This window comes from Ylistrum balloti, unplaced genomic scaffold (assembly GCF_031769215.1).
Source record: "Ylistrum balloti isolate Yb309-2 unplaced genomic scaffold, AGI_CSIRO_Ybal_v1 Utg370450, whole genome shotgun sequence".
Classification (NCBI taxonomy): Eukaryota; Metazoa; Mollusca; class Bivalvia; order Pectinida; family Pectinidae; genus Ylistrum; species Ylistrum balloti.
The window spans coordinates 2,366,674-2,438,762 of record NW_026782299.1 but is presented as its reverse complement, the minus strand read 5'-3'; the positions used below and the strand labels follow the sequence as shown (position 1 = coordinate 2,438,762).

General features: G+C 35.0%; 1 protein-coding gene across 1 annotated transcript; it reads left to right on the top strand.

Moving 5' to 3' along the window:
• Positions 1–34,960: 34,960 nt before the first annotated feature.
• Positions 34,961–64,079, top strand: LOC132555057 (small conductance calcium-activated potassium channel protein 2-like). The gene is made up of 2 exons (XM_060219398.1): positions 34,961–35,018; positions 62,591–64,079. The coding sequence occupies exons 1-2, from the start codon at positions 34,998–35,000 to the stop codon at positions 64,022–64,024; spliced, it is 1,455 nt and encodes a 484-aa protein (XP_060075381.1). The 5' UTR covers positions 34,961–34,997; the 3' UTR covers positions 64,025–64,079.
• The last annotated feature ends 8,010 nt before the right edge of the window (positions 64,080–72,089 follow it).

Here is a 72,089-nt window from a genome sequence, read left to right as displayed (position 1 = left end):
CTATCACGATTCCAATGCAATTACCTCTGCAATGGTGATAGCATGTACTACGGTCTTCAAAGATTCAATGGATATTCCCGAAATTATACCTCACATCTAAATGTTTACCTCCTATAATTTGTCACAATCTCCAGGTACATGTACATTTTAAGGGTTTCCGTACATTTTCCATATCTATTCCTTGTTTACAGAAATCACAAATGAATCGGTCCTTGTCCCTGTCCTATTTACTTTAACTCTGCTGCTTCTCGTTAACATTTGCATGGTAGCGTGTGCGTGCTTTCTATATAAGGACTAGAACAGAATATCGACGAGATAGCCCTCAAAAGAGAGAAAAAAAATGACAGCAATTTTTTTAAATGTTTTAAATGATGCCGCGGTGTTTCCCTATTTAGCACTCTTTCGGGAGAAAAATAAAATGTAATTTTTCAAATACCAAGTGTCAATGCTGTTATTAAAGAGCAGTTAATCTGAATATCGGTATACGAATTTACTTTAAAGTATTAACTATTAATGTGCAATTAATAATAATAATAATCATCATGATCAAGCTAGATCGCTGTAATCCTCCCAATTTATCAGATCTATGTTACTGGAGTGTTACAAAACATAAAACCACAAAATCTCACGCTAATATCTAGTAATGCAGATGTTATCATCAAATATTCAAATTTTTGCAGTTAGATCTAATTTTTTAAGCAAAACAGATGTCTCTTCCCGAAAGTTAGGAAGCGGTGTTGTTGTTGTTGTTGTTTTTTTTTTTTTTTTGTTATATTCACTTTTACTTTGAAAGTATTTATTTTTCACTGTCTTGATTACGTTTATTTGTAACGAATTCAACACTTAACAAATAACAACATTGGCAGTATATAATGAACGAATTGTTATTTGAAGTAAAATCACAAGCTTACACCGAAGATCAATAACCAATACAGGTAAGATTTGGAACACCTTTTGATGAACTTTTTCATGAATCTCCGTGTAGGAGGAGCATTTATATTTATCACAGAATTCTTTAAAGTTCCAAACTTTCACATATCTGATAATTTCAAATACACGTGTACATGTTATGAGATTTTATTACGGTAAATTGACAGCAAGACTGTGCAATGAGGGTCATTATCTCCAGTAGATTGTTCTTATTTATTCTGTCATATGATACTGTTTACATATACGAAGGATGGTTAGGAAAGCATATGTTTCGTGTTATGTAATTTACAGCTGTTATTTAATCGTGTTTATCTTAACCTCTATATCAATGCAGTGAAATGTGTAGTTTTGTCATTTTTTGTTTGCATCGTTATGCTGAAGGCATCTCCTGATCAATAAATAGTTCATTTCTGCTGCTCTTTTACCAGAGCCGGAAGTTTGTACAGGAGACCAGCTTCATGTTCGCGACAATGAATATCCTGTATCTAATGACCATGACATGTGGACTGACTCGGACAGTCATTCCGTCCTCTTACCGATACCAAGGCAGAAGTCAGGATATTCAGAAGAGAAATTAATCAAACTGAAAATCTGGGTAATGATTTGTCAAAAAACATTTTGTTCGAGTTTTCGAAGAGGCCGCTTAACCGGTTTCAATATTATATAGAGCTAAATCAATGCAGCTAATTTTGTATGTTTTAGGTTTCTATATAACAATGACATTTTATGGAAAATTTAGAACGTGCTTCTGGTCGATGATGTAATTCATTATTTTTCTGGACAAAACATGTACACCATTTCGTCTATGATCTACCAACCAGTCAAACACTAGCTTATGTGGTATAGCGTTTTCAGCATCAATTTTCATACATTTCTAAAAATAAATCAAACAAGAGCTTACATATATTGAAAGAGAATCTTTCATCTGGAGAGATGAACACTCGACGAACACAGACTCGTTGAGTTGAAGTCTTTAACGGTCACGGGGAAAAACAACAACACGAAATGGCGTTTTGACCCCGGCTTAACCTTTATACCTACGAGAAATATTAAATTTAAAATACCTTATTTCAACTTAAATAACCTTTGGTAGTGAGACATAAAGGAATGATCTTTTGTCCCTGAGCACGTTCTGTTAGAGACCAAATAAGGAAGCTATTTAAGTTGGTGGTTTAGTGTGTTTAAAGAAGTAAACGAGAGATAGGATGTGACATCGCGATTATGATATTATAAGCTGCTTCCTTTTTTTCTCCCGGCGAATCATCACATTTTGCACAGCTCCATTATAGATGGATCGAAAAACGTGGAAAGGTACCGTAAAAATCCACTACAGCACCCCGGCCTCTTTAAAACCTGTTTCCATTACAAATATGCGGTACATACATCAATATTCACTCTCTCAATGAGAATGCTGTTAGGCATTATTACACAAATACACGACTCATTGATGCCTGAATCTGAAACCAAGCGTTCGTGAAAAAAAGACTTGCTTTGGCATTAAGCTAAAATTCCAATAGTCCGAAACATGTTTGAATATATTGCAAATAGGGCACAACAGTAAAATAAGTAATCTAACATAATACCTGATATTAGTATGATATGATTGATGCGTTATATGATACCTTGTAGTCCGGATTCTGGTGTTTGCTCACAATGATATACTGGTAGACAGAATTCTGGGATATGTCGACTATGATATCCAGGTAGTCAAGGTTTTGTTTTTTCTGTAATATCCAGGTAGCCCAGGCTCTGTTTTTGCCTACATTAATGTTCCGGTTGTTGGGACTCTAGTATTTGTATAAAATGATAGTTCGGTAGTCCGGATTCTGATTTTTGTTTACAATAATATACTGTAGTCCGGATTTACTGCAGTCCGGATTTTAGTGTATGTTTACTATAAGATCAAGGTAATTAAGATTCTAGTTTTTTGCCTCTATTAACATCCAACTAGTGTCAACTTGTGTTTGTCTCACAAGGACAGCAAGGTAGTCCAGATTCCTGTAGTACGTACCCGTAGTGTGTAATATGGTTTGTATACAAGATGATATCCTGTAGTCCGGAATATGATATGTTTGATGAGTGACAACCCGATAGTCCGGAGGGTACCTTCAGGGAGTATCAGACGACATAAAGACGAAACCACTGAAACATGGCAGGACAGACTGTTATCCGCACAATCTAGATGAGGAGGACAACCCGATGTCCGGAGGGTACCTTCAGGGAGTATCAGAAGACACAAAGATGAAACTTCTAAAACATGACAGGGCAGATTGTTATCCGCACTAATGGAGTAGGGGTGGTGTTTGGGGTGGGGGTGGGGGTGGTGATGGAGCGGGGGGAGAGGGACAAAATATTATACTCAGAAAGGGAGCGATATGCTATGCATCACGGCTGGGACGTTCAGCTTAGTATTTACGGTACCGTTCCTGCTATAGCGACTGTAAAGTGATGTTGACAGTAATGTATTGTACAAATGAGCCCTCATCGCTACCAATTTACCCCCACACCGCACCTCCATACTCGGGAACCACGCGCACTATCGTGTAGTCTAAACTTATCACGTACTGGCGTGCTCAGCATATATACGAAAAACAGAACTTTGAGAGAAGCTTTAAAGATTTTTATACTTTAACGAGGTGTCATGTCTGTCCGGTTTTATTCTAACATCAAAAGCAAAGATGTTCAGATCTAGAAAAACATGGCGCAAGTTCCGGAACAATACGTTACTATTACGTAATATTCTAACATATAGAAATGGATCCGGACGCTGTTTCCGTGATTGTGTGTTCATTACTCTACCATGGGACACGTATATTGTACCGATGCGGTTAAATGAACAGTACTGACCAGGTAAGTAACGAATAAACTTATTTTTATTTTGGTAATTTATCATTGCTACGTTAAATAATAACCAGAGTATATTGTCAAAAAATTAATACACACATTTTTTCTTCTCAATATAGAGACACTGAAAAATGTAATAACTGTTTTTTAAAATTAATTATTTTGACAGAACGCTTGAAGTGAAATATTGAGAATTGTTTGGTGAGTTGTCATCAATAGATTTTTGGGAAAATGCAGTTTTAGCTTACGTGATTTGTATTATATGCAGGTATTTTTATTCTTGTACATATGACGAAATACATCGTATTCAGAAATATGTAGCATATGTTGAAATGTCTTTGACACAACATGTCAATATTCCCTCTCAATTTCGGCCCCCAGCTGGTAACGTTTGCTACGCCTATCGGTGGAGTGCTTGGCTACGGCCTAAAGTGACGTAATAACGTGTTTCCGTCTGTGTATCTGGTGAACCCGGCATCTATCACAGGGATGTAAACATTCCACCCCCTATCACTGGCTTAGTGGTTAACAGCCTCTTGGTTTGTCAGTCATTACGTATATATTCGTCACGGAGAGATATATCAGTCATGTCATGAATTAGGTACCCCCATCATAAAATTACACTAGAGTTAGGCTCACATCATACAATTACACTAGAGTTAGGCTCACATCATACAATTACACTAGAGTTAGGCTCACATCATACAATTACACTAGAGTTAGGCTCACATCATACAATTACACTAGAGTAAGGCTCACATCATACAATTACACTAGAGTTAGGCTCACATCATACAATTACACTAGAGTTAGGCTCACATCATACAATTACACTAGAGTTAGGCTCACATCATACAATTACACTAGAGTTAGGTTCACATCATACAATTACACTAGAGTTAGGCTCACATCATACAATTACACTAGAGTTAGGCTCACATCATACAATTACACTAGAGTTAGGCTCACATCATACAATTACACTAGAGTTAGGCTCACATCATACGATTACACTAGAGTTAGGCTCACATTATACAATTACACAAGAGTTAGGCTCACATCATACAATTAAACTAGAGTTAGGCTCACATCATACAATTACACTAGAGTTAGGTTCACATCATACAATTACACTAGAGTTAGGCTCACATCATACAATTACACTAGAGTTAGGCTATTATTTATGTTTATGTTAAAACACGTTTATTTTACAATAAAATTAATACGCTCGGAAATATTACATGGAACTTATGATTTAAGCATAGTAAGGTGATCTAATGATGAAGATTATGGTGATTTACTGATAAAGTAAGGAGTTCTTGCGTATGTTGCTATAGAAATTGTACGCCGCATTTCACCAGATAAACAAACATAAGATATTTAATTTATGGAGATTTACAAACATTTACGCGACCGTTATTGAGCCACAACAGAGTTTCTTTTTATATTAGACTGGCAGTGTACATTGTTTGTGTATATTGTGATATTGACAATAAATAAGCAAAACAAAGGTATGGAATTATGATCCCAGCAGAAATTATAAGTCTACCAAAACACTAGGCATGAAGACTATGATCCCGTCAGTGACAGAGATCCCATTTCCTCGATGTGCTATATTTAGACATTCAACTTTCATATTAACAGGAGGTATTAACCTTAAGTAAGATATTTTAATGCTGCAAATAGTTTAAAAAGTCATTAGAAAGAGTTCTTGAATAAAACTAATTTGCCAATTTAAGCACAATGTCCCATGAAAGCAGTAAGCTACCTTTGTTAATATGTTATCTGTACATGATATTTCAAGACTTTAGGGTATTAAGATGACATTAAATTCGAGAAAAAATAAAATGGATAATAAAGACAATACAAAGACCCTTGCTTTACGTCCGAGAGTACGATACGTATCTGTATTACAGGTATCTAATTGTTATGTAGGGTCCGAATATTATAAGCGATGTAGTATGTATTAAACCTGTGTCACACACAGCTAGTCAGCAAAACAGCATATAAGACATTGGACACACTTTTACAGAACATTGATTTATTGGTGCTGAAACAGAGGACATATTTTCTTAAAAGAGTTTCTAAAGCTTAGTGACAGACAAATATAAATAGCACAGGGCATGACTGATTTCATGACTGTTGTAAGCAGAAATGTCAGGAACTGATATTATGGCTTATATTACACATTGATTCAATGTTGATATTGAGACAAATTGCAGTACGTCTACATTACATATACATGTATAGTGTAGGCACTGATCGTATGTGGTAATGGCGGAACAGAAATGAAATACAAATTATGACTAGTTTCTAAATTCATCCATTTTCTCTGAAAATGTGTTATTTTCGATGATGAAAACAACATTATTGTCATTTTGCTTTCATTTTCAGATATCAGAATATTTGTTTAAATTGTTTTTTTTATTTACTTTTGATCAAAATATCAGACAATTTAGTAACGCAATATGATACCCATTCTTTAAAGAACGTGAAAAGTTGCTGTCCTTCATTGACAATAAATCAATGTTGATTAGACGTTCAGTGATAGAAATCAGCTGTGAAAATAAAAATAATTTACTATCGGCGTTGTGCTTCCTTCTACAAACATAACATTTATAATTATTATATATTGCAGGTTTGGACATAATGTACTAAAATCAATAACTAATTGTAGAGTTAAGCCAAAAATCTATGAATTTCAGTTTTACAAAATGTTTTTTTTCAATAATAAGTCATTAATATGCTGATATACCCTTGCAATGCATGTATGACGTGGGATTATTTCCAATATGTTTTATCGTCTCTAAAATAGCGGTCTGCAAAAATTGATCTCATACTTTGATATTTCCAATGGGCTTTAGGCAAATGTGGAAAACAACGGAAGTGTAGTATAATAAGGGAGAGTTGAGATAGTCAAAGAAATATCGCTTATTCCCTCCAGACACAAAATCACCAAAATCTGATCCCTCGAAAAGATAGCACTTTGCAGTAAACCCTCATTAAATGGTTAACATTTGCATTTAACAATTTTAGATTTTAAAAAAGTTCAATGAGATAAAGCAAAAAATTGACAATTGCGTCAACTGATGAATCAATTCTTATTATCTAATTTTTATTAATAAATAAATAAATAAATAAATAAATAAAGTAAATCTTCATCTGCCTCATATAAATAATTGTGTTTTACTGTCTTTTCCGTTGATCTTGTCAAGATGTCCCTGAAACATGCATTCAACAATTTTGAAATGACACAAATTACTAAACATTTTACAGGGATTGGAACCGAATAAAATCCATAAAGAAGAATTTACAATGATAAAGCATACAGTTCCGCAAAACTATCGATATCATCAACATTTTCTATTTTCTTAATTTATCAATATTGATATATTTGCCCTAAATCCTTCAAGGGAAATAGGTTCTGGCACTCTCTGAATCTTACAAGATTTTATTATCAACGTTAATAAAATGCAGTATCTCTGTACTTAGTAGATTAGTTAAGGGGGCTACACACCCATTAACCAAAATTGCTAGATACGTTTATCAGCCGGAATGCGCCTCACCATGGCATTACGTCACAAGATAAAATCCATTTAGTGCTAGTTTTTGGCATAACTCTCCCCCGCATTAGCTGTATCAATGCACATTTGGCACATTCAGTAAAGAAAAAAACAGTAACATATATTCAATATATTGTATAAACGATGTTTACAGAATTTTGTGACAACAAGAACCATAGCGCCGTGTACACCTATCTACAGGACCAATATTTCCGCTTGTTAATAGGTTCATGTTTGTTTCGTTTATTAGCTCTACTGTTATATTTGTCATTTCCTTTCACGCTTTCCCCGGTTTTTCTTAGCCTTATGTTTTAACATAGCAGGCTTTCAACACGGTCTACCCGCATCTGAAGAACCAATATTTCCTCTTGTTTATAGGTTCCTGTTTATTTCGTTTTAACAGTTCTACTGTTATATTTGTCATTTCCTTTCCATCCTTTTCCGTTTTTTCTTTCCTTCTATTGTTTGGTTGTGTAATGTGAATTTCTTAATGTCTATTGATGTTGTCATATTTGGTTGTTGAGGAGAGAACATTAGTTCGTAGATTTAAACACTGTCTATCATCTTGCATTAATTCGGGAAGAAATGAAATTGTGTTTAAACTGTTTAAAAGTACTCACTTGGAAGCAGTTACATGGTCAGTTGTGAATCTAGCCTTATTCTCAGATGAAGATTATGTTAAACGGCTCGACAAAATTGCACTGCGTGATATTCATACCATTCTTCGTGGCGAACAATTTACCAACATAACTATGTACTTCAATTAGCTACGTCTTCTGTATTATACACTAAGCTTCCTTGCATTTCTGAAGTTCTCCATTCACCTGTAAGAATTTGAGGAATATATTTAGAACAATTGAAGTAAAAGTTCTGTTTTTGACCTTGTGACAGTCCAGGATAGTTTATCTATCTGAATCAGCTAAATTCGTTCACAGTCAAAAGTCCCTTTAAGCATCTTCTAAAAAATCGTAAAATTGGGTTATGGTATTAAGAAAGTTTCTAAGAGGAAGAAATTACATCATTATTAATGCAATTGCGCTATTTCTAAAGTCAACTGGGGCTTTGAGTCAGGACATTCATGTAGGTTGATGAGATATTTTTAACATACCTTGACATTGATCATGTTTACAGAAATGACACACAGCAGGGAGGGTAAATGGACCTGAATTCGCGGTCAAATATCAATTTTAAGGGATAAATCTGAAACTGAAAATCTCTTGACATCTAAGGATACAGAATGATTTATTTTCAAACACTAACTAGGGCATAGTATCTATATTTATGCAACGGTCTTCTAGTTAAGCGCTATAGTAGTTTGTGTGGTTGCTCTTCATTAAAGAATTCTGGCCACGTGTTCGGTTTTCGATAAATTCTGTTACATCATAGTCTAAATAGAACTAACACCTAGATGGAGCTACACAAGTATGTCGGGTTACCTGTTTTTTGGCAATCGGAAGTTCTCGTTACGCATGAGTGAGAAATTTAATGACGGGACCTTTCCACGCGGTATCTGTGACGTCAAAATGTTATTTCAACTAACCGTGGCTAATATGTAAACAGTAGTGTAGAAGGCAGACACTTCTCATACAATTCCGTTTGGTTAATCCACAATAAACACCATAGAGTTAAGTAAATGTATCAACGAATATAAACATCGTCCTCCTAAGTACCCCAAACCCTGATGTCATCATATACTTCTTTATCAATATGACGGAGTTTATACATAGCCATATTCGATGCTGAACACGTGTGGGCAAATGACACAGACCTGGTTAAAACAGGAGGTCCGTTCAGACAATCTATACTAACGAATTATGAATTCTGTTGTATTTGTCCAGTTCCTTATTTTGGAAAAGAGATCGGCTATCTAAATTATTTAGCTCACATTCGAAGTAAGTGAGGTTAAAGTGCTGAAATATTTAGCATACTCTTCAGACCTTGATATTTTGCTTTGTTTCGTGTTAAATGGGAAAGTGGTTGAACATTGAAAAAAATATATACGGTATTTTCATAGCGCTACATTGTAAGCCTTATTCTCTCGTAACTCGATAGTACAATCTTAGATATACACGTCTGATAATTGCACTGACAATTTGATATAATGAATTTGTAATTGTTTGGTAAAGACAGAAAGAAAGTGTCATATATAGTCTTAAAATCGGGAATCCTTTTATTGTCAAGATATGTTAATCGTTATCTATCTATAACTCACAATATTTATGTATAAAAATGTAATCATACTCACTTTTTATTTCTTTATACTGTATCAAAGTTGAATTTCAACACCGTGTTTTAATTAAGGTTAATTCTCACACTATGCATCATGAATTGCACAGACTGTGTTCGCATGTGCATTTCCCAGCAGGAAATGGATTCTTCGTATGTTCAACACGTGTGTATGCATAAAGACTGTTCGCCATTAACCGACTACGTGTAATGCATACCCATATCACGTTTTACACGCGCACTTTGCCCCACGTGATGCAGACAATACACAGACAAACATTTTGTACACGATACAGTTGTATCGTCTTGATTGATGCGTTGTAATAACACTGTACCTGTAGGCTTCCGCCAGACACACAGTAGACGTCTGTCGATATACAGAGCGATCAGCACCACGGAACAAATAATCAAATTTGATTGAAAGGTTGCACCTTGTGTTAAGACGACTATTTAGTTACGCTCAAGACTCGATTATATAAGACGGGAGGTTGCGAAACCTTGGGACTCCCCGTTATTACAAACGTTTCGGTGATTATGATTACGAATCAAGTTGCGACTGCGTTTGATAGACTCTATTACCAGGAAGATTGAGGTGGTAGCACGCCTTCATACGGTGTCTGAAACAAGTGATTTGATCGTGATTCTTTTGGTGGATGTGAAATTAATTTTACAGAGTAGTTGAGGATTCAAATGTGTACAATAACTTCTTATAACCACCAATTTCACCGAACCGAAAAATCTTAATAATGTCAATTACATACATGTTAAGGAACTAAAAGCCGGGTTAAGATTTTTATCGACATAATTTGCTTCATTGTTTTCCATTCTAAAGACATCCGATACTTTCTGCGATAAGAATTTCGCCGATAACGATCCATCTTTTGTGGGTGTAAAAATTAGACTTCGCTTTAGTCTCTCCTGTTTCTTATGATAAGACGGTCCCAAAATTAGTCACCACTGACGATTTGTAACGGGTTTATACCAGTACAAGATTTAATATATCATAAGTGCTAATTATATGTAATATATCATCAATATAATTATTAATGAATATATAATATACAAGCAGAAGGTGCAATGCTGATACATTTAATGACGGGCTGTAGTGATGTATTTATAGCTAACCCAGTGTAAGTAGATTCAGTACGAGGAAATACAAAAACCTACGGTTTGGAATTGATAAGTCATTGTCTTTGTGGAATAAAACAGAAGATAGATCGACATCAAAATCACGTTGATGGCACATGCAGCAAATGAATACAGACAAGCATGCGTAACTATATTGACATCAAATAGATTGGATTCAATGGCAGAAATGCGTTCTGAAGGTTCTACGTCTCAAGACTGGTTAACCTGTTATAAGTAAATATAGGGAGAGTATTAATGTTATCGTTTCGAAGATAAGATGTAAAACGTTCTTCAGTCACTCTCTCCGTTGACACCGTTATCATATGGTCCTTGATGTTGCGAGGGCGTGGCTCATTCCTCAAAACAAACAAATAACATCATCAAGACAATTGGCATGATATAAACAGTCTTGTTTTCGTCCTTGCGAAATGCACTTAAGCCATAAATATTAAAAACATAATGGATATTTTTTCAATTTCTAATTGTTTTTTTTTCGACTTTCGGTATTTGATGTTCGTATGGTCACAATTCTGCGTATATGTGGGTACCATTTACCAGCTACAAGAATGGCATTTACTTAATTTGCTTGTCAGAAAGTATGTTTTGCAGCACGCGTAGTTTTCCCTACAGAAATGGCTCGTATACAACGATATGGGTATCATTATAACTGGTGGCGGCTGAATAGCAAATCGATTGAATATCTTTGTAGCATGTTGACGCTAGTTTCTTTCACGTTCTTGAAATAGCCTCACCATACCGTCAATATTCAATACATAGACATCAAAGATCAGATTATGCTCATTAGTATGCTTGTTGGTTTCGTTGTTGTATATCTTGATCTCATTTGAGAAAGTGACATTGATTACTTGGATTAACCAAAAATTACGTGTTGGTATGTCGATGAAGGAAAAGACGCTTACTCTTCCGAAACACATGGTATTCACCTTCTTGTAAATCTTTTGTTCATATTATGCCCGGGTTTTATTGAACTTTGGATTATGGTTATGCTGACATGCTGGTATTTTCTCGCTGTTTTGGGTAAGGCGGCATGATTGCTCACTCTGTCAAATCATCCCAACAGGAGTTAGCGCTAATCTAATGAAAAGGTACTGAAAGAAAACATCTACAGTTAGTCTGAATACTACATAGACACACAGGAAACATATCTACAGTCTGAATACTACATAGGGACACAGGAAACATCAACAGTCTGAATACTACATAGGCGCACAGGAACCATATCTACAGTCTGAATACTACATAGGCACACAGGAACCATATCTACAGTTATACTACATAGACACACAGGAAAACATCTACAGTTGAATACTAGGCACACAGGTCTGAATACTACATATCTACAGTTAGTCTGAATACTACATAGACACACAGGAAAACATCATATCTACAGTTAGTCTGAATACTACATAGACACACAGGAAAACATCTCTACAGTCTGAATACTACACACAGGAAACATAGACACACACACAGGAAACATCTACAGTTAGTCTGAATACTACATAGACACACAGGAACCATATCTACAGTTAGTCTGAATACTACATAGGGACACAGGAAAACATCTACAGTCTGAATACTACATAGACACACAGGAAATATCTACAGTCTGAATACTACATAGACACACAGGAACCATATCTACAGTTAGTCTGAATACTACATAGACACACAGGAAAACATCTACAGTCTGAATACTACATAGACACACAGGAAACATCTACAGTTAGTCTGAATACTACATAGACACACAGGAAACATCTACAGTCTGAATACTACATAGACACACAGGAAAACATCTACAGTTAGTCTGAATACTACATAGGCACACAGGAAACATCTACAGTCTGAATACTACATAGACACACAGGAAAACATCTACAGTCTGAATACTACATAGACACACAGGAAACATCTACAGTTAGTCTGAATACTACATAGACACACAGGAAACATATCTACAGTTAGTCTGAATACTATATAGGCACACAGGAAACATCTACAGTCTGAATACTACATAGGCGCACAGGAAAACATCTATAGTCTGAATACTACATAGACACACAGGAACCATATCTACAGTCTGAATACTACATAGACACAGAGGAAACATCTACAGTTAGTCTGAATACTACATAGACACACAGGAAACATCTACAGTTAGTCTGAATACTACATAGACACACAGGAAAACATCTACAGTCTGAATACTACATAGGGACACAGGAAAACATCTACAGTCTGAATACTACATAGACACACAGGAAACATCTACAGTTAGTCTGAATACTACATAGACACACAGGAAACATCTACAGTCTGAATACTACATAGACACACAGAAAACATCTACAGTCTGAATACTACATAGACACACAGGAAACATCTACAGTTAGTCTGAATACTATATAGACACACAGGAACCATATCTACAGTCTGAATACTACATAGACACATAGGAAAACACCTACAGTTAGTCTGAATACTACATAGGCACACAGGAAACATCTACAGTTAGTCTAAGTACGACATAGGCAAACAGGAAACATCTACAGTTGGTCTAAATACTACATAGACACACAGGAAACATCTACAGTTAGTCTGAATACTACATAGGCACACAGGAAACATCTACAGTCTGAATACTACATAGACACACAGGATAGTCTGAATACTACATAGGCACACAGGAAACATCTACAGTCTGAATACTACATAGACACACAGGAAAACACCTACAGTTAGTCTGAATACTACATAGACACACAGGAAACATCTACAGTCTGAATACTACATAGACACACAGGAAACATCTACAGTTAGTCTGAATACTACATAGGCACACAGGAAAACATCTACAGTCTGAATACTACATAGACACACAGGAAACACCTACAGTTAGTCTGAATACTACATAGACACACAGAAAATATCTACAGTCTGAAAACTATATAGGCACACAGGAAACATCTACAGTCTGAATACTACATAGACACACAGGAAACATCTACAGTTAGTCTGAATACTACATAGGGACACAGGAAAACATCTACAGTCTGAATACTACATAGACACACAGCAAACATCTACAGTCTGAATACTACATAGGGACACAGGAAAACATCTGTTGTCTTAATATTGTAACATACAAATGTAAAATTATTGTCGTCACCGAAGAGTTTTGATCGGCAGATTTCATTAGTTTTGTATTGATAAATGTTCTTTCGATCTACCACAAACCTATGGCTTTATAAACGTGCTTGATGCTTACAATCAATACATTGTTTTAGTTTTATCGACAGCGTTGTAAATTTAAACTTGTGTTGCACAAACTATGTGGATACTTTAAATGTCACATACAGAGCATGTCATTATATATTAAGACTGACTTTCACAGTTTCCGTTTAGAAATTTTTTATATTTTACTTATTCGAACTTATCATAAACATTTTCGCGTACATAATAAGATTACACTGCGTGAATAATGTTATACCCACAAGCCATCACTCCAGCTTTTGAAAACTCGTTATTCGCTGTAACTATGATAGTAGATGTAGGTATATACTATCAACCTTTGGAGTCTATACCTTAATGTAGGTTTTCTTCCCAGAGTTATAATACACATGGAAACATCTAGAAATTGTCTAATACAATATCTCCGTTTTTGTTTGTATGTTTGTAACATGTAAATCACAAATGGTATACACTTGTAAATTTCTGGGTGTACGTAACACCTTTGACACAAACTGTTTTCGTTTGACTGTTGATATGGACATGAAAATCAACAAATAATGCAATTTTTAATCTGTCTTGAATGTAAACAGAATTAATGTAAAACCCAGTGTGTTTACCGATCCCATTTGTAACCTATATACATTGTGTGCAATGCATTTAATTTATTTTAATTTAAAAAAAACTATTAAATTAACAGTAAATCTCATCTTGATCATTATGTCCCAGTATTTGTCGTAATTTAAGGTTAAGTCGTAGACGAAAAACAACAAAAAACTGACGTTACAGTGTGGGAGATGTGATGAAATATTCTTCGTCATTCTTGCAACAAACATTGTAGCCTTAGTTAGTGCGTAGATCTTCCACCGGCTGTGACAACGGGAATAGGAAAACAGCTGTGACTTGTACGTGTCTACACATGTCAAAAACATCTTACGTGTGTTCTTGGAATCTTAAATAGCCCACTTCAGTTGTCTGTTTAATATCACACCTACATGTTAATTATAGTGTCTTATTGACTGTTGCTGATGTGGTGACGTCAGAATAGCCAAGAATAAGTCTGGGTCTCGGTCAACGAACATTCATACACAAAGTAGATAATCACCAGCTTGTCAGAATGATCCACCCAAAAATGTGCTCAAAAGTTGATTTCAGCACGGTCTGACATATATAGATATGTCTAAGTCCGTAAAAACATCTGTGGACATGCTAACCGCAAAATTTTTATTATGGTTTACGTGTCTAAATATTGAGACAGGGCTTAAAGATTAAAAATGTGAAATATATCTATAAATCACATATACATTTATATCCAGACTATAATTTTCCATCATGAGTTGAAATATTTCGTATTTTGGAAAAAAACCCCACAATATTAGCTATTTGCTAAATCAAAACGCATATGCACGTAGTACCCTCCCATTATTTATATACTATAGGTAAAACAACAAATTTGAGTCTGATTCAGAAACAATTGTATTAATACAACAAATCCAGCTTAATGTTGACCGATGTGTGTGTACTATTTCCAAAATCCCGTTTCTCAGGATAACTGAACTCGACTTAAGTAATCATCCTTTCGAATTTCGCGTTGTATTTCGTAACAATGTGTACAGAAGAAAGTTATGGGGTCAGTTTTAATTATGAAAAAAATGAAATTATTTGTAATCAGGCTTAAATCCAGATAACAATTGCAATACTCCAGGCAAGAAATTATACTTGTGTTTCTTTGTAAAAATGAGAAGATTGTTACATGTGCATAAAACATTTCTAGGACAGTAAAATCGGAGGCAGGTTTGTAGTGTAGGTAGTATCCTAAAGGTAAGTAATTGGGGCGTGGTCAAGTACAAAGTGTAGATCTTTCATTGATAAACATCGTTAGCTTTTTCTTATTTTCGTTACAAGAGCTGGAATCTCAAGGTTACAATGTAGGAAGAAAGGATGGTTGAAAAAAATGGATTGATAAAGGGGTTGTAATAGCAAGGAGTAAAATTCTGCACAAAGCCATTGGCTTCAGAGGGTGTGGGTAGAGGTGGGGGATTTCGGCTTCATTAAGGGGTTATGTTAGTGGAAAAGGGGTTAAAGTAATTGGATGAAGGTAGTAGGAGGATACGAACATAATTGGAGTGGAGTGAGGAGGGAGTCAGAAAGCGGGGGAGAAAAGTCATTAAACATATAAAAAAGATAAATAGATTTCTCTTTTGATTGATGTTAACAGAATCATGTATGATGTTATTTGTAGCTTACTACATGTAGTACCTACACTTTTCACATCGTCTTCAATAAATATTATAACACATATAAAAAGGAATGACGGGAACCCACTTAATCCGGCCAATGCGATCACGATGATTTAACCAACAAATAAAATTGTGAGGCGTAAATACATTTCAGTATCATTACTGATATAGGTTAAATCTACCTGAACATTTTATAGATGCGGAGATGTAAGCAATAGGTAGGATGTCATAACAGAGACGATGTCACAGTGGACACAAGCTGACCCCTCCCCCTCACCGTATACACAAATGTATGACAATGTAATACAGTGGATGCGATCCCGTGTTTTTGTTATGATGTCATGTAGCGCAGATCATCGGATATTGTCAGTAAAAGACTGGTTCTAAGAGGGACTTATGTATGTTTTTCGGTCATTTACCGCTGTGTGGATGAGTATATCTAAGTGAACATCTCGTTTCCCCTACCTATACAATTATGCAAATGACTCCCATGCGCCCCTACTTGACAAGAAGTTACAAGTATGTATATAGATACATGGACAGGTACATTTCCTCGTCACTGCATTTCTATACACGCTCTGGCGTCGCCGTGAGTGTAAAGTTAGCTCGATGGCGCAAAGCAGTCACTGCATTTCTTTACTTGCACTGAAGTCACCGTAAATACGTGTTTTAGCTCGGTGGTCAAAAACAGTCATTGCATTTCTATACTCACTCTGACGTCACCGTGAATGCATGTTGTAGCGCAGTGGCGCAAAGCAGTCACTGCATTTCTATACTCACTCTGACGTCACCGTGAATGCATGATGAAGCTCGGTAGCGCAAAGCCGATTACGGCTTTGATATTTGCGACGATGCAAAATAAATCTGAAATGTGTATTTTCTTTTGTTCTCGCTATTAGAGATTTCATAATCCAACGAAAAAAAATCTTTGATTAAAAAATAATTGACGCTTATTTGATTTTCACGGGGTTATCCATACTTTGTCCAAATAGGATAAGTACCACATGTGCCTTCCCATTTATTGTTAATGTATAATAGAAGTCGCGATCCTAATAATTATCGTAAAAAATTTCTTGTCTGCGTAATTCGCTATTGTAGGTGTAACATAGTTTTCACAAAGAGAAAGGTCTATGGTAATTGTATCTCCCATACATAAATACTTATTGCACTTGTCTTCATCGTGAAATGTATGCGATGCTAAATTTTCATCCTTTTCTACAGAATTCTGCAGTTCTTGTCTCTTCATATATCAAGTGTTTTGTTCGGCGCTCGTGTCTCTCCATACAATATTGTCTATCGTGCCAGTATCATAGGGAATGGTTTTTGTGCCTTCGTCTCTCCATATTTTAATGTACTTGTATATGGTGCGTGTCTTTCTATACAGAGATATCTGCGGTGCTTGTCTCTCCATACATTATCTGTGATGCCTACGTCAGGAGAATTCATTTTTTGTTTGTGTCTGATATCTGCGATTCTTGCGTCTCTCAATGTATAATTATGTGGTGCCCGTGGTACTCCATACATTTTCCGTGTTGTACAGATATTGAGAAGTGAGATGTACCATCTGTAAGACAAGCCATCGCACTAAAATTGAACATCATCCTCCCACACCAGGCGTTAACAGTCTATCTTAAGTGTACACATGTTTTACATACACACTCATGGTTACGTGAATGAAGGTACCCAGGTGTGCTTAAATCTTCCAATAACGTACTATTAACTAACATTTTCTACCGCCACACTTTATGTTTTCTACGAAATTGCGTGTGTATTAATCGTTATCGAACCATATGCTCTAAATCAAATGTATTTCATCACATATCTGGTCTGTAATGTCAGGTCATATGGCCATGTCATCAATATCGTAAGACAAAATTTCACGTCATAGATTAGTTACGTTTCGATGACGTCAGTTAACTCCATTAGATCTCGACTCGCCATCTTTTTATTAGTGGAATATAACGATCCGATTTCAAAACATCCGTTCTTATCGACTTGAAAGCGGTATGAGTCCCATATACAAAAATCAGCAATGTGAATGAAAACGACAGCCTGTAATAACTTATAACTATATGTAAAAAAATGGACTCAGTGATTACAAAATAATTGTCCATACAGCTAATATGTAACAATGAAATATCATAAACGCCCCTCTATTAACTTCCATTATATTTCCGCGGGTAATCGAATATTGCCCGTTAGTGCTTTCCGGATTTAATTACGTTAGCCGTGTGACCTCTCCTTCATTATACTCTCCCTTGATAACAACACTGTATATTCTAAATATGACTGGACAGGAATTGAAGTTTTTACATTGATTCCTTTGTCCTTTATATGTCACTATAATAAGCCACAACTGTTTCTAGACACGAATCGATGACGATGAAATTCAATAAATCAACACGTCAATCAATATCTGATTATTGTCACATTTTTCACTTCTTCATTTAAATTTATCATCGAAGTTTTTGGAAAATGAATAAGAAGCCATGAACCAAGAAAAGCATTTAATAGCATTTCGAGAGTAGCCTGTTTCACATAAACAAAATCTTCAAATTCTTGAGTTTTCATTTATTTTTATTTCTGTGTAAGTTATCTCAAATGATTACTTCAAAAGTGGAGTGATGACGTCAAAACAGCGATATTTGACAGATGAGGAATCGATAGGGTATATAATTACGTCATCAGATATTATCAGCATTGTGAGAGATGTACTATATACGTCACAGATAGGGTAGTTAGTAAACAAACAGCTACAGCTGCTGGAAGACATCAACACGAAAATATTCAATAGATAAATAATCTATCGATCTTTCAGTTGCTATTTCGAAATGTCTTCTTTTGTTAATTCGAGAAGAGGCCCGTGTCTTTTTCTACGTCTGTGATAATTCGAGGCTCTCTTTTCCTATCTGCACTAAGTACACGAGGTCGTGACTACACTCAATGTAAACTATGGCTACATGGAATTTCCTATAATTGAACGAGCGCTAATTTTTTACTTCTTCAACTTCATGACAAACACGTGTCTAAACACATACGTGACTTTCCCTTCCTTTTTGGTGATGTCACGCCAACAACTTGTGGTTAATTGTCTGTGTACTTACGTGCCCCAACATCTTGTTTTAGTGAAATGTGGAAGTAATGAACTCATGTTGGAGCCAAGTCGGCGACTACTTCCAACCAGAGACAAATGTTTGTTCAAACGCTAAATTGTTCCGCTTATTGCATGTTCTAAAATCTTTCAAATGGGAGGGTTAAGCCGCAAAAACAGACACATTGATCTTTAAAAAATAGTGTTAAATTTTCATCGTATTCAATACGGCATATTCATTTAAGGAACACAATGGCGATGACTGTTTTTTTTATTGAAATATTTACAGATTTCATTGCAGTTGGCTCTAAAACTTTTAATTCTTATTTTCAGTATACATATGTAATGATAGTCTCTCTCACAAGCATAGTGATATGACATTATGAATGCAATCGGGGACCCTCTATATTTTCTCGCTTGGGGAAAGTGCAGAGGGTTCCCGATTGGTTATGAATGCTGAAGAACTCCCGTGTGACGTCATCGTGTAACACAAGAGACTCAATTGAAATACCTCCGCGAAATGAGACCTGTTTGAAATATGGTGTATATGTCGTTCTTTGTCAGTTTGTTGAGGTTTTCTTTTAAGAAGTATCTGTAAAATATATTTTTAAATTTGGCAAATGAGATATGAATATGTGAAACATTAAGATTTTGATGATATGATATCAGAAAGATTTAAAAAAAAAAAAAAAAAAAAACCCTGTCCCATGATGGAAGTTTTCAGGCCTGCAAACTGAATGTGTCCGTTATTTTTGTGTCTGTAAACTTTGGAATCGATAAAAACAAAACCAACCGTATATACAAGGATAACATTTCTATTTTGTTACGGTTATCAGAGGATAATAACATTTGACCTCGAGTACTTTTTACGTGCCTGGCAAGACAAAGTTTTTTTTAGATAGGTCAAATGTATACAGTCGTACTGTTGGTCCGCAGGTAATTGTACATCATTCAGTAATTCGACGAAGATCAAGGGTAACGTATTGCAGACAATTTTGCCAACCCGAAACCCTTTGTAAATGTATATTTTGTATGTTTCTCTGAATGTCAGTTTCGAGCAATTATTTTTTTTCCGAAAGAAATGTTCATAAGAAGGATTGATTTCTGATACTTAGTAAATATTGTACATGAAACAGTATTTGTGCAGAGATTAAAAACAAAAACTGAAATAAAGTTTGTAGCCAGATTGAAATATGATAGGAAGGTTAAACAGGGAAGTAACGTGAAGGAATTTTAAAAATTAAATTGATACGATATCAAAATTTTAATTATTAAAACTCGATCAGCATCCTGAACTTCGTCCATATTTATCACTCTTGCACTAGCACGTGAACAAGGCCTTATGTACTGTCAAGTACCTAATTTGCATATCCAATAGGATTAAAGAACGCCATAAAAAGGTCATTTTAAATCTGTTATATTATCCGGAAGAAGTCTACAATGTCACAATGCCCGTGATTGCTGCTGACGTGGACGTCATCTCGAACACCAGGATGATTCTACCTGTCAGTAAGTGCAGTAATTCGGAGATTTTAACAAAGATCTTTTAATCTGTAGATTGAGACGGCATACACAAGTGTATCGTATGTAGAATAAGATAACCATATATAAACATATTATTTATTTTTTACCATTATTTAAAATCTTCTTTTAACAATAAGACACATTTGAATGTTAGACACGGTTATTTGCGTTTCTTGTTTTAACAAACACTCTCAAATGTTTTTCCCCTGATAGACCGCGTGGTCGCTTTAAGTACGGTGCTACCTTTTTATTATTCTGAGATTAACGAACAAAATTTTTGTTACTTATGAATTATGCAATCTTGAGAACTTAAACAGTTCAACACAAGTATTTGTCAAGCTTTTATAAGATATTGACCCATGTGTTACATTACACACTACATTTTGATTTGTGACAGTATGCAGTAGTAAGTCGGATTGTCAAGTTGTAAATTAAGACTACAGCATTTAAAGTTAAGTGAAAACTTCTCGGCAAATCCACATGAAAGTAATTAGTTCATACGGACCCAAAATATATATAGACCAAGATCGAGTTGAAAGGTCACGCCGTTCAAGTGAATGAAGAGTAAGATATGATGATAATGAGCTGTGTGAAATGGCGTAGTAATACATCGGACATTGTGCGTATTCTGCATCCACTTCCGCTGTTTATGGAATTTTCATGTGCTCAACTGAATTAATTTTCAATCAACGCAATAAAAACGACATTTATTTCTTAATAAGACCTTTGTGTTCAAGAGACCTGCATTCGCGTGATGGGCACCTAGAGGTTTATGTTTGTATGTATACACAGGACATCTACCATCTCTGTCTACATTTGTCTTCATCTCCTCGGGTCATCTTCATTAATCACTGTCAGTTTATCTCGTTCTTCTGTCTTCGTCTTTATCTCATTAATATCATCCCATCGTCATATTCTCTAAATTTTTATTCTAAAAGATCTTTCACACCATTCGTCCAGCTGATATGTTGTGAAATCCCGAAGAATATTAGCTCTCGATGAGATAAACCGCAATACCTACTGGTAGTAGTGCCTCTTAGGAAAAGTTAGTACTACAGCACCAATTTAATTTGAGCACGCGCAACTCACAATAGTAGTATGCATGTGCATCGGCAACCACTAGTGTCAGGAAGGCTAATTATCTACCCCATTTCTTTAGCTTAAAAATGTTTCTGTTGCCAATGTAAGCAAAACGGATTGGGCACAAATTACAACAGCTTTATTAACGCCCTTTCCTATTAAAATAGATACACATATGTATAAGATATGATGACATCACTAAATTGAATTGTATAACTAGAATTTAAACTTTCAAAGAACTCCGAAATGTTTTTTATCCTTAATTCTAATGAAAATGAAACCTGTGATGAAGACATATAGGATTTATTTTTCCAATTTATTCTGTCATATGTCGCATCCCTAGTGGAAATTCTGATTTATTTCAAAATTGATAAATCCTGTGACATGACAGATTAAACTAGGTGTTGCCACAGTGATACTGCAGACATAAAACCATGTCGTGTATTAATTTGTAACATTCATAAAAGAAACAAAAAATCGGAACCTGGTACCAGATTGGAGATGCAGAATTCCGCAGACTCGATCTAATACCCAATCAGAAAATGGCTGATGATATCAAATTTGATCTAATGACAGATTCCGTGATTCCTTGCAATCATTTATAAAGCTGTGATCTGATCCGCCATTACAAGAACGTCGTGATGACGTAAGGCCGTACCGTTATAGATTTTATCTTTCATTTCTCTTGTGTAGTTGTCGATAAAGCTAAAAAGACTTCCTTTGTTGTTACATTTTACTTCGCTTTCTCTGATGAACATCTTTGCTTGTTTTTTTTTTAATTTACCAATTTTCTAACATTTGAAACAAACGATATGCTAAACCTACCCTATGGAAATATAATCTTTTAAAGTTGTTCAATGAGTGGGTTGTTCATTAAGATTATCTACCATGTTAATTCTAGTCTACAACAAACCTGTCCTTAAGCGATTTTGTTTTCACATTTCGAGATTGATTTAAGTGTCAATCTGTTTTTTGTGTCGTTTGTTTGTTTGTTTCTTCCAATAAAAATTTAATCACAAATGCTAGGAGCTGTTAATTATCAAAAGATCAAACATAAATATGAATTATTATCAATAAACCGATAATTTTCGTATTTTCAAGGTCTTACGTAAACGTTTTTTAGGAAGTTTTTTCAAGCAGTACTGGACCACAAATGTGATGTGACTTGATTATGAAATGCTTCAAGCATTATTATTAATTATTATCAATATGCAGAACCACATTTATCATATTTCTGAGGCCCATAAAGGGGGTGGATTTGTTTGTGCTATGCTGTTACTGCTTTATCCATTCAAACTCAATGCAATTCTTTATTACAACTGGTTTTTGCTATTTCCTGATTAAAATTTCCTGTAGATTTTCTAAGATAAGTTTGAAAACATATATCACCTACAAAATTATACAGGGAACATTCGGAAGATGAATTCATCTTTTCACTACACTCGTGTTTGAAGATATCAAACAACCTAGTTTTAATAACGTTTATAATATGATAAGGTGTAAACGTGTCTTCATATAGCTATATTTACCCCACAACCAATCTAAAATGTTTATCTAACAGATCTTGGTAACAGGATTTCTTCTGATAGATTGCAGAGGAAGTCTACCCAGTTCTTGGTCGATCATAACATTTGCAGTAGATTTCCTAACCCTTATTAATCATTTACAATAATTCAAATGTAGTTTCTCAATATCTGGTGCTTTATAAAAATCCCCGATTACAAGCCCCATAATTTGATATACTACAAACACGTGTCTAAAACGTGAAGTTGTGTTTCGAAATTAAAGTAATTTTTTTCTTTAGACAATAGATACAGAGAGCAATGCTTTTCTACCTTACCTTTTTTTGTTGTGTTTGATTAAATTTACCGTTAAAATGAAGTAAAACTGCCGAAGTAATTAAATTCCTCTACACTTTCTAAAACACAACTTTTAAAGATCCTTTTATCTTCCTCTTGAAACCAACCTAGCTCCATTTCAAAATACCATCACTTTTGTTTTGACGCTTTAACTGTCAGATTCCACTTATTTGTATATAAGAGTGAGAAATCTAGCATTTTCTGTAATCCCTCAGCTGTTTCCGCCAGAAGTACCATGTTGTCTGCATACGTCAATAACAATGAATAATAGAGAATAAATTTATAGCTTACAATTCAATAGATAGACACTCATCTGTTAGGCAATTGATTTCATATTCATTTACATGTAAAGAAAACAACAGAGAAGATATAGTTCGCCCTTGGAATAATCAATTATTACAAGCGAAGACATCAGACAAATCATTATTATACTTTACATATTCTACAGTATGACATAAAAACGTGTTACATTTAGCATCTTACCAACAATGCCTTCCTTTATCAGTCTTTATCATATATTATGGCTGTTGAGGAAGTCAAACGCCTTTTTGTAACCAGTAAATCAGCAGTATAATTTTATTTCTTAATTAATGTTTTATTAATTAGTGTATGTCATACAAATATAACATCTATGGTTGACTGTTGCTTCCTCAAGCCTAACTGAGCATCTGTAATTTTTAATATAGAAGTGAAACTTTTCCCTAAACAGCTGACTAAATTCATACTCTGTAATTGTTGGTGTCATTTCTGTCACCGTTTCTTAAAAACTGGAACCATGTTTCCTTCAGGCTATGACGTAGGAAAATAGCCGGAATTAAAAACATAATTAAATAGCACTACACGACAGTATACATGTGTATCTTTACCCTTAATAAAGTAATCATTCACCAAAATATCATGGCCACAAGCTTTTATTAATAGCTTTAATAACCTTACCATTAGATACATTTTCATCTAATTCTCTGAAGAGATAATTTGATACACTAACATCATAATAATTTTATCCTGGCGCCGCCATTGTCGGAATACACATGCCACATATATGTTTTTGGCAGTGCTTTCTTTATTTACTGCAATATTGCGTTTAGAAATATGAAAAAAATTGAATTAAGCGATTTTACATCTTCTGATGAACAAGTTGATTTATCAAAAGTCATAAAAATGCCGTTTTATCCTATGAAGTTCGGAACTATATTTTCCGCCGGAGCAATTATTTTGAAGCCCTTCATCAGGCAAAATTCAGCGTAACGACAACGTCAGGTAAACACAGACTGAACAACAAAACTGTTAATTTTCAAAAGGTTGATTTTTAGTCAGTGTTGCAGGATAAATAGAATACATGGTTAGTGTCTTAAAATACAATTAATATTTTGCTTCGGAACAGAAAGACTAAAGTGGTTCACCAGAGGCTCGCCACTTTTGTCTTTCTTCACCCACGCCGATGTACAGCTTATATTTTAGACAATAACCATGAATTCTTTATAAAAAGATCAGTTACCATTTCATTCTCTTCTGGTTCTGTTGAGGATCAGTCATTAAAACGCATGTTCGGTAAGATCACATCTCTCGTAATACTCTCTTTTTCAAAACTTACTGCAGAATCTTTGGGATTACTTTTTCTCATATATTTTCAACATATTACCTTGTTGTGATTTACATCCTCGCTTTAATTTTAATTCTGGCTTTTTATAGTTACGCTTTTCATGTACAAGGACATCCCTGTTTGCATCAGTCTTTACAATATCAAATTAATTAATGTTTTTATGTTCAACATATTCATTAAACTATTGTTTATCACCAACACGACTTTTAATATTAGTCCTTAAATTGGTAGTTTCAATATTCTAAGGCATCAATAATGCATTCATTATATTTGTAAACATTCTCATCTATCACATCTCGCTCGTTCTCTAAAGCAGAACAGGCATTAAATAAATTGTACACTATTTCCTTCTAATAGCCTCAGAACCCTCTCCGTATAAACGGATAAGAGAATGTGATTATACTGCGGTTGACGTCTTGCCGTCTCAGTAGCGGATCTCATTACCACACTAAGTCTGCCGCATCTACCTGAACTTTTAGATTAGATCAGAGTGCGTCACTAGAGGATGGCACTGACTAGTTTACTCTCAGAATAACTTCATTGTTTGATTGTGACGTGTACTTAGCCGTCCACTGTGCGACATTTCATTGCAACAACATCTAAAAAGTTGCTGTCTTTAGAAATCGTTTTATTTTTTTTCCTGAAAACGTAGCAACATAAAGTCCCACTGTAATATCCCGGAAGTGTGACAAAAACAACAAACAAATAAAAACGATCGCTCGTGTAGGCAGAACAATGTACTCTTACGTGATACTGTAAAGCTTCGTTTTAGATTAGTATTTTCCTCCACTTACTAGCGAAACTCATTAAGCTATGTCCATTATTTTGAAGTCCAGCATGTGTATATAGTTTGCCGTTGTAAACGTTCCGCTATGTAAGAGTACATTTGTATTTCAAAATACAGCGTTTTTAATAGCGCCGTTAAATAGACAAACAGTGTTATATTGCATGTTAAGGTGAACTTTATTTATTGTGGGAGTGTCCATAGAACCAGTATCTTCTGTATCTCTGTCTAATGATAGATTAGGGAAGAATGTCTTATTTTCTGTCCTGTCTAGTCTTACGTGGCTACTATAGATATCTTGAGTGTTTCTAGTCGGTAATCATTGAAATCTTTGTTCTCCGCAAGACTTTTCGTATTACATCGGCTGACTTTACTGTATATCAATGATTTTATAACATTCATTCAACATTTAGAGTATCTTCATTTCCCTGTGATGTCTAGACATACGTAGATGTATATTTAAATGCTTTTACAACTTGAAATTAACAACCGTTGTGTTTTTCTCATATATGGTCAACCCTCAGAAAACACTCATACAAAACGTTTGTTTGGTTGGTTTTTGGAGTTGTGGAGACAATAACACTGCAGTAATGTCTGCACACTTGGATACAGCATCCAAAATTTCTGCTGAACTATTTTCACGTGTGTTTTCGTTTTCTCGAAATCTATTTATATAATCATGCTAGCCTTCTAATCGAGAATGACCGTTAATTTAAACAATAAACAGAAGTATGCTCTTAGACAAAATCAAATCAAATCAAATCAAATCAAAAGACCAAAAACCGATCAATGCATTTTTGTGTGTTTAAAAAGGGGAAAAAATCACACGAAAACGTTTTTTAATGATGTCGCCAATCATTGGAAAACATTTCCATTCTTTTGCGTACTTTCTTATCCTTTCGTCTGTTCTTATGGCTATTTGAATATCCAAAGCATTAAATTCAGCAGACGGATCAATTGCGTTCAGGATGAAAGGACAAGAAAAAGCCAATGAAATCCTACTCATTTAAGGAGGCATAACTAAAAAACTATAAGTAAAAAGTTGTGCTGTTCGCTATGATAAAAAAGGACGATGTAAACAGATGACCAAGTCATCCACCTTAGACGTGACCTGTAAACATAATCATGCCTTTGTCTCTATTTCACATAAAACATCATAACTATAAAAGCATAATATATAAAGTTATTAATAACCCCGCGAGAGTCCTTTCAATGTCGTAAAATGGTTTATAACTGACGTTTAAATGTAGTGGAAATAGCGAGGACCGCTTGATATCAGTCGACTGGGAATACCTCGTGTTTCGTTAACTGATCAACATAGAGACGTTTGTCTATCGCTTTCTTGGGAGTCGTAATATCGAAGCGTGTATTAAATATTTTCCCCTGTGGACCTTATTTTGCTTGGCGATGTTCTATCACTGGGGCAAAGCCAAAAATATTCCATGTTTATTGATGTACCTGATTAAAACACATACCAACATATAAAGAAATAAATATAGTGATAATGAAGATGTGAGTGCTTAGTGCAATAGGTTCAATGATTTTCTTTGTGAAGACAATAACAAAAATCTTCATTTATTTATTTTTTTGTTTATATATCTTTCTTATAAATTAGATTTTCCTTTCTGTCGCACTCTTCCGATGACCTCACATTTACATATGTACCCATATTGTTTTTAACATCATGAGTCTCCATATTTCATATTTAATATAACAATGTCGATTGTAATCATTTTCTAAGGTGACCTGGTTTTCCACGATTTACATTACTTTGCTTAATTTGATTGCTATCATCCTGTTATCTACCCTTTAAGTTGGGATATTGTTATCATTTAACGTCTTGTCTTTAGAGCTGGTATAATGTACAGCTTTGTTTCATCTATCCATGTGTGAAAGTATATTGGCTTTTCGCCTTCATAGTTTTTATTATGATAAATAACAGGAAAATAAATCTTAATAAATAAAAAAACATATTACAAGTGAGTTTACATAGAAACCTATGTAATTTATATCGATCTTTGAAGGTAATCTTTGGGTAATTGTTTCTATTCTTAACGGTGTCAACACTGTCAGCACTTAAACCGCGTTTCAATCCTTCTAAAAATAGAAATAGTGTTATGATATCAATAATGACGTAACTAAGCTATGTGATGTTCAAAAATGAATGATTATGAAACAAAGGTTACGACCCGACTACTAAGATTTACCAATAAAAACAATCAAGTATTCTCCCCACTTGTCAATATCAGTCAATATCAGGTTTTCACTAATGAACTCTTTATTTATAAAGGAAATTCCAAACAGGCATGACAGTAATCAATCTATTCAAGCTTTAATCCTAAGTTTGTCAAGTCATAATCCAACCAATCATAATCCACATTTCTAAAACCTGGATGATGCTGACTGATCTAAGCTTACAAATAAACTTCACCGTGTGTCACTTATAAGAAATTAGATGAATTATGGAAAAAATCGTTTATTCTGAGTATATTTTTCGTATTAACTGCTTATAGTTTGCATTCATTGGTATTCATATGCACATGGATGCCAACTGGAAGCAGTTCAATGTTTATATTTATGTTTATATATTTATCATTTATATTATATAGTATTATATTATTATATATTATTTATATATTATATATATATATACACACATCTTTTTCAATTGTTAAAAGGGAGGGAAACCTAAATATGTTAATACGTTGGTAGTTCATGCGTTGTTGATACCGATTGATTTCGGTAATATGGTGAGAGTGTCAAACGATGGTAAATACTTCGTGATAAACTTATCATATTGAGATAATTAATGCCGGATTGTAAAGCTAGTAACAGCGATGTTTTCAGTAACTGATTAATAATACACAAAAACATAGTTCTGCGTACTTTTGATCATCTTTCTGTACAGAAAAAGAAAAAAGTAGGATATTGGCTTTAACAAAGCACCTGGTAATCCTAAATGTCCAGATGGTCATATTAAAGTCTTATATAAAGACATATTTAGATGTCATGTGTTTTGCTTGCTCAACCTTATCTCTACATCTAGAACAACCTTTGCTTGGCCTGATGTTAAATACTCTTGGATGATAGATCATTTTTTTTACCTCAACATATTTTTAGCTGATATAACATCCCTCTGTAATAAATAACAACGTATATGGAACGTCTAAAGTTGCAGATGTATGACGTCATAAACCTAACCACAGTGTGTCAATTATTATTGGTCGAACTGAAACGAAAAACAAATGCATTCTGGAAAAAACACACAACCATAACAATGGAGCGTATTAAATCATAACAGTTCACAGCACACACACAGAGTTTGCATTGATCTTAGCCTTTAGACTACTGTTACTTTGGTCCATACACTAATGGGTTTTCTCAGTAAGTTATACAACAGACAGTTTATTTCATATCGGTATCAACTTAACTGTTTGCATCGCTCTCGTCTTGTTCAATGTTCCAAAATAAAGAATGAAAATGATGCACTAGGTGGCGCCACCCAATAAAATAAAGTCGTAATACATAATATCAAATTTGTCGCAAATCATTAAGAATGCCTCAGTCAAATATTATATAACAGTATAAAGTATATTAACAGAATGCGTTCCCTTAAATAAACAAACAAAGCAAAAACATTTTTTTGTTGTCATATTCGATACTGCGATTTTGTTGAAATCCATGAGATTAAACAAACGAGTATTTTATAAACACGGTTTAAAATAAGCATACTAAGTATTACTCACACAGAACATGTCCCCTACCGGCCCCCGCAAGCTTTTACACCCCGATGATGGATATAGAATGTGCTGTTTGGATTAGCTTGTAATTGATTTTAAGGTAACAATAAACAAAACATAGGCAATAGATAAACATGACAAACTTCTGAGGGGTATTTTAATGCTTTTCAAGTGAGTGAAGTTTAGTAAGAAGCCTTCGAGGAATAAAGCCGTTGGAGAGCTCAGATAATTTTCTAAAAATAGTTACGATTACCTTAATCTTGACAAAACAACCCGGAAACTTGACCTTGTCCTAGGTTATTTGAATCTTTTTAAGTGTGCTAAGTTTTTATGAGAATCCTTAAGATTATAATCCCTTATATGATCATCCTTTAATGGATAAAGTGCTGACAACTTTGTCACAGACGGACGGTCGCAAAGGGGAAAAATGGGGGAGGGGTGCTAATATATAAGGTAAGTGCATTCTTTTTGGAGTAATCCTTTTATCTTCCATGAATCAGTTTATGTACGAAAGATCAGAGGTATGAAGCAATGATGATGTCATGTTGACATAGTTCCCAACTGCCACTTTTCAACATTTAGTTGTTGTACATGTGTCAACATATCAATAGAACTACAGGTTTGTTTTTCACATCATATAAGTTAAATGTAAGGGCAACAAATAAGACATATAAGACTAAACGTTGGCATTGAATAGTAACTTTATACAGTGATGTTACAGAGAATACTGTATATTAACTAGACACGGCCAAGAAGGACTGGTTACTTTTTGGCAGTGCAATTTGACCGTTTACAGCATCGTTCTTGATTAAGGTGATATAGTGTTGTGTGATTCAAAATGGTCAGAATTTTGTTTGTCGTCTTTGCCTTACGCGAGGCAAGAGCGATGATAAGCCTTATTTTGGCACTAAATAAAAGGGGATCAGAGACGATACACAGATGAAGAGACGCTAATCAACTTTCTTGGTAATTTCATGAACTTTTCATTTAAATTGGACAATATCGTTCGTTTTCCCTAGACCATGTTGGGGCTTTATGGTGGCAATTCCAGAGGCTGATCGTTGTTTGCCTTGACTCTGGCAGCATGCGGTCGACCATTGTCTTGCTGGAAAATTATATTATGACGTCTGAGAAGTGAAAGGACATGTGATTGGAGGATCTGATCTCTGTATTGAACAGCATTGATATTTGGATCCATGACCATTAAGGAGGATTTTACTTTATGGGAGATGCCAACCCAAACCATAACAGAAGCCCCACTGAATCTATCTCGTTCAACCACGTAGCGTGGCGGTATGGCTTTGACCATCCTTCAACATCGCAACTGCTCTACTCCTCTGAATTTGCGTCAAGCGTGGCATCTCGGTCAATGGCGAAATCAAAATTCCAACGTGGAAAATAAATGGGGCTTGAATATCCGTTTAAATTATTCGTTTGAAAAAATCCGGCTTGGCTAGATCACACCGCGTGATTTGGATCGAAATAGGGAGATAATTCTTGATGTTATACCTGACCAAATATTCCATTATTTTCTTACAGCTAATGTGTGCTGCAGGGGGAACTTTGTGCGTTTCTTTTCTTTTTGTTGAGTATATGTCAAATGGGAGTATGATAATAACTTATTATAGGAATATATATATATATATATATTGTATAATGCATAGGAAGAAAATTGATAGATTGAAACATAATCGTACTCATATTCATGATAGTAATGTGAAATGCCTTTATTTATGAGATTCTTTAATGTCGTGGTTTCACGATATTGCTTTTCGGCTGGCATTTGTACTCACCACCCCGCCCCGAAATTCACCGACAATTAATGTTAGTGTTAATTGTTGTTCATTTCGTAGACAAGTAAATCCGTGTATTAACAATACCTACCCAACCTTCTCGAGTTTACAGTATATAACACAGTTTAGTGGTTATGCTCCTTCATTAGTCCCAACCACATTCCTGACATGTATTTCCAATGTACCTACATCTATAATTGTATTGAAGCTTGCTTCTTTGAGAGATTGTGGTTGACACTACTGTTAAACTCATAGTCCCCGAGATTTCCCAAGACTTGTATGCCAAGTTCACATTCATCCCAATAGTTGCACGATCCCGAGTATACACACATGTATTCGCCGTTAATTTGAAATCTCATTCAATATTCTTCAATATTCATTGACGAATCCTAGAAGGACGAAACATATGTATGATGCTGTTCTGTTCATTATTTGGTTCTATTGAATATAAACTCTAAAGAATTGAAAGATGTGTGCTATTAAATCTTTCTGTATAAATCTGGTGATCACTTAAACGGAAATGTGTTTTTATATCATCAAGATGGCTGTTATAAATCTTAAATGATTCATTGCGATGCTAATTTACATATAAAAAGATGTTTTTGTTTTACCACTATATCGTGTCTTGTATGGTCATCTATTCATCAGTTCACAGACAAATATCCCCCAATATTGGACTTATACATGAAATCCTGACTTCTAAAAGCAGTTATCCGGAAAAGGCTCAACATTTTCCGATGGTAAAACTAAAACGTTACAATTATCATTCTGACTGAATTTTAGCAATATTTCCGTTTGTAGATCTATATATAGGAATTCTATTTACAACGGAAGTGTAAATGTTTTCTTTCAGATAGTAGATATAAATTACCAACAGCCTTAGTTTACATATGTATGGTTAAATATTGACTTTCACATTATCGGACATGACATGATCCTATTGAAGCCTTGACTGTATCGGACTGAAGACACTACACAACCGGACACGCTTTAATGTAGATATATAAAGCTCATTACATACACTCAGAGGCATGCGTTAGTTCCGGGTTAGTTCGCTGTAATGTCATCCCTGATCGACAGAACTGGATTTCACTGTCTCTGTGTCCATGTGAGATAGCTTTCATGTACAGAGGCTGGCAATTGTTACAACCACTGTAGTGATAAAATGCGCAGGATGGTATTCTGAGCAATCCCAATAACACATCAGTGTTTATATATCCATGTGTTTCATTCTCAGTAAAAGTGCATTTCAAAACGTTCGCTTATTACTGCTCATTTAACCTATCAACACTTTATTTAAAGAGTTTATTAATTTGAGTTTGGATTATATTCACACGTTAGTTTGTTAAACATCTATCTTGGTGACGATTGCGGCCTTGTTACAATCCAGTAAGGAAGGGAAAGGAAATGCATAAACACTTATAAACTGACTATGTGGTCACCGTTAGATACGTGTCTAACACACTTATTTTGCACAAAAATTACCTTTTAATGAATAGTAATTCTGCTCTATATATATCAAAGTTTAAACAGTTTCTAAATCTTATCAAAATCGGGGTAGATGTACTAATGTTGACCAGAATAAACTTTCTGCTCGAAGAAAAATTTCATTTATTTTTAATATAGTTTTTTTTTGGCATTTGCTTCCCCCAAATCTGTCTTTCTTTACAGTTTAAAAATAGTTTGTGGCATTATATTGAAAACTGATTCAGACATATTTTATAGAATTTACAGAAACAACAAACAAAATCAAGGAAATACAAACGTGTGTATATAATCATAATCCAAACACAAATTCAATAAAACTAGGACAAAATATGTAAAAAGAAATATTTTCACGGAGACTCGAGCAAATGTACAAGGAAAATTAGACCTGATTACGTTTCCAAAGGTATGTAATATTACTATGTTATCACATACTGCCTACGGACGGTTACTTAAAGTTCTTAGCTGTTCATTTTATATCGTGCTGATTTTTTTTTTTTTAAATTCTCATTCATTTTAATTACCTAATTACCTCCTTATTGGTTCACATTCTATACCTTCCGTGCATGATAGTAACAAAGGTTTTATACCATTATCTCGTGGAATCCTCTTATACCGGTGTCCAATAAGAATGTGGAGATTAGTTGTGCGTAAGAACACATTAGCTTCAAATCATTTATTCGATTAATTAAATTCATGACGTAGATTAGAAGTATTCATCAAGAAATATTTTTTATGATATATGTCCTTGACATGTAAGATTGAAAATGTTCTAATTATCCCCTACAAAATGCATTTTCCGGGGGATGTCAAAATAAGCTCAATCACTCCGCACAAGGGGATTATTCAGGTTACAACTTGAAAACTGATCACGACGAAACATTCTATGCATACTGGACTAGTGCCCTAGTTTTGCGTGTCGTTATTGGTGTGATCATATTCTCTTTCTCTTTCTGTTTTCTTGCACAAAACGTAAAAAAAGTATGATATTTACTGTCCAAACTGTTTTCCAGCTCGAGAAATGTTACTGACCTCTTCACGCTTTAAACATAAACAAAACCATCTTTTCTTACCGATGTTGTGGTGCAAACTCTAGAGGAACTAAAGCATACTATGTGAACGAATTTGTTGAAATAAGAGAGAGAGAGAGAGAGAGAGAGAGAGAGAGAGAGAGAGAGAGAGAGAGAGAGAGAGAGAGAGAGAGAGAATTGGCACATGCACTTTTACATTAAAGTGAGATATTTTATGTATGAATTTTGCAGTAGTTTTTTATCTTCAAAAAGAGCGTAAAGTACATGGTGATTATTATTTCTGAACCGTGTCACTACTCCAATAAATCAAAACTCAGGTTAAGGTGAATATATCGATCCTTGTTTTTATTGATGGTATATGGAGGTGCACAAAATGTGAATATATCAATGGTGTTAATATTTTTAATCCAATATTTTGGAACTTTTAAGTGTCGCTTTGGGCAAGAGGTTCATTGGAAATGGAATAAATATGGATGAACAGATGTGGTTAATCAAAGTGCTCATTATTATACAGACAATTATCTTTTCAGTGATGTAATGTATATTACTACGTGAAATATATCTACAGTTATTCAAGAAGGTCTGAAAAACTATTCGCCTCCCAATGTTACCATGACAGCCAGTGTTGGTTGCCAATGACAAAGGTTTCAGTTGACATTGTGTGGCAAACATTCTGTATATTCGATCGTCCATGCTGAGAGCACTACTGCTTGATTTCGCAGTTTATAGATTGTTATTTTCTTCTTTTACAGGCGATGTGTACAGGACCATGAGAACTATGAAGGTCCAGACATCCCTCTTCTCCACATCCCCGATACAGACCCATGTCTACTACGTCAATCTTAGTAAGTCGTGACAAAATATTTCACGAAAAAATCCCCAGTCATCTCTCTGACTTTTTCTCGAGGATAATGAATTCAAATGTTCACTACAAAATCTTAACTTACTGGAATGCTGTACTTGACATTGTTATTAAAATGTCCGATATATGAAAGTTACGAGATTTATTGAATCATGGAATTGTACATTTTTTTAATCACTTTTGATTTTTCCAAAGTCGCTTACTAGGTTTCCAAATTTAGACCCTTAGAATCATTATAGAGTTCTGCAGACGATACAGCTGCATGGTTCTTCACATATGTGTCTTTTGTAGAATCATTAAATGTAATAAGTGATAATCTGGACTAAATTTCCGTCTTAAAGAAAAAACATTTTCACTTTTAAGACCAGAAGATATTAATACTCAGAACTTACAAGTCAAATTAACTGGAACTTGATCTTAATGTCATCTATGTTTTTGCAATTATTGTTATGTGAATGCCAATGAATTATATCGTATCAACAGATATTTATTGCCTGAATGAATACGAATGATTGGTTTAGCGATCTAGCGTTCTCTACAGTATGATTTTAGGGTGTAAACATTTTCGTTGGCAACGAGCGTAATTGAAACTAACAAAACTAACTTTTTTTTCGATCTTCCAAATGAATTGTACTCAACCATTTTCTACGCCGTCGTAAACACCGATATACCATTCCACCGAGACAAGGAAATCTATGTATAGCTTCCTCTTGTCATAATGTTGGATATTTTCCTTCAGTAGGAAAGGATTCTGGCATGTTTACATACTATATATATGTGTTGGTCTAAAATATGTAACCATCAGTGTGCCAAGTGTAGGCTGACGCATGCTGTAGGCACACAAAAAGGACGATGATGGGTAGCTCTCAATAACAAGCATCCTGTTTCGGTTCTAATATTCAACGGGCTTACTTCCTCACTCCCATTTCTATTGAAAACTCCTTGTGAATAAGCGTGTGTTTCAATGGAAAGTCTAGCAATATCTATAACGGGAGAGGTGTACCGAATGTATATAAATGTAACAACAGATGGCGCCACTACGAACTATTGAAATCGATTGATTTGTATCTGATGCAGACGACAACACATGGGTTTCTTGGCACTGTTTTTGTCTCTGTCTTTATTCGAATTGGAATAACTGACAAGGACAGACTGGTTTGTGTCTGCTCAATGAAAGGGACAAGAGTCTCCTTCTTTGTCTCTTAAGTCTTTTGGGACAGGTGTGCGACACGAATCATTTAAGAAAGGTAAGTTTCTTTCTTAGTAAAATAATTATCTCCTAAATTTCAGTAATATCTTGATAATATTTTACAATTAAACGATTTCAGATAAAAGTAAGATATGTTTAGTAAAAAACAATTAAAATAAACACATATTCATTCAACTGATAACTCCAATGTCATTAAAACAAAGTTATTGGCAAGCACGTTAATTGAAAGTTTTCTAAAGTATTGGTTTAAATATTTTTTTCTCAAAACCATAAGCTACTTTGAGATATTTCCAGTAATAAAACATTCCAAGTTCAACAATCGGTACACTTTATTTGTTAATTTGATATTGGTTGTTCATTCAAGTTTACTTCAAGTTGACTTAATTTTGAGACTAACAATACCTTGAGATTATTGATATCTAAAAAAACCATGCGTCACAAAATAATCACATTCTCCACCATTCTATTTATTGTATGTTTACAAACAATTAAAATAGTTGCACGAGTTTAATAAAAAAAATACGAAACTATGTCTCCTGTTTACTCATGAACGTGGATGCTGTGTTTGACGTAACAGCACAAAGTTGATCTATTTTTATTCTGTAAGAGTGTATTAGGTGGCCTATAGTTGTATTAAGTGCAACAGTAGGAGGCCTCAAGTGTGTAAACAGTCGTTACAAGATTGATTGAAATGTAAACAATTATTGACTTGAGGGCAGGCGTAATCTCATAATTCGATAGATTTACATTAGCAGTATAGAGACGAGATGTATTATGGTACGGTGTAGTTAAATCAACAAGCGGGTGAATAACATTCATTTATATCCATGACAAAGAAAATATAATAAGAGTCTACTGATAGTAGGTTGGTCTAAATAATAAAATGATACAACAGGGTGTCGGAAAATTGATTCATCAACACTGATGTTCGGACGAATTACTGCGTGTTTTAGATAAGGTGTCTATCATAACTATCAATGAATGGATCGCTTTTATTAATCTAAACATGTTATCTGCTTAACCAAGGGATTTGTATACCTTTGATCTACCCATTTGCATATGTCTACAAAATGTGTACAGAGTTATTATGAGAAGCTGAATGTCAACGTTTACTACAGACTTCAAAGTGTAAACTATTTTGCCGATGTACCATGAGTAATGTGGAATTCTTTTGTGAAGAAACAGTTTTCCTTCACTTTAATGCCAATAGATTCACTCAGTAAATATTGTGTTTTTTCTCTTGGTAAACAAAATATCATTATATTGAGTTAGAGTTGATGAATATCCCATTACTAGATAACAACTTTGTTGCTTCCAAAAGTCAAAGGTAGTTTCATGTTACAGTAGATTTGATATCCTATGGTTCGTCATGATTTTCTTCTTCCGCGGTAAATAGAAAAACGAGATGAAATGTTATGGACACTACCTGAATTTCACAGTCTCGTTGAAAAAGATATTTTCTGCAAGCAAGCCTGGAAGATTCGTTGTCCTTTCTCGTTGTCGTTTGAAGAATGTGGCATCATTTTGATGACTTATTTCTTCCACGTTTACATCGTGTCTTGCTGTAATCGCGTTTAAATGTTTTTACACACCCGTAACAGTTTAACGCATCGAAATAAACCGTATTCGAATTAAGCTAGAGTTTTTTCTTTCCTCTTTAACGTTAAATTTAATGTAACTATGCAGGAGAAGCAGAAATAAATTGCAAAAAAGATGGTATAGGTTTTATATCTGGTTCAATTTGGAGCCTGATCACAACCATAACGATCCTTCAGGGATGATCGAGACAGTCCTCTGTGATTTTGCAGTTCAAAAAGCTATCCTGTTAAGAATGCTGATATTTAACGAATACCGGAATCTCAAACCAGACAATTCTAGACACCACAATTAAAAACTTATCGAAATGGTAATATAGAAATCAACCATTGAATTTCTCTCAGCAAACGTTGACCATCACGAACATGTGATATGGTCGTGCAAATACAGAATAAAGGCAGTTTTTGACGTCATGATTGCATTATGACGTCAGTAGAATTTCCTGATAGCTTACACTACTACTGAGCACCAGTTTTGGCAAATACAAATATCTACACTTCAATGTCCAAGCTGGACTTCCGAAACTGGTGTTTAATACGATAGAAAAAAAAATTTGAAAGATATTGGAGAGGAAATATTCAACATCTCCTATCAGTTGTAAAATAGTTTAAGTTAAGAAATTTACCACTGACAGCAAAAGGGATAACGTTTTTGCACTTAACTCTAGATAAGGACATTATGTGTAGCCGGACTGAGAGAGGTGTGTACAACAAAAGACATTGCGAAACATAAGTTGACGAGGAAGAAATTAGTGCCGTTTTCCAATGACTTCATTTCTTTTGTTTATGATTTGTGTCAGTTAACATAAATTATGTCATAAAAAATGTTTTAATACAAAATATTTTCATACACAATAAAATGGTTGGGGCAAAGTTTTCGTCGATCTTAGTAATATTGACATTCTAGAATTTCAAAGCGGTTTAATACTTTCAACACATCTGAAGTTAACAATAAATGACTAAAATGCATGTATCATTTGAATTGTCATATATCTCTTGATATAGGCATATAATTCTAACAATGTTTCAACAATAAGGATAACAAGTTGTTTAGGTTTTAACGGAGGAATGGGCTATTGACGGGCGCTTTTTCAGTGTCAAAACGTTACAATTTTACCGTAGCATAACACGCCACCCAATCACACGATACTGGCATAATATTGCATGGACAATATGATATCACATCAATCCACTAGGAAAAAGTTAAATATAAAGTAATATTACCAATGTAACATTTTGTCTTAAAGAAATTTTTATGAACGAGAAGGAAATTAGACGTAAGATGTCGGCAGGTGACAGACATCTCATAGCAGTGGATTTCAATATATGCAGATTGATGGAAATTACAGTTTTGCGGTCGTCATTAGAAATTTTTTTATTTGATGCTCTTTAGTTTGCCTGCTGTATACCTTGTTCGTATTTGAGAACGTGACATTCCTGGGATTGACAAAGATTTTACATAGCGGGTTACCGCCGATAAAGCAGAAGACGCTTGCTAATCCGGAACACCTGGTTTTATACCCATTGTATCTTTTCAGTATTCTCCTTGTAAATCTTTCTTCGATCATATTTTGCCCCAGTTTTATTAAAACTTGATTCTGGATTGTGATAATATTCACATGCTGGTCTTTTCTTGTTGTGTATTGGTAAGGGTTTACATTATCCGCTAAACAATTTATTTTATTGTTGTCATTGAGGCATAGGCTTGAACAATTAAGAAATCGCTATTAAAGTATTTGATGAGGCATTTGTAAAATCAGGGACACGGACTTTTTATTATAGTATTCAAAATAAATGCTTTTAAGCATAGGCAATATGTACTGGTCGCCCTTCTAAAGCGCTCGTTTATTCACCTACCACCGATAAGCGTTTTGAATTGTACACGTCAAACAAAAAAGTAATTCCTTTACAATGTTTTCAGAATAAACCCACGTATTACATGAAACGAGGAAGAAGACGTTTATGAGAAATGTCGTAAGTCGTAAACTTTGGCGTGGAATTATTTTGGGGATATTTTATTGTCTGGAAATTGAGTTAGTGTTCCTAAAATATACTTAGGCCTGAGTGGGCTGTTCTTGCCACTATGTCTAACCTTTCGTAAAATGTTTAAGCACTGCCTTCGTGCTATGTGCGTATTTCATGGTTACAGCAGATTCTATATTGAGGAGACAGGTGCTATTAATATCCTTGTCTTTTTACATGTCTGTTAACGGGATTAATATTTGCTTTAATTCTCTTTACTGAGATGTTCCAGTACAAAGGCGTGGGTAGGACCGCAATAATTGAAATTCTCTTATTATAACATGCAATACAGTAAGTTTACTTATGCAATATCCGTAGTTATATATGTTATTTCATTTTGGAATGCTTTGTTTTGTGATATATATTTGATTACTTTATTTAGTAAATATTTCTGTTCTTTAAGTTATTGAATTTCATTTTGAATTATGATTCTGTTCACAAGTTGATATTTTCTTGTTGTGTTTATATACCAAACTTTTGCAATACATATTCCGCATTTCCTATCTTGAAACTGATAGCATCTCGTCAGGGATTAATTTCTTCCTTAAAGGCTATATATAATTAAAGATTTTATTTTGATAAAACATTTTGGATTCTCTGTTTCCCATGAGTATACTTTAGACTTTTAAAACTATATCCAGAACTCAGCATGAATTCACAAACACATTTTCAAGGAAATGATCAAGCACATTCATAGTAATAGTATCATTTGTTTTGTGTGAGAAAGGAAAATAAGATGGGTTCTAGAGCACGCTATGACATGCAAATATTATTAGTGTCCATAATTGGAATGAATAAATCTATTGTTGATTGAGGAGATTTATAATTAGAATGTGCATTTGCTACAGTTGGCTTTCATATGAGAAGTATTGATATGACGTAAGACATGATGTTTTGTAATTCACAAAGTATAAAATGTCGTTATATATACACTTTCTAGCCACAAATATAAAGTAAATCACTTCAAAAACGATAACATTTCGACGGAAAAGTATTTGACAACATGACAAACTTATGAAACACAGCAAGATGGAAGTAATGTCTTTCGTACTGAATTCATTAGCACATAGAGCACGAGAGAAAAGTGATAATGTAACTTGACACTCTCGATCCTGATGTGTTTCACTCTCTTTCACAGTATCATAGTTGACAATCAAGCAGATATCGACAACTGATAGACAAACTTATAAGTACAGGAATTCGTGATACACTTTGATGAAAATTATGGGGAAGTTGTATGGTCGTCAATGGGTCCCATTGAGATCAATTTTGCTATATGAAGCTGGCTTTGTTTAATGGTCGTTCGTTTGCCCGTTGGTTCCATAGTTGCATACTGTGTTCTCATTTGAACACTTGTGATTTCTTCACGGATATCATCGATGAAGCAGAAGACGCTTACTCTTCCGTAACACATGGTCTTATACTTTTTCAGGAATATACGTATAAATCTTCCTTTTGTTCCTTTTGCTCAATTTTATTGAATTTTTCTTTGGTTATGATTATTTTGACATGTTGGTATTTTCTTGTTGTTTAATATAGCATCTACACTAACTGGAAATATGAGACATGTGTATGGCATTTTGGAATTATGAAAGGGTGAACTTCACAAAATCAAAAAATATTATCCCGAAAAAGAAAGCGTTTATAATAATATGGAAGTTTGACGATAATAACTACTAACAATAGTATGAGGTCAGCACTCCCCAGGTTATCTGTCATAAACTTGAAATGGTGCTGACAGAAATAAAATTGTTGTCTTTCAGCAAAATAGCAGCTGGTATAAAGGAATGGATTTTTTTTTATCTTTACGAGCCGTATATCCCACTGGCTAGTAGTAATGGACAGTCTGACCTTTTCACAAACATAGCGTATCCAAGTCCAATTTACTCTGGTGCCAGTAAGTCCGAATAAAACGAGAGAGTACACAATGCATTTTTCTGTTGGTGTTGTTATTTGCATTTGACACGCCAAGCTGTATTTAGGTCATTATTATGATAGCTATTGACAGTTAGTAGTACGTACGAGGGTCTGGAGGAGATTTATCAGACCATCATATCATAAATGTCCTGTGTTCGTTTCGATAACAATATCAGTTATTAGTGGTTATTTAAGTACCTAGGTCCATTCTATAATCAATAAAACACCACAGGTTTGCACTTAAGGAATACACAAACGGTGATTATCTCCGTTTCTAAGGTCTTAGCGAAAACCCCAGTTCAGTTTAAGACTATGGTAGTTTGATAGCCTTGTTCTTGAAAAACGCTGTTAAATTTATGGGATGGAAGCTTTACATATGGTTTATTGAAAAATCTACTGTCATTAAGTTTGTGACATTTAGTACTTTATTTACAGAATATCAAACACCGTATGTCTTACATGGTGATTTTTAGTCTCTTTCACATTGCACTGGAAGAGGATATGGGGGATAGATGTATATAGCTGCCAGGTACTTAGTTATACAACCAACTCACAAGCGCTGCTCTAGTCTGCACAGCAGGATTCACTCAATATATAATTGCAATCGTTGTCAATAGATTCAATAGTCCTTTGATGGCTACTGGAAAATTATTTTTGAGGAACTGTCGCCAAGTTGTATTCTTACTTCACTGGGTTCATATGTTTATCTGATCAATACAGCGGAATTAAGTGTTTGCCCATTAAGACTTCTCACCTTTTAATATTAGGTCCAACGTACAGGTGATTTAGTGCTGTTTTTGATTTCGTCTTGATGTTGCCGTGTTTTATTATTGTACTTCATATAAATGTTCAGTTGGCAAGCTTGTCTATTAATACATGTCAGTAAGGATCTATAGAGAAGTAATGAGAATATCCGACAATATTATTGGTCCTTTTTTAAATTACATGTATCATAATTCTTTATAGTTTTGTTTGCTTATAGTTTTCCAGAAACATGAACATTTAATTCATCGTAACATTTGATAGGATGACCAATAAACAATGTCTTTGTGAATGCAACGTTTATCACCCTCTGGAGCCTGGGATACTCTCGACAAGATCTAGAATTCATTTACAACACAGGCACGTTGCCTTGACCCCATCAATAAATCTGTAACAATCCTCTGCCGATTCTGAAGTTTATTGAGTTTTCCTGTAACAAACGCCAAGCATCATCCTGTTGACATTTCTCTGATTTCCTTACCGAGTAATTATTCATATAGATATCTTCTAAAGCCTTCAATGTGACCTTCTATAACAGTAAGGTGATTAATTTACTATACGATATCTACAAATCGGCCAATCACTTCATTCTTAATTCTTATCAGTGACCACATCGAAGCTGATTCTGCATCATGATCAAACAGTTTTGAATGTTTGGGATGCTATTACGACGTTAAAGATGGGATATCCCTTTAATAGACCCCCTTCGTTGATTGCTGAGTGGTTTCATTAACAATAGTATCTAACCCCGGTGCCTTTTTATGTATGGAATCATCCCCAGGGTGGCAATAAGTACGACCAATACAGACGCGTCAGCAACAGCAACCGTCGGTGATTGTCGGGGATTGTCGAGGCTTTGGTGATATTTCTCTGTGTAATTAGTCTGATATCTTCTTACAGAAACCCATATGTTCATGTTCCAAATGAATCGTCTACGGAGGATTCATCCTCCTAACAATTAGTCTATGGAAACCTGTTCGGTGAATCACTGGAAAGAACATCTATAGAGGCCTCTTTGCCAATCAACCAAATGATACGGGTTTGTAAATGACATGAACATTCGCCATTGCGCACGTTTGTGAAGCATTTTCGATTCACTGTAAGTTCAAGTTTGCTCTTTTTAAAATCTCTTTTAATTTCCATAAATTAAATTTCATATATGATTGGTTAAAAATATTTTCATTCTGAATTATTTTCCATCTTCTCATGTACGTCAATGCAGAAAATGTATGTACGTCAATGTTGTGAGACATTAGAATATTATCTATTCTACAAAACGTTAGCATGTTTTCTTAACAAATACCCGTAAATGAGTGACAGCAAAATTATTGCAAGTAAAAAAATGATAATAGTTTCCGTTTCAAAATCGGAATGAATTAACAGAATCATTCAAATGTGAAAGTCCATATTACCGGGAATTCACCAAAAGTTGCTATGTACAGATCTTTATGCCCTTGCATGCTGACTTTTTTTGTGATCTTAGAGAGTCTCAGCGTCGAGTGATATGGCATTTATTTGCAGTGTTAAGAATTGTACCTGCTGTTAAGTCGTTTAGATCAAACTGGGTCAATGTCCGATCCGGATGACCGTTGTATAGGATTAAGGCACTTACGCAATTGATTCGTAACCGTATTATCTTTGTCTTTGCGTGGTGTGTCTGCCCTAACAGTCTGTAACATATGGAAAGCCTTCCAATAGTTAGCGCGGCGTCCTTACACTGGTCTCATTTTGTTGCGACGACACCGTAATAATTGTGTTAACTTTTCGTGTGTTTACCGTCGTTGGATCTTCATACAACATAACACGGTTGTATTTTTAAATGGGTTCCGATTTAGTTTGCAACGCAATGGCGGGATGTACATTTTTTGGAAGCGACCAGAGGATCGTTTTACAAACTACTGCGTCGCAGATCTGATCCCCCCTTGCAGCGGATATGGTTTGCGATGGTGTTTATAGTGGAATTTTACAAGACTTGTAGTCACTACAATTTAATCTGCATTTGATATCAGAACGGAATATTTTTACCAATTTGGCATTTTACTGTTGGATAACGCGCCAGTGCACACCAATTGACGATGTTTGGTAGATAATTGTGGATAACGCGCCGATACACACCTGGTGACGATGCTTGGGAGAAAATTGTGGATAACGCGCCAATACACACCAGGTGACGATGTTTGGGAGATAATTGTGGATAAGGCGCCAATACACACCAGGTGACGATGTTTGGGAGGTAATTGTGGATAACGCGGATATGGTTTGGGATGGTGTTTATAGTGGAATTTTACAAGACTTGTAGTCACTACAATTTAATCTGCATTTGATATCAGAACGGAATATTTTTACCAATTTGGCATTTTACTGTTGGATAACGCGCCAGTGCACACCAATTGACGATGTTTGGTAGATAATTGTGGATAACGCGCCGATACACACCTGGTGACGATGCTTGGGAGATAATTGTGGATAACGCGCCAATACACACCAGGTGACGATGTTTGGGAGATAATTGTGGATAAGGCGCCAATACACACCAGGTGACGATGTTTGGGAGGTAATTGTGGATAACGCGGATATGGTTTGGGATGGTGTTTATAGTGGAATTTTACAAGACTTGTAGTCACTACAATTTAATCTGCATTTGATATCAGAACGGAATATTTTTACCAATTTGGCATTTTACTGTTGGATAACGCGCCAGTGCACACCAATTGACGATGTTTGGTAGATAATTGTGGATAACGCGCCGATACTCACATGGTGACGATGCTTGGGAGATAATTGTGGATAAGGCGCCAATACACACCTGGTGACGATGTTTGGGAGATAATTGTGGATAAGGCGCCAATACACACCAGGTGACGATGCTTGGGAGATAATTGTGGATAACGCGCCAACACACACCTGGTGACGATGCTTGGGAGATAATTGTGGATAACGCGCCAAAACACACCAGGTGACGATGCTTGGAAAAGGATTGGACAACGCAACGCATTTGTTTTCAGGATCAATCACTTACATATACATGACCAATGAGAATCAAATAGTCTCAACAAAGAGAGTTATTTATTGTCTTTGATATTGAAATATTCTTCTTTTTGGTTGATTTTTAAGAATGTCTAATAATTTGGATAGGAAAGACGATGACGAAATTTCTTCCGATGCTTACGGGATTTATAGAGTTCAAAGTAAATTACACTCAATAGCAATAGCGACGGCCCTCTAGAATATCACATTTAAACGAACTACAATTAGCACAACGTCCGACATTACTTTTTTGCGCAATGAGTTTGTTATGGATTTGTGACATGGAATTTAAGCTACAATTCCTTCACACAGAATTTTTTAATGACTTGTTCCTGGCATGCCCGTACATTTAAAATAACACAGGTGAACTTTAAAATGATCTTGGGAAGTTCTCTCTGCGTTGCCCTATTGAATTAATACTACAGAAAAAAGACACCGTTCAAAGCATATTATCGCTACAAGAAAGAACATGCACTTCACACATGGAACGAGCACACGCTGACGTATTAACGATTTGATATGGGAATCGCTACTTAAAACCAGATAAGGCAGCGTGTGCAAAATCGTCCTTTAGTAATGATAACATCGGGTCATTATATTGGTTTTATATCTGATTATTGTCATTATATTGTCTTAATTAAGTGCAACAGAGTGTTATATAAGATACCTTATAATATTTGGTCGATAATGAGATCGTAACCCTATAAAAAGTACAAAATCTTATTACTTGATCCTGAAGCAGATTTATTAGCTCGAGCAGAATGCTCATTCGAAATATGATATTACTCTAATTTGTCGAACGTATTTGGAAGTATAAGCATGGATAATTGTCTCGTCCAGGTCTTGCAATAACATGCATTAGAATGTCTTACATATATCCCAGGGCAACGTATATGTGTGATAGTACATCTACATGGCATCAAATCTCGATAATCTATCTCCTGTACCTCTAGGCAGAAGGTTTCCTTGCTCTGCCAATTCTGTTCGGGAAAGGTTTGACATGTCTCCTTCAGTACAGGAGCTTTTGTCTAGGAAATCGAAGAATGGTATACAAATCAGGGTGACTTGTAGACAAAGAAGACAAAGAAATCAGTATGTGTTTAAAAACGGTATTAGATTTCTCCCCGAAGAAAATATATATGATAATACACCCCATGAAACGTAATGAACAATTACGTGGTTGTACGTTTATGGTATTAGTAAATTAAAGTAATTAAAGTCTCGAACTAAAAGATTCAAGCTTACTACAGTTTTGATACGTAACTAGGGAACCTAGAGATGCATGAGCCCCGTCTATTTATAGTGGAAAGTTCTTATCACTTATGTGTGTCTTCTGTACAAACAAGAATTATTATACGAAACTATTTTACAAATAATAGAAGACAGGACGACGAGATAACATGTAACCTCTGACTGGACGAGAAGTACATGTGTATAGATATTTTATGTTCTTGGACATCAGTCTCATTTTAGAATGATCAAGCCAGACACCAGTTGTTAACCCAGTCTTTTGTCGTCCAAACAACAGCTTCTCGGCAACACCACAGACAGACAGTTTTGTCGTTTTGATGATGATTGGGGTACTTGGTTTGGCTACCAGTATTATTTCTGTTGCTTTAAGGTAAAATGGGGCTTGACTTTTCTTACGATTTTGGTGATGAATTGTAATTAAAGGATGTTGGAGAGATTGGACCACTGGCAAAGTTTTGATCGCTTTGGAAATCTCTCAGAGCTCAGGCCCTTCTTATCACTGAGGAGTCATAGAAGAACAAACCAGCTGTAAGAGATACAGTCAATTCATTATGTTGCTTCTACATATGCGCTAAAAGGTGCTAATCATCTGTGTCTTTGTTTACATTCTTCGATATTGAAGATGGTAGACAATGTTGGTGGACGTATGCCTGTATGCCACAATTTAATTTATACATATGAATTTGACATTCTTCACGAAATTATCAGAGGTATGAAAAGTACGTAATTTGATAAATTATAGGGCTAATACTCCTACCCTATGTAGATTTCTATATTGCCTACGATCACTTTGGATTGCACTCTTTGGCTTCCTTAGTTTCACAATCTAGGTCTTTGGCCTTTCTGACGAGTACTAAAAGGACAAAACACATGTTTTTTTGTGTCAAGGTGCTATTGACTCGTGTCATTTGCACAATCTAACACAGTAATAAAGGTAGGGAGCTAATTGCAATTTTGAGCTCACTTAGGAGCTATTTTTACAATTAAGGATTTGCAGTGCTTAGGTTATTTAAGGAATAAATGATAATGGCGGGAATCTTATTGCAGATTTGGTTTAATGGGGATTAGATACCATAAGGCGCGAGGATTACGTTACATTGCCTATCTATTTGGTTATACATTTGGTAATTGTTCAAATCGCTAAAGAATAAAACAGTAAAATTATTTTTCCTTATTAATTAAATAGGATGCAAAATGCTATGAGCTCCTCTTGATATGTAAATATTTTAAGCATCTGAATAATATCCATGATTGAAAGCGATGCTTTCATATACAGACCAATGATTAATGTGTCAAAAATGATATCAACGAGCTCATCAATCGATTTCCTCTGGCCTCCAAGCACAATTCGGTAAAACTACTTTTCCTGTATGCATCTCCTTCCTTGATCCAGCTTTGGCAATAAAGGCCTTTGATACACAAATCGATCCGGTATGACGCTTGACAGTTCATACAAGTAAAGAAGGCGTTCGATAGTGTCCTGATTGTGTTATAAAAGACTACATGTGGAGAGTAGGGGTGGGTTGTTACTTTCGAGAGTTAGTTCTGCTTGTCTACTGACATATTCATGCCACAGAGTTTTAACTAATGACTTTTGAAGGGAAAAAAGGTATTATCAGTTTTGTGGGAGTAGTGTCGTTATGATGACGTGGTATGTTTCCGACAGCTTAACCGGATACAGCTTGCCTGGTAGAGACAAGTACGGGAGCCAGTGAGTGGGCAGGAATTGTTTATAGCAGGTCTCGGTTAAGGTACGATGTTTTGTTCTTCGCGCTGACGATGAAATTCACTGATATTCTATTAGCAAAAAGTACAATGTATCATTTTTCCCCCTAAATCAATGTCTAATTCAAAAGCGCATGGGAAAGGAAATAACAACAATTTGTGACTTATGAAGGTGTTTACGTATTGCGGGTTCTCTTGCGGGGTTTTTGATACCGATATTAATTATGATATTGATTTTTGGGGGCTGTACTTGTTAACGAAATGTCGAAACGTCTCTAAATCGTCAGCTAGACACTAAATTTGAAATGTTAATGGAAAGGCTTTGAAGCAGAACGGCATGATATTAACATGTAAATACATGGTACATATAGAAAACTGGTTATGGCTTAGTTTTGCAACAGTCTCTCAAGCAGAACCACCCAAAATTCGTATAGTTGGACGGTCCTATTTCCTGTTCCCGTAACACTGGACCAGGAATAAAAAAACCCGATTATGTGTAAACATTATCTGCCTTTTTCTTTTATCACATTGAAACATTATAAACGCGCAAAGTATTTCAATTGAAAAAACAGAACTGTTCATTTTATTGCTATTCAATACGAAAGCGGCAAAGATAGATACTGTAATAGGATTTATTTTTGAGGAAAAAGATTTAAAGTAATATCAATTTTGGACAAATTAAAGCCGTGATAATTCGCGTGTTTGCATTTTTTTTATATTGCCTACAAATAGAAAAAGTAATTTTCGCAATTAAATATACATGCAATATCTTGAATAATATACAGTTACTAAAATACAGTTACAGAATTAAAGAAGTTTTTACCTTAAAGTGACAGATACTTCCTGTCTAATATGATACGAATGCGTGGGATTTTAACATTGTTTTGGAAGATCGTTGTCCTTGAAACGACATTTTTCCAGTTTACTTGTCAACATAAATAATGGGCCGAGTTATGGATTGTTTTCTTACAAAAATTTCAACATTTCACACAACAACATGATTAACAACGTGTGTTTACTTTATTTTCTCAAATGGTTAATCTTGGGTGGTTAGGAAGACATCTTTAAATGGCAGAAAAGAAAAGCAAGAGCGTCAATGAATTGAAAAGTGTCCGTTGCAATTTAATACTTTAGAACTTACAAAGGACTGGAATAAATTTAATTATTGTCTGCAAAATAATGAGTTTCTATGATGTCTAAATATGTCTATATATTTTGTAACACCAAAATTAAAAACGATCAAACAAAGTAATAATCAATTATTTGATCGAGTTTGAAGGTTTACCTTGGTTCGAATAATAACAGATATGGATGGTATAACCTTTTAAAGATGTTTTTTGCAGGAATACTGTCGTTTTATACAAATAACCAACAAGCAATCGAATACCGTGAACGTTTGACTGGATTCGATCGATTTCGAGTCGGAACGTTGATTAACAGAATAAAACACAAGAACAAATATTTTCGACAAATATGACAAGTGGCCAAATATTGTGCTTGAATAAAGTGACAGATTTGAATTATTCATGTGATGGGCCTTAATGTAGTGATTAGAAGTGGGAATTGTTAATGCCCACCGGTCTTAAAACCTTGAAGGAAACCCTCATATTTTTATTTTGACCTTTCACTTTACCCCTATGTCACACTTGTAAACCATAGTGGCTGATAATTATGTTAAAAACAAATGAACAAATATACAGAGAAAATGCTTAATTGTGATCTTGTTCTTGTGTTCACGATAATTTGATTTAAAATGTGCAAATATCACTGAAACTTGGTATGTAGCTTTATATTGGGAAAATCGCAGATGTGAGCGACGATGGGGCTGATTCAGCTGTAATTTACAGACTTATGGCCCTTTGAAGTATGATAACCAATGGACCTAGATTACGCGAGGTAAATATGAACAGAATTGAATGAAACTTGATATGCAGCTCTATATCAGTTGACCTAATAAAAATGGGACCGATTTGATTTCTTAAACATAGTTATGGCTCTTTGTAGTTTAAGTTCGTTTGATATTAGTCCGATGACCGTTTTGGTCCATTAGCCGTTTGTATGACTTGGTGTTGCTGCAACGGTACGAGACAAACAACCCCGTATCTACGATACCACTTTCAACTGCTGCGATGTAATTTGGTCGTAATACCAGCGTTATTTGCGATTTTTTTTTGCATGGAGATATTGAGGTTGTCAAGAATCATTTCATTGTAGCGTTATATTCCAACTTTCAGCCTTGACCATTGGAATCAAGACGTCTGTTGGGCATATTGTTCGGAACGATTTTTTATCATGTTGTTATCACGTGGTAACCTGTTGGTATTCATCGCTCTGATGAATCCCGAAACACATAATTATATCATTGAGTATAAACGTTCTCGCAAGTGCTGATAAACAGAAGAAAAAAGCGTCAAAAAGGAAATTAAGTAAAGGAAACAGAACATTTAAAATTAAAAAAAAAAATGATGAACTCGATTGTTTTAAAGGATGCAGTAAATAATGTTTGGGGTCCAAAACTGGAGGACATAACTAAAAGTCTCTTGGGAAATCCTCGTTAGGATTTAGGACATTTTCTTTCAAAGAGAAATAGGATTACACCAGCTCAGGCCTAGTCAATAGGTCCTTCTGACCAACCTCGCATATTGGTGCAAGGTCTGCGGTTCGACGATTTTAACCCGGGCAGAGCTTTGTCAGAATATTGTGGATCTAACAGTATACAGCGGTTGTGTTCTTTGGAAACACTTTTCAACTCAATTAATGATAGGCTAGATGCTTACGGTATGTTATTCGTTGACATAGCAACCAACAAAGTAAAACAATGTTAACGGATTAAACAATTATTCATGGATGAGGATAAGATTCAAGAATGAAAATATATATTAATAAAAAATATATATATGTAGTACTCTTCACATTTAAAATATTCAAGTATTGATGCTAATGTGTTCCGTGTTTGTTGTCGTTTTGACTTTAATATGAATAGTTATTGTAGTAAACTAACAACATTTTCCCCAGATCAAATAATATAGAAACGGTAACTAACGTAGGATGTATTTTCTTTATAAAGAATATATGTTGATTGGAAGCTGGTATGGTATATTAATTTTCGATAAAGACGTCAAAGGCCCGAAACTGTTATCCAATTGATTTTGTATATAATATCTACGTGTGTGTTCGACTTTTAAGTCCTAGGAAGACCGCTGTTGTACTCAAGTATATCACAGATAATTGTGTGGGTTTATAAGAACATTGAAGTTTCTTCATATCTTATGACGTAGAACTGTTTGATCAATGTTAGAGCGGATAAAAAAAAGAAAAATTGCGTTGCGTCATTTCAAGGTTACGTGTATTTCAAAGGACACGTTTTTGTGAAAGCATTGCAAGGAAACCCTTTGCTCTAATTGTTATTACATTAATTCTGTTTAACTAAAGTTTAAGGAAGCTAAAAAGTACTGTTCTTCAAATAAAGTAGACGGGTATTTCCTTGTGGTATTATATGATCGTTCGTAAGCTAATTAGGATTCTATGATATACAATAATGATTATTACAAGGAATGGCATTAGCGTGTTAATGAACTCCACAAGTCGTACAAGAACTGGGTCAGTGACCTCTTCAGGAGACAATAGGATTTTACACACGATCAGTAGTAATCACCATTCAGTGTCGGTAAGGTTCATTGACACAACTTCATGAACAATGCCTTAGGCAAAAATATTCTCCACCCTTACCTTTACCAATGTCTTAGGCAGACAGAGATATTCTCCTCCCTTACCTTTACCAATGCCTTAGGCAAAAATATTCTCCTCCCTTACCCTTACCAATGTCTTAGGTAGACAGAAATATTATCCTCCCTTACCCTTACCAATGTCTTAGGCAGACAGAAATATTATCCTCCCTTACCCTTACCAATGTCTTAGGCAGACAGAAATATTATCCTCCCTTACTTTAACAATGTCTTGGCTTTCGCTGACAACGTGGTCCTGTCGGTCTGTAATCGAGATATCAATAACAGTGCCTTATTGCTATATATCAAATTTACTCTCAATGCAAACATCTGCTTTAACAATTATATACAACGTCACTTATATTTCAGTTCAAGGCAAATACAAATTCGAAAAATTGAATGTGGAGAAAAAAGTGCAAAATATCCGTTTGACAAAACGACCTGCAATTGAAAAAACATGTAGTACAATAATACATTTCTGTATTAACATAAGAATATTTCAGATTTTCCTCAACAATGATATTTATCTAATTAAAAGAATGGCCTGTTTTGTGTCTAATTTGCGGATGTTGACCTTACGAAGTTAGTAATGAAAGTTGACGCATGACGTAGGCTGTAATGGCTGATGTCTGAGTAGCCCTGTCAGGTTAAGTCTCTAACCAATCTCCTGTCACATCTAGTGGCTCTCTAGGACCAGGACACTGTAACAAGCTCACTTATTGACACACTTTTAAACACAAACGATTAGTACAGACATTAGTCGACATATGTTATTGTGTGGTTTTCTGTATTTAAAGTAAGGTCAAACAATCTTCATAAGAACTCTCGACATTTTTTCTGTATGTTTGGCATTAGAAATAACAAGAGCAATCCCTTGTTCATAGTGTTGATTTGATAGACATTATGGCTGATTGCTTGATCTTACGGGATATATATGTCTTATATCGCATTATGCACGAAAGTGACAAGGTGTCTGGCAGCGTTTTCAGTCGGGGAAATATAAAAAAAGATTACTTTGTCCGATGAAGGGTTTTGGATAAAATGTTTGGACATTAACACGACTAGACACGTAAGAGGATGATGTAAAATTTATATTATTTTTCGTGTATTACCACATATTACTAATTATTACCATCATTGTACTTGACGTAATGACTATATAATGTTGTATACAACGAGGAAATGTTTACATATAAATGCATTTTTCTCATCGAGAATAGTACAGGGAACGATGTTTATAGGCATACGGGACGTATTGACTAATAAAATTCCCCCTACCCTGAGGGTGTGACAGAGAATTATCCACCCGAGGGGTGATTATGTTTGTTGTTGTCTAACCCGAGCCCGAGGCTACAAATAAATCACCCCTAGAGAGAGTGTAGGGGATAATTATATTTCTCCCCACCCCCCATTATTTCCGACACGACGTCAAAAGAAAAAAAAATCCACGGTACAAGTGTCTGAATGGCGCTTGAATATCACCATTCACGTTTCATGTCGTCACCGTTTCCATGTAAATCATTACGCAACATAATATAGACAGTAAAAAAATCGATGATAATTATCAATTAATCGTTTACAATATAGTATTTCATATAGTATATATCAATGAAATGGATCAACATATGCGATATATACCACATTCATATATAAACAGTAGTTTTTCTCGCTGTCACTTCAAAGCGTACACTTGTCGACATGACATGAAATATGTTCCTATGGGGCGAAGTGTCAACTAGTTTCCCCATCCTACCATTTGCACATACTCTTACCACACTTCCTACTTTGAAGTTCGTGATTGTTACCAATTCTGTTATGTTAAGTTTGTATATGCTTCAGGATACCGATAGCTAGCAGACGATGCTTGTTTACAATCCAGAAGTAGTTCCGATCGAACTTCCGGTTTAGCACGTGCTAATCGGCACGAGGTTATCTCCCCTGATCTTTCCAGGCTAAAACGGGAGACATGGCTGTGAACGGTAGGATAATAATGCATCTCTTCATCTAGATATTGAAATTTCTTGCGGTTAATTTCGATATTTCTCAGTCTGCCCCAAGGTTTCAATAATGTATGTCTTGTCGAGTCCAAAACAGTCCGGGACAAAACAGCTGAATCATGCAGCATTTTATTCATTATAATCTTGATTTAAAAGGAAAAGGTGCAATACGCTTTTATGTCTTTAATACGATCTCAATAAATCAAGACAAGAAGTTAATACTCCACTACCTTATAAGGAGAGGGGGCACTTTAACTTAATAAGACTATCCAGGGATAATAGGACTTAAGTTTTAGCAATAACCACTGTGTAATGACGTCACCAGAAATGGCCCATAATGAAATGACTAAACCACAGAAGGATAAAAAAACTAAGAACGCAGATAATGACCCAATCAAAACAAAAATCAGGATCATGACTCAAAACGTAAACCCAGACTCATTAAGACAAAATAAAAAATAGTTTTATAACGAAAAAGTGGGTAACGAGGTAATCTCGCTTGTCTCGATGTTGACTTTTGCTAAGGTATTTATATAGCCCTAACCTAAAACTACATAACTAATAGAATAATAGATCTAAAACATTTCACTCTATAACATTGATTGTAGAATAGAATGAAAAAATTGAAACATTGGAAGAGTTCCCGTTTGTATTTTACGTGATAATCTATACAGGCAATATGATCATACTGAAGCCAGAATGCTTCTGACAATTATACTAAACCCTACCTAACTTCGCTAGCTAACAATTAATTTGAAAGGTCATTGATTTGAAATGGATCTTAATATGATCCTGGTTGGCATAGTTTTTCCTCCTCACCATCACGCCCATCATGTCACTAAACTTTTATGATTTAGAAAATAGCAATGACGTTCTTTAGAACGTTACAGTAACACGGTAAAATTATTGGTAATCGAAATCTCGATAAATATATGAGCAATCTTTTTCTCATCACGACGTTCATTTTACATGGACTGGAGTTAAAGACTCAGTCACCAGTATAGTACTGATACTTGGGTTACATGCTATTGTTTTCAATGTATTGTGTTTCACTATGATGCTGCTATTTATCTCTTGACGATTTTTAGATTACTTCAGCTATCACGAGGTCATCTATATATATAATAAACTAATTTCCCATGTAACATAAATTGCTGGGCAATATCACTTACCTCTTCAGACAAGTTATTCCCTCGGAAAGTACAGTCTCATTGAATACATTAGTTTTAACATAAATTCACGAGCTTTACATTAATAACTCTCTATACCGAGAACGCCTTCTGTGGTAGCTTTGACAACGACATGATACAAATTTTCAACGTATTTAAGCACGAACGAATGCTATGATATTTAGAATGCCAGGGGTTTTAGAGTTTTCGGCATGATATCAGCGTTTTCATTCTAAATAATATATCAGAGCATCAATAATAGGTCTTTTTTCTTAATTGCCAAATTTATTTAAGATACCATAATTAATTCTCTTCGTATATGCATTCACCCTGAAATATCCCCAACACTATTTAAAATACCACGAAACCCTTGCCTGGTAACTATAACAAAAACCCATTGAAAGACACATTCCAGGGAACCTAATATCCTGGTCTTATTACCCTATTGAGTTAGAAAACACCTCCCTAAACGAGGGGAATTAATATGTATGGGAATTACGATGTTAACTGTTTATTGGTAATGAGATAGACAGTTCCGCTACGTACTGTTGGCCATTCACATTTTCCAACTAAGCCGATGTATAGTCTTGGACAAGGAGGCGCAATTAAACTGCTGTCTATATGTACACAGATCATTTCAGGCACCTGTCATTGCACATTGGTAAATTGGTACCTACTTGTTTAGTAGGTAAAAGTATGTTAGAAATTTGGAATAAATCTGATATACTTGAACAGGGTGTTATCTTAATTCTTCATACCCTACCATCTAAAGAAATATTTCTCAGAATATTTCTTACAGAAATTATCATTATTTCCATGTAAATATTTCACACCCTTCAAGAGAAAATCTGCTCAATACATTTTGGAAAGCATTTTTGAACTATGTCTTGATTAATACACACATATGCATATTTTTTGTTATAATAGTAAACATGTTTCATCCGATATCTCCAAATTCTCTAGCCTTGTTCTCAAAAAGTTCACAAATGTGAATGGAGCTATTTCATCTGAGAAACATTTATCGATTACTTTAAAACGTTTCATGCTTTACATATACAATAATATACTGCAAAAAATCCAAGTTTATAACTACTAAACATTCCGATGTGTTTGAAAAGTTTTGCTTTGTATGTACTACATAGAAAAGGCTTCAATAAAGCTAATATAGTAAGTGAATATATCTTTGTATGTTGTATACTGGATTAGATGGGATACAGGTGGCATTTATGAGAAGTAATTAGGTAAGTAGGGGTTCCACTGAAGCCACCACACAATGGTGTTGCCAGAATACATTAATATATCATATCGTTACGTTAAAAACACTCCATAGTATTTCTTTACATCCAAAATAAAAACGTTCGCCTACTGAATCCGTACAATCACAAACTTTGTCATACATGCTGTCCGTGTGGATGATATACGCTGACCATTTTTGCTTCTAAGAGAAATTGCACACCAGGGAGACGGGGTTATCACGGTCGAACTGACCGCAACAAACAAACCAAATCAATGATCTGTAGGGTCAGATGGGATGCTGAACATATCACGAAAATACAGATTATAGCAATAACATTAAATTAATAAAGTATCGAGCGTCATTTCAAAATTCTGATTTGTACAGTCTTCTTTCCGCCTCTGTTTCGATTTTAAGCTGTCAAATTCAGTAAACTTCTATAACCGGCTCTTTGCCGTATATAATGGTTTCGGCGTGAAATTCACACAGTTCGATCAGTTGGATACAGGTCTCATTATTGCGGTTTTTTTTAAATTTAGTACTGTTGGTTCCGTAGATATACATAGTATCTGTATAGATATTCTTGGTATACTAATTTTTAAGTTCTTGAACCTATAAATACGTGGAATGGAGTACCCATGAGCTCAACGAATATACTGTTTATATTGACTGCAGTAATTTCAGATCACAATTTCGTTGCTTCCTTTCACAGTACTGTAAAACTATTGGGAGGATTTTTTTTCTGTATTTCCTCAGTGAAAACCCATTTCGCGTGTTTCGAAACATGACGTCAAAAGAGATAGCTAACAGGGCGAAAAAGACTATTATCAAAGAATTATCATAGAACGCCACGGAATTTCTGAACGATTGACGTAAGTAGGTTATTTCTACACTGTTGTTGTTGATTCGGTAATTTTCACTAACAGAAATTGACCCCAAGAGATGTACCATTTCACTAGCTCTAATGGCAATTCGGATGAAAGTCGACACTATGCGTGTGTCCAGCTGATGGGCTGTTCGCCTGACCAGTCACTAATAAATGTATTGACACAGAAAGTGCCCAACAGAAAATTGCCCAATAACATGATTGAACGGGTCGAGATGCTAAGGAGCCATTTTCCACAATTCTCGTTTCATAGTTCTTTTACAGCAAACTCCTTGCTAGTGACATTTAAAACGAATCCCACGAAACCTGACATGTTGAAGTTAATACGTATGGAATTAAGCCCGTGTCAGGTTTGTTTCTTTGATAATTTGACACATTAAGTGCCTTTATTTTTCACATCATATTCGGGGATATGTCGGAAACATGCAGTGCCAGAATTGATGATGACGTAGTATCACAGCTAGTTCTAATTGACGAAATGGAGAAAGAAAAATCCCGAAGGTCATGAGTTAAATTACAGTTTCTAATAGTCTAACGTATGCCAACATGTGAACAACTTGATTAGTATCGAACGTGTAATATTCAGAGTATAATTGTCAACGAATTGTTTTTAAAAGATCCTTAAATTTGTTTCGAAATGGTTTCATATTCAGCTACATTCAGCAAGTTTCATTTCAATACTGTTCACCAAAGCTCTAACTTTTTGGAATTCTAAAACCCTTATTTTGGCGTTTGCACTTATGAGAAGTTCGGTAATTTTGGGGATTTAGAGTAAGAAGAGATGATTCCATGTATAACATTTCTTGTTTCTTGAAAGACTTATTCTTCAGATATGGGAAATCACGAGTTGGTGCTTAAAACGATTAGATATAATAGAATAACCGATATTTAACCGTTGTCCTGTTAAATGTATCACATCTATAAAAGGGTTTTAACAAATGACCAATCATTCCTATGAACACTTCACCAGTGGCCATCTTCCCGGGATACATGATATGTAATTTTGTTACTAAGACGTGAGCTAAATGTGCTTGCTTGCAGTTTGAGTATTGACCTTGAGAGAATGTACACGACATTTCAGCCAGTTTATGTCAATGATGAAACAGATAATGGAAAATATATAAATTACAGCCCATACAAATTACTAATAATAGTGTGAGGTAAAATAGATGTGTTTTAATGACCTACGTCAGAGATTGGTACGATAAATATTGATTCTGTAACATGCATCCATGGATTTGCTATATATTATCAATGCGAATTAATCATCGTATGTGTTTGATTGAACTAGCCGGTATATAAAATCGAACCGTGTACTTTAGCCTAGTCTTTAACACCGACACTAAAACATGGAGCTTCGCTAATTGTGTCCTGAAAATTATTCATGTCGACCCAGTAAGTGCTTAATTGCGATAAAGTGCTCTGCTCCTCATTTGTATGAAAGTTCAATTAGGAAAAGACGCCTAGAATCGTCTTTCTACACTACAGTATACAGTACACATAACCAATTAGTTTTTTGTTTTGTTGGGCTTTTTTTCCAAAATGTTCCGTTTTTGGATATGGTCAATGTAAACGGAATACGATAATAAAAAACTAATAAGAGTTTTGAATTTATTTATCTACAAAATCTAAAACAAACAGCAACATTTGACCAGAATAGTCGTGTGATTAATTGCAGTAAGCACATATACGAAAGTCAGTGGAACACAAAATAGAATGGCGTTGGATGATAATCTGCCTATATGTATACATTATTTTGTCATTCGTGTTTCGATAATTGAATTCTGAAGTACGATTCTTGTTTAATAGTGCTTGAAATAGACATTTATGTACAACTCCATCTACCTAATTTTGTATAAGTAGCATTGGCATACTGCAGTTTGGACCTGCTGTATGTAATTCTACAGTTTGTATTGTAAAGTGTTATTTACTTGTGTGTCTTTTGTACAATCTTTCATGAGTCTTATACATGTTTCTATTTGAAAAATGTGGTTTTTTAATGGCTGGAACTTGATCCTATAGTACAAAGTAGCGTGATTCTCACAAATAACTGTACTGAGCTGGGGTCAAGATCAGTCTAGATACTCTCAAGGTCTGGTTTCACTTAAGATAAAGGTTTGATTTCACTACAATTAGACATTGCTGGGTATATTATCCACATAATCCGGTATTTTTCAATCACGGTTTTTAAAAACTGCAACCCTGGCAGAACTGACTAAGATCCAAGGATCTGTTTTTTGTGTCGACTGCCGTTTCACGGTCTTTCTCCTGTAATTTGCCTACACAATGGTAATTGACGGTTTAACCTATCTGGAACATCTTTTATTTTATATTTATCTTTATTTAATAGCCAAGTTCAAATACAAAGTATAAAGCGTTTTACATACGAAGATCGTTTGTGTAATTTGTATGAAACTGTTGCAGTACATCCGTTCTTTTTACGGATCGTTTTTTACTTTGTAATCTCGGTAATGTCGAGTTCTGTCTACCAGGTACATGTATTATAGGTATGCACACTAGTGTATCTATGTAACGATATACACAACATATGTAACTGATGATAATGTTACGATGTGTTCTGTTTTATCGTTTAAGGTGATCACTTTTTATTAGATATTCAAATTCAGTGTATAAGTCTGATATTTACCACACTTCTGCCCATAAACGAATTCTCCACGCGGTTTTTTTTATCAGTTCTAAACAAATAAAATCATAACACAATAAAAACAGTACACATTTGTTGTAGGTCGTATTCGCGGTCGAATTTGATTTCGCTATATTTGCACTCATGAAAGATGGCGTGAATTTAAATATCCACTGAATCAGAAACTCAAGAAACATACGATATATGCCTGTATGACTGGATACCAACGTATTGACAAGAGCGAAACGCAACCCCGCGAACTCGCCTAACCAAAGGACAACCACGAAATATTAGTCTCGTGACATAACACAATGATACAGTATGTTATAGAAGGGGTGGGTCACACTTTGTTCTAAACTTTCGATGTACAGATATATGTTTTCTGAAATCTCTGTTTACATCGTTTGTATTCACCTTAGAGTGTTATGCTGTTCATCCAAACAGCAGCCATGTTTAGTCAATATGATAAATGTTTGTTAATGATTGTTGTAGATCTAGTCTCCACAGGTAAGGTGATATGTCTTCATATTCAAAGTTTGTAGTGCTGTGTGTTACAGATCCCAGTGCTTCCGGTGTGAGTTATGAGATAAGTCTTTATACTTAATCTTTACAAGTTTTTGTTACAGATCCAAGTATTTCCGTTGTGAGTTATGAGATAAGTCTTTATACTTAATCTTTACAAGTTTTTGTTACAGATCCAAGTATTTCCGGTGTGAGTTATGAGATAATTCTTTATACTTAATCTTTACAAGTTTTTGTTACAGATCCAAGTATTTCCGGTGTGAGTTATGAGATAATTCTTTATACTTAATCTTTACAAGTTTTTGTTACAGATCCAAGTATTTCCGGTGTGAGTTATGAGATAAGTCTTTATACTTAATCTTTACAAGTTTTTGTTACAGATCCAAGTATTTCCGTTGTGAGTTATGAGATAAGTCTTTATACTTAATCTTTACAAGTTTTTGTTACAGATCCAAGTATTTCCGTTGTGAGTTATGAGATAAGTCTTTATACTTAATCTTTACAAGTTTTTGTTACAGATCCAAGTATTTCCGTTGTGAGTTATGAGATAAGTCTTTATACTTAATCTTTACAAGTTTTTGTTACAGATCCAAGTATTTCCGGTGTGAGTTATGAGATAATTCTTTATACTTAATCTTTACAAGTTTTTGTTACAGATCCAAGTATTTCCGTTGTGAGTTATGAGATAAGTCTTTATACTTAATCTTTACAAGTTTTTGTTACAGATCCAAGTATTTCCGGTGTGAGTTATGAGATAATTCTTTATACTTAATCTTTACAAGTTTTTGTTACAGATCCAAGTATTTCCGTTGTGAGTTATGAGATAATTCTTTATACTTAATCTTTACAAATTTTTGTTACAGATCCAAGTATTTCCGGTGTGAGTTATGAGATAATTCTTTATACTTAATCTTTACAAGTTTTTGTTACAGATCCAAGTATTTCCGGTGTGAGTTATGAGATAATTCTTTATACTTAATCTTTACAAGTTTTTGTTACAGATCCAAGTATTTCCGGTGTGAGTTATGAGATAATTCTTTATACTTAATCTTTACAAGTTTTTGTTACAGATCCAAGTATTTCCGGTGTGAGTTATGAGATAATTCTTTATACTTAATCTTTACAAGTTTTTGTTACAGATCCAAGTATTTCCGTTGTGAGTTATGAGATAATTCTTTATACTTAATCTTTACAAGTTTTTGTTACAGATCCAAGTATTTCCGGTGTGAGTTATGAGATAATTCTTTATACTTAATCTTTACAATTTTTTGTTACAGATCCAAGTATTTCCGTTGTGAGTTATGAGATAATTCTTTATACTTAATCTTTACAAGTTTTTGTTACAGATCCAAGTATTTCCGGTGTGAGTTATGAGATAATTCTTTATACTTAATCTTTACAAGTTTTTGTTACAGATCCAAGTATTTCCGGTGTGAGTTATGAGATAATTCTTTATACTTAATCTTTACAAGTTTTTGTTACAGATCCAAGTATTTCCGTTGTGAGTTATGAGATAATTCTTTATACTTAATCTTTACAAGTTTTTGTTACAGATCCAAGTATTTCCGGTGTGAGTTATGAGATAAGTTTTTATACTCAATCTTTATAAGTTTGTGTTTTTATATATTACAGATCCCAGTGTTTCCGGTGTGAGTTATGAGATAAGTTTTTATACTCAATCTTTATAAGTTTGTGTTTTTATATATTACAGATCCCAGTGTTTCCGGTGTGAGTTATGAGATAAGTTTTTATACTCAATCTTTACAATTTTGTGTTTTTATATATTACAGATCCCAGTGTTTCCGGTGTGAGTTATGAGATAAGTTTTTATACTCAATCTTTATAAGTTTGTATTTTTATATGTTACAGATCCCAGTGTTTCCGTTACAAGGAATGGAAGGTCCAGGCATTCCTCTAGTTAAAAGTGATGGATATTACGCTCGTTACGTCAGCACAGATCAACTAATAGAAGAAGACAAAATCACGATGAGTTCCGGAATCAAGTCCCCGCAGATCAAACAACATCTTGGACACAGATTGCGCAGACGCAAAGAGCTCATTGGCAGGCGGTCCATGGTAGTAGACCTGTCATGTCTGTTAAGCATTACCGGTGTTGTTGTGATAGTAATAGATACGGAACTGCAGTTTGCAGGAGTTGTTTCCCCTTTGGACGCCATATCAATCGCGATGCGCGCAATCACAACAGTGACAAGTTTGTTACTAGTAATGTCTGTCGTTGCCTATAACTTAATTGGCATTCAGTTGAAGATCGTTAGTGCGGGGCTAGACAATTGGCAACTCGTCATCACGTATAGTACTGTGTTTAAAATAGTCGCTGAGGCGATTGTTTGTTTCTTCCATCCATTTCCATTCGGTGATATAAAAATTCCGATGACTGTTGTTGAATTCGAGGCTGAGCGAGCCGAATTCAACACGCGGTATGTGCCGCTTAATTCCATTTTAGCCATTCTTATGTTTCTTAGATTATACATACTTGGACGATTCCTAGTGGTTCACAGTGACTTGTTCAAGGACACGACCGTTCAGAGTTTAGGGACGTTAAGTAAAGTAAACATTAACGCCCAGTTCGTATTTAAAGCTTTGATGACCACGCGACCTGGCACGTGTCTTTCTGCCATATTGGTGACGACATTGCTGATAAACAGTTGGTCGCTTAGAGTCTGCGAGTACCACACGAACCCGGCGGACGGGAAAGATCATTACGCGCAAGCTCTTTGGCTAACGGCCGTGACCTTTCTAACTTTAGGATACGGTGACGTCACACCACAAAGTATTTGTGGTAGAGTAATAGCAATACAAACAGGGCTTATGGGAGTCGGTATAATGGCACTGTGTGTCGCTGTTCTCGCCCGAAAACTCGAACAAACGAGACCTGAACGTTACGTTCATACATTCGTTCAACAAATTCACATGGATAAACTGAGACGTAACGCTGCGGCTGATGTTGTGAAACAGTCCTTCATTGTCTGGCGATTACGAAAGCGAGGCTACTCTATGAACCATACGTACGTTTTACGTCATCGCCGGAAATTATTGGACGCCATTAGAAAAATGAACCAATCGCATCTCACCAAGTCTCATCTACGTGAGTGTGCAATCGGGACGGTTGAGGTTTCCAAGGGCGTTCACCAGGTTAATGACATAGTTACCTCATTGAAGGAGGAGAACTTGCATGTTAATCAGAGGCTTGAAAACCTGGAGAAACTTGTTACTAACATACATTTCCAATTGTACGAGATGAAAGAGATTTTACGCGATAAGGAGTATTCAAAGAAAACTTGAGATATGATCTCCTGTCGACCTATTGATGACGATGATAACGATTATACTGATAATGATAAAGTCCGTTATAATATTCCTCGTTATATGCAATTCCCTGAGAAACGTTTATTGTGCACGATTTGTGCAGTGTTACTGATGATTGTTTCTATTAAAGTTCAGCCCACCATGATTTGTATTTAGCTTTAGTCATTCCTACATTGATATCACATTGTGATAATGTAACGGTTGGCTTTCCTTTTGTCAGTATGATTTGACCGGTTGCCATGTCCTTCTTTTTGGCTTCAGCAATACACTTATTTGTGAAAACACTATAAAGTCAGCATCTGAACCCCACTATCACAAAAACACTTACACGAATTTATCGAAGACTCATGGAATCATTCACAATTTCGCACAGACCGGGAGGCCACCGTTGAAATAATATAACTGATTGGATTACAGGCGGTGTAACACCAAACCAATTTTGTTTTACGCAGAAATCTACGTTAACGATGAAATCATATTAAAAATTTTGTTTATTCTATCACAGAGAATTATCAGACATCGTTACATGTTTGTACCAAGAGTTACATATATCGAAGTTCCAACTACTCGTTTGTCACAGAGAATTATCTAAGTAATACATATATATTTCGCTAAATCTCGTTTGTCTCTAAGAATTATCGAAGAAACAACAGCTTTTTATATCTGAATTCCATTGATATGGAAAAGTTATCCCAGTAGTTCACAGATTTCCGTCTTAACTCCCTTCATCACCTAGTCATACGACGCTGAAGGACATCATTCTATCTATCTGTTATCCAGATGGCATTTGTATTGATGATTTTTGTAATTTGACGATCATTTAAATGTTCATTTCAGACATTATTTCATAATATTAATACGTCTTTTTATTTAAATTGTAGCAGTGAATCGCTATTTACTGGAAAAAGTTCCCCAAAATCATCATCATCTGAATGATTTACGTAAAGCTGTGATACGTAGGTCAGCAAAACACCAACATGACGTCATGTTATTGTGATCTAGAACGAATCAATACTGATCTAATTCACGCATTTGTATACTAATTCCTTCGATCGCAGAGACATATTAGTTTAAACTATTCCTACAATTATTCCACTGTTTACCCAGCATGCCAGTTAGTCTTAGTTAGTCTTACATTTATGTAATAGATCCGTCTGCATTAGACAAAATTTTATTTAGACTCTAACTTATGCTGCAGTTTTATCTAAAAAGCAAAGACGTTTAGTTTGTTGCTTTTTTACATAACAGTTACGTTTCAGTGATTTGAAAGCTTTCGTCACAGTTTGTAGTACAGGAACAGTCGGTTTTTATAAGTCACATCTTAACTTTATAGTTTTGCTTACAACAAAGACATGAAAAGGATCACGAGTATATAGCGCAGAAGTGATGGTTTCAATCGGCTACATTTTCCCACCTACAACAAAAGTAATGGAATCAGGCCGTCACTCAGGTAATGATTTCAACCAATGACCCACCCACAGTTCCGCCTTGGACAGAGAAACGATGTATTTCGTCCGTCATACAAGTAATCATTTCAACCAATCACCCACCACAGTTCCGCCTTGGACAGAGAAACGATGTATTTCATCCGTCATACAAGTAATGATTTCAACCAATCACCCACCACAGTTCCGCCTTGGACAGAGAAACGATGTATTTCATCCGTCATACAAGTAATGATTTCAGCCAATCTCACACCCACAGTTCCGCCTTGGACAGAGAAACGATGTATTTCGTCCGTCATACAAGTAATGATTTCAACCAATCACCCACCCACAGTTCCGCCTTGGACAGAGAAACGATGTATTTCGTCCGTCATACAAGTAATGATTTCAGCCAATCTCACACCCACAGTTCCGCCTTGGACAGAGAAACGATGTATTTCATCCGTCATACAAGTAATCATTTCAACCAATCACCCACCACAGTTCCGCCTTGGACAGAGAAACGATGTATTTCGTCCGTCATACAAGTAATCATTTCAGCCAATCTCACACCCACAGTTCCGCCTTGGACAGAGAAACGATGTATTTCGTCCGTCATACAAGTAATGATTTCAGCCGATTACACACTCGGATCAAAATTCCGCCTTGGACAGAGAAACGATGTATTTCGTCCGTCATACAAGTAATCATTTCAGCCAATCTCACACCCACAGTTCCGCCTTGGACAGAGAAACGATGTATTTCGTCCGTCATACAAGTAATCATTTCAGCCGATTACACACTCGGATCAAAATTCCGCCTTGGACAGAGAAACGATGTATTTCGTCCGTCATACAAGTAATCATTTCAACCAATCACCCACCACAGTTCCGCCTTGGACAGAGAAACGATGTATTAAGTTCGTCATACACGTTATTGTTTGAGCCTGTCACATTTACAGTTCCGTCTACAACCCTGATGTTGTAACACAAATAATTATTATAAAAGATGATATCGTTCTTCTATTTGAACGAGAATGTGTAACGTATTACCAAGGTACCTCTTACATCTACAATTACCTATCAGTCGGCTCCTGTTGATTATGTCCATGCTACACAAACCTAGGTTTAACTAATATTTTTATTTTACCGACAGCAAATACGAAAAATTCACACTAGCATTCTAAAGCTACAATTCTAAAAACAATCAGGTCTTATCAATAAAGCAGTTTTAATTAGGACGTTTATACTATGCTAACGCAATTACTGTGACTATGTGAAGTTTAACATAATGAGACTGGAGACAGACATATGCATGTCTTGAATGCTCGTTCAATGGTTTCATATGCAGCTATTGAGGACATACCGCATCGCGCATGCGCAGATTTCTCGCTCCAGATGAACGATTTATTTACAATAGATTATATAGCGGTATTTTAAGATATGAATATATCGTTTTGCAGATAAAAAATGCAAAACATATGTCTCTGACCAAGAAGGAATATATGTTCTCCAAGATTTATTTCAAATAAATATTATTTACTGTGATGATCTAAAAAGCAGAACATAAACATCAGCACAAATAGAATAAAATGCTGAAATACCAACATGTTAATGCACAACATATCCATGCTTAATATAACATAATACAGAATTGATAAAATCCTTTTAAAAAATCTGTCTGAGCAATCTTACGTTGTTCATAGTATTTCTTGGTTAAGAATACTTTATATGCTTATCTAAACCGACACACTCGCTGACATCTTCTCCTGTTACTCAAAATCGGTCTCACTCACTCTTTTCTTTTCTTGACACTCCACCACAGTGTTTGTCATGAAGGAACTTGATTCTGTCACTCCACCACAGTGTTTGTCATGAAGGAACTTGATTCTGTCACTCCACCACAGTGTTTGACATGGAGGAACTTGATTCTGTCACTCCACCACAGTGTTTGTCATGGAGGAACTTGATTCTGTCACTCCACCACAGTGTTTGTCCTGAAGGAACTTGATTTCTGTCTACATTACTGTTCTAGGAATCTACCACTTGTCTCCTAATTATCATTCGGATCTAATGTATGGATGTTTTCTACAACATCAAAGCAATTCATATATTATTTTAAAATATTACAGTGAAAACTCTTTTCGAACCTGAAATCCTATGAGTGCTAAAAACAAAACAAAAATGATGACATAGTTTCCAAATCAAGGATATGAGTACAGAGATTTCACATAAAGAATACACGTACATAGTTTTCTCATTAAGCATACGAGTACATATGTAGTTTTCAAATGAAGAATAATAGTACATAGTGTTTACATAAATGAGAACACAATTTTCACAGAGAGCAAATTTTCACAGAGAGCAAATGAGTACACAGTTTTCACATAAAGAATATACTTACATGGTTTTCACATATAAAATTTAAGTACATAGTTTTAACACGAAGAGTACGCGTTGCATATTTTTCACATCAAGGATGTGAGTTTTAAGGAGGTATGTATCTAGTTATGGATTAGAATGAGATTTCATGTTACACATTGAATTCGTAATATCATCTTCAACAGTGTTGACTGACTCGATGGTAATCTCCTACAAAACACGTCACACTAACCTAGAAAAAAATTCAGGTGCGTCAAAATCCTGCAAAGTTTAGCTTCACAAGCATTTGTTAAAAACGTATGAATCAAGAAATGGATTGTCGATCATCTATACCTTTTTCAACATAAATGTTCTAAGCAGTGCCGATTTCAACTAATGACAAAGAAACTGACTATAGACGACTAAACGTAAAATAATGAAATACCTGTATATAACAACACTATCGTCACCTCAGGTTGTACAGTCTAATTATTGACTGTTAATTACAGACAGTAATTAGAGTATAATTAGAGTGTAATTACAACAGCAGTCATCATGAGGCGAAACAGTCATGCTGATCTTGAGAACTTGAAGAAGCTGGTAATGATGCGCTCAGGGAAAATAGGTCTCAATGAATTCGTTTACGTTGCTGAAGTGTGGCAATTTGCCATTCAAATTCAATGCAATAACTTTACCACTGAACGCTCCAAAGGTTCTGTATAATAATCTATTAGCTAACTGAAAATGAAGCTACGAATGCTTCAAGTATATTTATCTGACAAAAGTGCCTTGTAATGTAAGAAACGAGGCTGATATATTTTTATATACATACATATGATTGGGGTACTGACGCTGGCTGGTGTTCTGTTTTATGTCTAATGTAGGCTGCGGATGGATAGATAATCCACTGATGAGAATCAGACCCCTACTTTCTCACTACAATTTGTATACCAAATACGTCATAATCACTTAAGTATTGCTTTACTGAAAGAGATTACAAACATGACTTAAAACAGATCTATAATGAAGACCATCATTAGGTTAGGAGATATCATATTACCGGTTTTATCATTATAAAATACTTACGTTGCGGTTACCTGAAAGACATTTACCAAGAGGATCATAGGAATTTTCATTCGTATGATTTTTTATACGAAGAGTGCATTTCACCTATCAAGAAGAGGCTAGGTAAAATCAAATCCTGGCGGGTTTCATATATAGCATTTGAAATAGAATTAGAGTACATTTCTGCTTGTCACATACGTTTGAAGACATTTGTGAAAGCAGAGTTTCACGCCTGATATCAATTTCTTTGGTGACATCAATGCATATGACGTCATCTTTATTCAGCAATATATATATATATATATGCCTTTGTGCATAGTATCAGCATACATAATGAATGGTAACGAGTGGTGCATCATGGTATATATTATATGGACTTCGTGATAAGCCAATTTAACCTTTACTGTGTATTATATATTCGACAGCGTCAGGTACAGAAAAGAATAGTAAATTTTGCACGTGATCAACAACATACATACAAATACATAGAATGGTAAACAAGTAGTTCTGATAGTATGTGTTGAGCCCATATACATTGCTGTGTGGAAATTTGACCTCTATTGTAAATTATAAAGTACAGTGTCGTCAGCGCCGGAAACGGGTCGTCAGCGTCGGATACGGGTCGTCAGCGCTGGATACGGGTCGTCACCATAACATTGATGTCCAGAACCACAGACATCACTTTATAACATAATATCAGTGTGTTTTATATTGCTTTTGTCGAAACGTTTTTACTGGACAGTAATTGCAATAGACGCCATACAAAATTCTCCAAATTTTCCAAAATGCAAGGGGCAATAACTCTGCATAACCTCAACAAAGTAAGGTTAATGTCCAATATGCATTGGTTGTCACATTCCGTCAAAGTTACTTGAAGGTAAAACGACAACAAATCTATATTACATCCACAGAACCTGATGCTAATTTTGATTTTAATAAGGGTTCAAATCTTAGAAATTACCAAATACATTGACAACCTTTAAACGTCTGTGGTGCACATAGTCATGCAACTGTGTAGACACTATGCAAACAATGGATCTCAGTCTCGTTAGAGCATTATACATATGTCACATTGCACGGATAACAGGGGTCGTTGTGTAATAAATATAATCCATATACATATTACATTTTGATATAAATAGAAAGTAAATACGTCAAAACGAACCTAGACCTACAACAATAATTACATAAAACTTATAAGATCTTTCTATGAAACGAATATTATTCTTTACTTATTTTTGCGAGCCTGAACGATACAATTTTTCACATAACACATTTCGTTAGGTCATAAAGTTAAAAAAGTGGAGGACAAAATCAAACGGTAGCATTCATATCGTGGCAACATCTTCATGAACAAACGCCATATTGTGATAACAATCGATTTCAGACCGGTGCAGCCAGTGATAAACTTTTCAGGGTATATAACGTTGGTGACACATGCTCAAATTATCAATTGGGCAAATTCAGTCACTAAATAAAAGGCGGATTGTTTGAAATATAGATCTGGGTAATCTAATTTATTCTTTTGCGTATTTAGTATCAACTCTCAAATTTCTATCGGATGGCTCCATTCCCTTCCGTGTGTTCGGTAGTATTTTGAAATTTAGAAACATATTAACACAGATATAATGGCGACTTATCGGTGTCAAAGAAAGAAATCAATGCAGATTTTAACAAATAATCCCATACATCATTGTTAAACTATGTTGCTAAATATCATATAACCTGCTTACATTTGCAATTTGTTTTAAAATACAGTACATGTTACAAAGAATAATCTGGATTAATTACTACCAATATATTGCACTGAAATCAACATCTTTTGAAAAACCAAAAACAGCGTAAATAAGCTTGTTGTAAATACGCTGCAGCATCACTATTATTGTTACCATTTAGTATCTCTAAGGAATCCCTGTTTTACGTAGTTAAACTGACAGTATACTTATTGCCCCTCAGCGATCCAATCATTCGTTGACACCATCGTTATACAAGCTTAGATGATGTGAGGACGTAAAATCCCAAACAAACACATAAACAAATCATACAAAATATTAGATTTCTTTATGACGAAAAGCTCCCTGATTGATATACGTACAAACGTATTACGTTTTATTACTGAAATAAAGTATGGATGATTTGATCAATGAAGGAGAGCCGTATTTTCATGTCACAATTTACATACTAAACACATCTTTATGACTTGATTGGGTTTATGATATACGTTGTGGAAATTGACGGAAGTAGATCGCATCGAGCTGCCTCATATAAAAACGTGCTTTAATCATCTGGATAATAAAGTACAACATTATAACGAGTGTTTTTATCAGGGCTTAATACATTCTGATATCAATATTTAGTACATAAAGGTCATATATCTGCTGTGACAGTAACAGAGATAGGGACAAAGAATTCTTGTAGATATGTTTTACTTGTAGATATGTTTGGGATGAGTTATGTCTGTGAACGAATGAGAGTTATCTTGCATGACCATACATATTTTGTGAGGATACTGAACCCAGGGTCTCAACCTTGGCAGTGATTCATCTTTGCAAATGCTCGGTCAATAAAAACTAAAAGAAAGGCAGCTCTTGCTTACAACAGCAGCTTGTACCCTGGTCAAATGTAAGACATAATAACAAGCACTGTTCAGAATAAACAAAGGTTTAATATTTAATAAGAATAATATGTCATCATTTAGTAAATGTCACCACAATAATATGCCACACGAGGAACTGAGAAGAATTCGTACAAAAGACGCAACAAAGCCATACACAAGAGTTAAAATATAGAGGTTTTTAGGCTCTATTGTACAAAAGACACAATGTTGAATAACATCTTTCAATTATTAATCTAAGATACAGTAGACTCTGATAATGAATGAAACTACATCACACAGTTGTTTCCTTTATCTGTGAGTCTTTAGTGATGCTACAGGCCTATATATTGACACTGTGACTGACGAAAATCAACATCAGTGGACAGATATGTCAGAATGTAGATGGATTTATGTACTAGCCCCATGAAGTTCGATACCTGCATGCAACGCTTTAATTCCTTCTAATAATGGCACGGTTCAGAATATACACATGTACTTGATGCTGTTCAAATATATAAAAATTACGAAATCCATATAATGATATGACTGCTGCACCTCCCCATCTAGATTTTCTTTTGCTCACTTTGGATTCTCCT

Bases quoted from the DNA above. Each gene is read 5' to 3' on its own strand.
- LOC132555057 (XM_060219398.1), top strand. From the start codon at position 34,998: ATGTCTACTACGTCAATCTTA. The intron at 35,019-62,590 runs GTAAGTCGTGAC...TATATGTTACAG, and splicing joins TGTCTACTACGTCAATCTTA to ATCCCAGTGTTTCCGTTACA.